The sequence below is a fragment of the Pezoporus wallicus genome, unplaced genomic scaffold (genome assembly GCF_028554395.1).
Source record: "Pezoporus wallicus isolate ANWC-B61680 ecotype Strahan unplaced genomic scaffold, APGP_CSIRO_Pwel_v1 contig_6814, whole genome shotgun sequence".
NCBI lineage: Eukaryota > Metazoa > Chordata > Aves > Psittaciformes > Psittacidae > Pezoporus > Pezoporus wallicus.
This window is the reverse complement of record NW_026639755.1, coordinates 507,580-569,592: the sequence shown is the minus strand read 5'-3', so window position 1 is coordinate 569,592 and position 62,013 is coordinate 507,580. Positions and strand designations below refer to the sequence as shown.

Genomic DNA, 62,013 nt, shown 5'->3' with positions numbered 1-62,013 from the left:
TCTTCGTGGTGCCAATGGCTCGCATGGGTCCAGGCGGCCCCACACCGAAATCCTGTCCACAGACGGGTTTGTCTCTGCCCGCGCAGACAGCAGTGCGCATCCTCCGCATCCAAGCACGGCAGAAGCAGGGTCAGGGCCGGGCATCCCTCCAGATCCGACACCCGGGAGGGACAGGCCCTGGAAACATCCCCAGGGTGGCACGACGGGATCCCCTTCACGCTGGGATATAGGCAGAGCGGGCTGACCCGACGGTCTATTTTAGGGATGGAAAAGCCATGCAGCAGCAGCGATTGCTTAGTAAGAAAATGACCCGCGTTCAAAGCCGGGTTCAACACAACCCACGCTGGACAAACTGCGCTGTTTGTTTATTTTTCATGGGAGATTGATGGGGTCCTTTTCTCTCGAATCCGCCCCTCTCTTCCTTTGCTTTTGACTCCGACCTCCGCATGGGCGAATGTCTCCCAGAGTCAAGCCCTTCGGCAGGTGGCTGTGACTCGGTCAGGGAAGGGGCAGCCCGAGAAACCCCCCGGGCCCTCCGAGCGGAGGGTAGCTGGCAGCCTGCTGCTCCCGTCCCCGCACTCTGCGGTCCCAGAAGGCCCGGCGGCGGCCGTGGCCGTGACCGTAGGGGCCGGGATGCCGGTTCAGTTGCCTCCGGGCAGGAGGGATCAGACAGGAGAGAGCTTCTCCCACCCCAGCGGCTCAGGCTCCGGGTCGGGTTGGCTTTGGTAACGCCGCCCCACGCATCCCTGCGCAGGCAGCTTTGCAAGAGGGGTTTTGTCTGGGGCTCTCGTTTTTCAGGAGGGCTCAGAGAGGGTTGATCGCTCACCAGCGAAAGCAGAGTACTCTCCCACATCTCCCGGCTGCTCTGACGAAGGTCGGGACCCTCTGCTACTCCAGGTCCCGGCCCTTTCTATGTCCCCAGCCGCGTTTGTAACAGCCCCTCGCCCCCCCGCAACCCGTCCATGTGTGTGCACGCCTCTCCGTGGCATTGCTCCCCTCCGCCAGGAAAGGTCCCCAGCGCGCTCTGTGCACTGGCAGAGGCTTTTCGCTTGTAAAGGAGCAGGGACGTAAAATTAGCCCCTTGCAGATGTTCCGGCAAGCCGGCCCGTTTGGCGAGAAAGCCCCGTCCTTCCCCGTCGCCTCATGCCTGCGCTGCCGGCGCTGGTTTCTCCGGGCTGCCCGGTGACCCAGTTCCCGGCGTGTTTGCCATTACGTTCCGAGTTACTCAACCAGTACTTAAAAAAAGGAAAAAAAAAAAAAATTTGCTGCTTTATGAGATCAAAGTAACGATTTCTGGTGCATCTGGAAACTGGAGAAAAAAATTGGAGCAGCAACAGTTGCGCAACTTCAAAGTGGTTTTTAACAATGATTTTTCTCCTTCCTCTCCTCCCCAATCTTTCAAGCATCAGATAAGGACAATGGGCTCCGTGGCTGTTTTCCAAAGAAATAACCTGCTTAAAGACCCGCACAAACTCTCGAGTAGACAGGAAACACCTTACACGGCTTTCTTCTTTCGATCAAATAGAAATAATACGAGACTTATCTTTCTACTGGCCCTAATGCTGTCGCTACTAAACGGCGTCTGCGGACTGTGTTATAACGTGTAGGGAAACGAGTTTCAGGCTCGGGCTGCCATTAAGTCTTTATTCTTTTATAGAGGCTTCTAACAACCCAGCACATGCCCCTTATAACACAGCAGCCGAGTGTAACCCAATAACTTGTATTGAAGGAGCTTAGGGCGGCGGCGAGCAAAGATTTCACCAGCAAACGCCTTCGGGCTGACAGGGGATGCAGGGAACAGAGAGAGGCAGGTCCCGGGAGCGGCAGAGAAATGTTTGTTCCGTTTATTGGGGGGGGATATGCCTTCCTCGCGATCCTTAGGATCCATCCCAAGAAGGGAGAAGAGAGTGGGTGGGGAAACCGCTCTCTCCTCGAGACCCGGTCCCTGACAGGGTCACCGCTTCGGGAGCTCGGTGGTCCTCAGTGCCACCTCTTCATCAGATAAATACCGTGCCATTTCCCTCCCGTCATGCCCCTCAAGTTCCTGAATCCTAAGGACGGGGCAATGCCCGCAGGGACACGAAGAGGCCGAAAAGGGCGATCCCGCAGAGGCGGAGGCTCTGATGGCTTCGCCTTGCACTCCTGACCCCGTGCCCCCCCGCACTTGTCCCTTTTGCCCCCTTAACGACTTCAGGACCGTGCCTTTGAACTTGGAGCAGAAGAGAAGAAACCCCCAAGAGCTGGGCGGTTTCCTGCGGGAGGCAAAAAGCTGATCACGACTCCTCAGTGTGAGGAGAACAGAAAACCTTCGCGAAGTTTTTAAAGTCAATGGTCAAGGGTATGAAAGCAGAGAGCGAGAATCACCAGAGAGCAGCGGAGGAGAAATAGCAGCGCTTAGCGAACAAGAGCAGCCCCTAGCCTTCGCTCCAGTACAGAAAAAGGCCCAGCTGGGTCACTAGGAGCGAACAAGCAGCTCACAGCCCTGCAGAGGCTCTGGGCCTTTAGCTGCAGGTCTGCCCCCAAGGCGACCCTTTCCCTTCCCAGCTCTTCTCGCACGGGCGATGGAGCTGCGTGACCCTCAGCCCCGCTTCGTGGCCGTGGCCTCGCCCGTCACCTCCCCTGCCGGCCCGGGGGCCCCAGCGAGGGCCCCACGCCTGGGTCACACCTTCCTCCCTCCGCCCCGACACCGGCGGGCCTGCCTGCGCTGTGCGGGTTTGCCGTGACCCGCGGTTACTGTAGCCCAGTCTTCTCCGTTTTTGGCATTGGGGTTTCCCCCCCCAGTTTTGATTCCTAAACCCACGGCTCGGGCTGCCGCCGTCTAGGCGTTGTTATGCGATTAATCCTCTTTGCTGCCTCAAACATTTCCAGACTCCTCATCCCCTCTAGGTTTCACGACCGATCCCCGGCGACTTGGTTTCCAGGTTTGCGCGGCACGTCTCAGATATTTCAAAGGCCGCCTTTTCGTTCTAACCTCTGCTTTGGGAGCCAACTCGGCAAATACCCAGCCCGTCCCACGAGCCCAACACGGCGCACAAGCCCCGGAGCCTGGCTGGGGAGAAGACACTTCTGTTGCACGCCACGAAGCGTGGAGACGCTGCTCCCCACGGGGTCCCGGCGCTGCTCATGGCTTTACAGCGCAGTCCCCAACGGGTCCCGGCCGTGAACACGAGCAAAGCTTCAATAACAGCTTGTCCCTCGCTCGGTACAAATAGTCATCGTAAAGAGCTACGGAGCAAATGTTTCGGGGTCTGGATCTCCGCAGCTGCAGAGCTTCCCTCTTCCACGGCTTCACGGCTAAACGCCGTGCGGGCTCGTCCTTTCAGAGAGCACCTTTCCGTCAGCCTGTTGGGATTTCCCAAACTCTGTCTAGAAACAGAGCTGGGGTGGCGGCATTAACTTCCCGTCCTCTAGCCGTGACCCGAGATCTCGAAATCGATCATCTCCCCTTTGCTGCATCACAGAGAAGGAGAAATGCCGGGGTGGGGGGGTGAGGGGTGTTGAGGGGCACACACGGCTACTTCAGAAATCAGCTCATGTTTATTTCTGGAGAAAAAAATATCCAAAGCAACAAACCAACGATAAACCGGTAACCTATTTCAAATGCGCCTACCAGAAGACGAATGTTATTTCTTTCTCACACAATAGAGAGGTTGACACCTCGTTTACACGCTGGCGCGGCTCGGCAGCTTTTTACGGGTCTGTGTTCGTGTGTATAAATATAAATACATTTCTTTCAAAGACGCCTTCTGAATGTTTCCTGCTGTGACTGGGTTTTGGGTTGAGGGCTTTAGCTGTTCAGGAAGGAGACGGGTCTTTCTTTGTCTCACTACTCAAATAAGAACGAATTCGGGACGGCTTGGGGGGGAAACAAACTCGTACAGGATTGGACATATACTTGATTACTCACTGGTTTGACCTAGGTTGCCTTTCCTAGAAAGCCCACCCCAAGGGTAGATAGACGAATGGACAGACCGGCGAGCAGGACAGGGACAGATTTTGCACGTTAGAAAAGGAGCCTGAGTTCAGCCTGAAAGGGGGTGGCCCATTTCAGAGAGTGGAGTTCACTCGGGTTTATTGATTTGAATGGAAGCACATACCACTTTTGCAGACACGAAATAAAGCTGCACTGACACTTGCTTATCAAACTCAGAGGCAGAAGGAGAACGCGGAATAAACTTTTCCTTGAGCAGCTGAACATAAATATCACACTCCAGACAAGATGGCCTTGCAGCTCAGGCACAGGACTAAGAAGGATCACAACCAGGGACTACATCACTCATACTCACCCCTCTGCCTTGCCAGCGTGTCTTGTGGAGACGAGAGACATCACTTGTAGATGCCTTCAAACAGAAAACAGGCACGGACACGGCAGCATATACACACACACACACATACACACACATGGGACGTTCCTCCACACACACTCACACAGCGACACATGCGGCTGAGAGGCAGGCGAGCCCCTGGGTGCAAGCTCCGAGCTAGGATGAGTTTCGGGAGCCCTCCTGCTCTCCCGGCGTGATTTTGTGGCTGTTGCGGGGTTGCCCCGGCGAGAAGCCCCCGGTTCTATCAGGAAAGGCAGTGGGGACCGGACTGACGGCTCCGGTGTGGCCGTACCTGAGCGCGGCCAGGGGCTGGCGGCCCGACACCTTTCCCCCGCTTGCTCCTGCCTTCACCCCGCCGCGTTATCGGCCCTGCCTGCACCCATTCCCCGCAGCGCCCCCGGCTTCGCACAAACCCTCTTCTGTACGGGGCTTCACACGGACCTTCCGTCGGTCTCTCTTACTTTTTTCCCATTCTCGATCTATTTGCTATGATAATTTGCTCAGCATATTTTCAGCAACAGCAATAACCATTTTTCCAGAGCATTTTTAGCTCTGTCTTAAGGTTAGAGCCGGTTCCTCAGAATTCACTTTTAAGTGCATCCGGCACAGCCTTAGTTTAGTCTCTCTGCCCAAACCATCCTATACCACTGCAGCGCCTTAGAATGTGAAAGGAGACAAATATGTATAAATATGCCTTTCCTGGCTCAAAGCTGCCCAGCTCACAAGAATTAAAGGGGGAAAAAAACTAAACCATATGTGTATAACGCCACATCCAGTATTGCACTATAAGATAAAGAGCTTTGCAGCATTGATTCAATGGAAGTCATTAAAAAGAAAGTCCGGGAAGGTTATAGTTGTATTTGAGAATCAAATGCTGTTTAAAACATTTCGGACACAGCCAGGCTCTGTGAAGGTTAGCGAGGCACAACGCAAATAGCTGGTGCAGGCACCTCAGTCTCCTGAAATAAAAGAGGTAGAAAAGACAGTCGGCGGGGCTGACCCCCGCAGTCCCGGGAGAAGCCGGGAGCTGGAACCTCCCGCTCGGAGTGAGCACCGGCTGTGGGGGGGACAAGACGGAAGATAACGGCTGCTCCGAGTGATGTGATGCTCTGCGGCTTCACCACCCGTATCCTCCGCTGAAAGCACGGGAAGATCGCCGGTACCAGCCTGGCTTTGCCGAGAGAAGAGTGGAAACGATCAGCGGGGTTTAGCTAAGGCTGCACCCCGCACTGAACGATGCCGGCCGCCCAAGGCTTCATTTCTCGAAATGTACCATCTCACTAATTGTTTTCTGTTTTCTTTCCTAAATTGGTTTTCGTCGTAGGGAAGTTGCTGCAATTTTCCCCGAGATGTTTGAGAAGAAAGAGCACTGCAATCCTTTCCTGACCCCCGCACGGCGTCTCCGGGCTATTTTCATGTGAACCTGGAGTTTAACCTCTCGCTCATCCGAAAGAGCGCAAAACTGCGGGGAATGTGACATGACGGAGTGCTCGACAGCTCCGAGATTTATTCCCTGACTCAGCACAACACGCTCGCTTTAGCCGAAATCGGGCGGGGGCAACCATTGCCTTACTCTAAGCCTCCCCCGAAAGCGCCTGGATGGGGAAGCGGAAGCGCTTAGTTCTGCGCACCCGAGTGCGGGGCCCGAGAAGGCGGCCGAGGCTAAGGGCTCCGCACCAAGCCCCTCTTACCCGTCGCTTCTGCTGGGCTCGGAGACTTGCAACTCTCCGACCCTGTGGAGGCGAGGAAGTAGGTGCAGGGCCACATGTGCCTCTTGCACGTCTGAAAGAGGCTCAGGGTTGGGACACATGGCCAGGGTCGGACTTGCCTTTCCAAACCCTGAGTCTCTGCTTTTGTTTCGAAGGGCTATTTAGCTAAACCTCAGCAAGAAGCAGCGGGAAAAGAATAAAGCCGAGAGGAGAAAAATAAAAAGGTCGTGTCTTGGAGCTCGTTCTGCAACTACAGAAAACGGGCGTCTTTATCTGATGATGAATTCATCCTGTCCTCGCTGCATTAGCAGGATCAGGTGTATTTAGTCCTGCCCGGTCTCGAAAACAAAGTAGCACGCTTCTCCCTCTTTTCCCACGTTACAGAGGAGACGGCTTGGGGCCAGTCTTTGGCTCGCCTCGTATTTTTCATGTTTAGGGAAGCGGGGAGGGCTTAGCAACTCGCTATAAACAGATCTGATCGCTGCCCTCCCGTATGCTTTCAAGCCACTGAAATCATCCCCAGCCTCAGGCTCACTTTAAGGAAAGCGCTGGGGGATAATCGTCGGGAGAGGGAAAGGCCGAGAATCACCCTCGTTTCCCCCGCAGAGCTTCAGTACCCCGAAGGTGGGGCAGGGTCTGCTCCGTTTTCTGCTATGAAGTTTACGGGAAGGCGAGGAAAGAGCCCTTCAGGATGCCGAGCTCTGGGGATGGCTTTGAGTGCTGGGGCTCTGCTCCATGCAGTGAGCAAGCATCGTCACAGGGAAAGAAAGGAGGGACGGAGAGGCGAATTGTCAAGGCGCCTCCCGTTTGGTTTTGGCGTCTGGGAGGGCTCGGTGCGTGCCTAGTGGTCACGGGAACACAGCCCACCGCAGAGCTGACGGGAGACCTCCTGTATGGACCCCGCAAAGAGGGGCCGAGCCGGGCTCCCTCCCCGTGGGGGTTCTCCGTGTGCCCGGGGCTCTCGGAGCCCCCCCAAACAGCGGTACACACGGAGCAGACCCCCCCCCCCACCCAGAGCCCGCGGCTGCCCCCTGGCGCCCACGGCCGCACACTGCGCTCCCCGCCCTCCGGGCCGCGGCTCCCCTCATCGGCGGACAAGCGCTTTCCCCTTCGGGGAGCATGAGCCGCGTTCGCCACTGCTGCTGAGCTCCCTTGAGCTTCGCGTCAAACCTGGGTGCTCCGCTGGGTGCTGGGTGCGACGTGGTGAGGGGGGAGAGGGGCATCCACCCTAGGGACCTCCGCCGGCAGAGAGAGGGCCAGGAAGAGAAGAGGGACCAGCTCCTTATAAAGCCCCACCTAACCTAACCTAACCTAACCTAACCTAACCTAACCTAACCTAACCTAACCTAACCTAACCTAACCTAACCTAACCTAACCTAACCTAACCTAACCTAACCTAACCTAACCTAACCTAACCTAACCGCTTGCTATCCAGGAAACTGAGTATTTCCCCCCTCACTGTAGTGGCATTGCCCTTCTTTTGACATCAGACCCTTGCCTTTAAGTTGCAGGGAGGAGGCAAAGATTCAGGAGCTGCAGTAGGACCGCAGCAGAAGTTTGTTTTGGGACACTTTCAGGCATTTCTTTTTTTTCAGCAGAACAAAAAGTATTGAGTTAATAAGCAATAGCCCACAGGTTTCTGCGGAGCAGGCAGCTTTGATGCTTTCACTGGATCCATTATTTATTACTCTGGATTGAACCATCTGCCCTCAAGCACATTTCACTCTGTTTATTTATGCCACAAGCACCACTAATAGAGCATCTCAGGAAGAAATACTGTAACTCAGCACCGAGTGAGGGTCTCTTCAATTTGAAGGCTCAAAATGCATAGCAAATATTAGTTTAGCCTCCCAACACGTGTGTAATGTAGTCTCCTATGTCTTGTTTCATAGCAAAGGAAACTGAGGCAAAGCAGAGTTCTGCAACTTGCTGAAAGGCATCAAAGAAATAGAAAGTAAAAAATGTTTTCAGATTTCCTTTGATTAACCAGTGAGCAAAACTCTTCCTGCAGAAACAATACCAAAGGAACAGACAGTAATGACTCAAACCAGATGAAAAATGGACCAAAATGGCCTTGCTGATGCATATTTTGTTGTTTTCTATGAAGCTGTAGCAAAACAGTCCAGGAAATAGCAAATCCTCTCTATTTGTTTTAATTCTCAGTTGCAGACACATTACACTTGATTTTTATTTTTTTTTTAACTAAAGAGAACTAAACCACCTACCCCCTAAACTTCCAGCATCCATTAAACCTTCCCAAGCCACCCAGAGATCTCCCTTGACAACCCACTCATCATCTACTGCAACGTCCTCATAAACCACAAAGATGACATTCACACTTCAGCTAATCCATCTCCCCCAAAGGCAAGCAGAGAGTAGAGTGAAGCCCTCCGAGTCAGGATTTTGCCGGTTTAAAGAAGTCAAAAAGCAGTTTCTCTTCCTGCCAGCATGTGATGCTGGTAAGCAAAATCATTAAACCAATGGTGATGCTCACCACGTCAATTGTGTTGTTACTCTATAAACATATATTTTAACTCTGAAGTCTAGTTTAACAACGCTGTTTCTTTGTAGGAATTAAGTCCCATAGAAATAAGCCCCTGCAAAAGCATATATCACCTTTAGTGGAGCCAGAACAACTGGCTCCCACGCAGAAGTCAGCAACACACCTGCATCCAAGATCTTCAGAATCCCAGCACATCCCTGAGCCACTTCTGCAAGAGTTATTAAACACCAAAATGATGCTTTCCCAACACCAATACTATGCAACCTGCAGCCTTCATGCAGCCCATACAGTAAATTCATCCACTTCACAGTTTCCTTCTAGCAGGGTTCATGTTGCTGAACACAAGCCAGGAGTGCCACAGCTTGGGTCGGTTGTCTCAACAGCAGCAGTAATCCTTTCCCAACCAACGTTTTCCCAGAGCCCTTCTGCCTTGCATGCCAACATGCTGGAATGCACTAAGTCTGAGAGAGATGGGTTTAGTTGTTCACATCCAGTGCATACATAGACAGTAACTCCTGAGCTTCTTGAGAAGTGTTCTTGGTATGATGGGGAGGAGCTTTCTGTGCATCAAAACTAGAGTTAAACCATGGCCCTTTGAGATGCCTTGTCCACGTGGATTCCACATATGCCCCAGGAATGTATGACTGGATTCTTTGAAGAGACAAAGCCATTGAAGCTCAGCATTAACTTTTGCATACCTTCCTTCCTGTTTCAAGAAAAAAGTATAACCTATATTTAAGAGCAAGAATCTCAGGAGTAACTTCCTGATCAGAACAGATGGAAGGCAGGACACACAGCACATATGGATAACAAGTCTTGAAGAACCACAGCTACTATAAGGTAAATACCCACCTTCCCCCCCCGCCCTCCGGCCTCAGATATCCGCACAAATTCAATTTGGGGGTTTGCAAGCACTTATGTCAGTAACAGAAAGTTGATGAAGGTTGCCTAAAAAGAATGGATTACATACTGCCACTCATCATTTACATTTGGCCCAAAAGCCAAAATTGCTCCTTCCCCCCCCCCCCTTCTTGCTGTAGGAACATCTGCCAGGCAGGCAGTGAGGGAATACGTGTGGGCAGAGCAAGACCCAGGCCACTCAGAAACGTCTTTCTTGGCTTGAGCACTCAAGAGGCACTTAGTGAGATATTTGTTATTCATTCAGCAAACACCATGGACCTGTTGGAGCAAGTCCAGAGGAGGCCATGAAGATGCTTCATAGGAGAGGTCTGGAGTAGCTCTGCTCTGGACTCAGGCTGAGAGTTCAGCCTGTAGAAGAGAAGGCTCTGGGGAGACCTTATTGAGGCCTTTCAAAACCTTAAGGTTGTCTACAGGAGAGCTACTGAGGGACTTTTTACAAGAGCCTGTAGGGACAGGACAAGGGGGAATGGCTTTAACCTGCCAGAGGGGAGGTGTAGATTGGATATAAGGAAGAAGTTCTTCCCTGCAAGGGTGGTGAGGTGCTGGCACAGGTTGCCCAGAGAAGCTGTGGCTGCCCCATCCCTGGCAGTGTTCAAGGCCAGGCTGGATGGGGCTTGGAGCAACCTGCTCTAGTGGAAGGCGTCCCTGCCCATGGCAGGGGGTTGAAACTGGATGAGCTTTAAGGTCCCTTCCAACCCAAACCATTCTATGAGTCTAAGATTTTACTTTACTCAGAGAGGGATGTGGTTTAGGGAAGGAAACATGAAGGTGATTGAAGCCAGAAAGCACCTACACCAGAAACGCTGGGTAATGCCAGAGAGTAGCCTTATTTTGGTAAGTATTTTTGGTGGTTTGGGAAATGCCCATTTTGGAAAAACACACAAAGGCTTTGGATCTGAGGATTCGGTTTGGCTTTGGCTAATGGTTTTTAGATAGATTCCTGCTGACACAAACACCTAGCAAACTGTGGAGACCAGAAAAGTTAGACTCCTGTTTTAGTACAGTCATAGAATCATAGAATGTTTTGGATTGGAAAAGACCTTAAGATCATCCAGTTCCAACCCCCTGCCATGGGCAGGGATATCTCACACTAGACCATGTCGCCCAAGGCTTTGTCCAAGCTGGCTTGAACACTGCCAGGGATGGAGCATTCACCACTTCTCTGGGCAACCAGTGCCAGCACCTCACCGCCCTCACAGTCAAGAACTTCTTTCTTACATCTAATCTGAACTTCCCCTGCTTAAGTTTGAACCCTCACCCCTTTTACAATCACAACAGTCCCTTTCTCAGGCCCAGTTAGAATTAAACTTAGCTAGAGGTATTAAAGGTAACAGGAAGGGATTCTACAAGTACATAGCAAATAAAAACCTTGAGGGACCTCAACACACTTGTGAGGTGGGCTGATGCCAACCTCATGAGGTTTAACCATGCCAAGTGCAAGGTCCTACACCTGGGTCGGAGCAGTCCCAGGCACAGCTACAGGTTGGGCAGAAAAGAGATTCAGAGCAGCCCTGCGGAGAAGGACTTGGGCGTGTTGATTGATGAGAAAATGAACATGAGCCGGCAGTGGGCGCTTGCAGCCCAGAAAGGCAACCGTATCCTGGGCTGCATCAAAAGGAGCATGACCAGCAGGTCGAAGGAGGTGATCCTGCCCCTATACTCTGCTCTTGTGAGACCTCCCCTGGAGTATTGTGCGCAGTTCTGGCGTCCTCAACATCAAAAGGACATGGAACTGTTGGAACAAGTCCAGAGGAAGCCACGAGGATGATCAGGGGACTGGAGCACCTCCTGTATGAAGGCAGGCTGAGAAAGTTGGGGCTGTTCAGCCTGGAGAAGAGAAGGCTGCGTGGAGACCTCATAGCAGCCTTCCAGTATCTGAAGGGGGCCTATAGGGATGCTGGGGAGGGACTCTTCATTAGGGACTGTAGTGATAGGACAAGAGGTAATGGGTTAAAACTTAAACAGGGGAAGTTTAGATTGGATATAAGGAGGAAATTCTTTCGTGTTAGGGTGGTGAGGCACTGGAATGGGTTGCCCAGGGAGGCTGTGAATGCTCCATCCCTGGCAATGTTCAAGGCCAGGTTGGATGAGGCCTTGGGTGATGTGGTTTAGTGTGAGGTGTCCCTGCCCACGGCAGGGGGGTTGGAACTAGATGATCTTAAGGTCCTTTCCAACCCTAACTATTGTATGATTCTATGATTCTATGATGAAGAGTCCCTCTCCAGCATCCTTGTAGACCCCCTTCAGACACTGGAAGCTGCTCTGAGGTCTCCACGCAGCTTCTCTTCTCCAGGCTGAACAGCCCCAACTTTCTCATCCTGTCTCCATACAGGAGGTGCTCCAGCCCCTGATCAGCCTCGTTGCCTCTATGGACTTGCTCCAACAGCTCCATGTTCTTCTTACGTTGAGGACACCAGAACTGCACACAGGGCTGCAAGTGTGGGGGTCCCATGAGAGCAGCGCAGATGGGTAGGATAACCTCCTTTGACCTGCTGGTCATGCTTCTTTTGATGCAATCTAGGATATGGTTGTCATCAACAAATCAGATACAGAGTTCCTACAGAAGCGGACATAAAGGCTTTTGCAAGCAGTATTTACTGCTGTACTGTTGTCAGGATCATGAGGACCCCCACCCAGAATAAGAAAATATTTGCTCTCATAACCTGTAGTCCCATTTCAGACAGTCCCCAAGGGTTCCATTTCACTGTCCTTCCTTCAATTTTCAGCTCACCCATATGAACTCCCTTAACCTTGGAGATAACCATAATCCTGCTCAGGAGTTTTGCTTAAACTCTGTGTAGATAAATACACACTGAATCAGGAGTATGCACAAAGCCTTCTGGGGGCTCTAAGAGCCCAGATCATGGTGTTTGAAAACTAAGGATACTTAAACCACACCTTTCAAAGTTACAAATTCCATTATAATGTACAACATACACTCCAGTTACTTGAGGTAGGGGTGTATGCTGGAGCAGTGCCAGAGTTAATTTATAATGTCAGTTATCATCTCTGCTGAAGAAAATATTGTTCCTGCGTCTAAAATTCACAGTAAATTCTGTACTCTAAAGAGGAAGCACAGAACTGAGACTCACTATCACCATCTTCTGATAAGTGACGACTTCCTACAAACCATGAGCCACTAAGATAAATGTCTCAAGTGTATACATGTTCTAGTGAGATCTTAGAAAGTGATTCATTGCAGAGTTGATGTTTAGAGGTAAGCGGATCTCTTCAGTTACCTGGAGATGCTAGATCTGATACTGCAGATCCCAGTGACTGTATATGTACTTCAGACACATGAAACATACAGGAATGGGAAAAGGAGGAGATTTCAAGACTAAGACAAATTACTGCACATATTCAAGGAAAAGTATCACTGAAGAAAAGGAACCTGAGACAGAGAGCAACACATCAAGGGGTAAGGTTACCTTCCCAGCTTCCAATGCTTCTTTCTTCAACTCAGAAAGATGTGATTGGATCTGTTTCCCACCCAGTCCTTCAAGAACACTTTACAATGACTTCCACAGTGCCACAGGGCATGTCTGCACTAGCACTGCCACTGGGATCAGGAGTGTGCTTTCGCAGAAACTTCCCACTGTCTCCACTAACTGCATTTCAGCAGGCCTCACATGTTGCATCATTCAGCAATGGAACATGAACATGCATTTCAGAAGTGCACCTACTTCACTCCAAATGTAAATAAACTGTAAATCATTGGCACACTTGACTAGAATTAGTGTGAAACAAATCCTTCCGAGATACACAGCACCAAGCCTTCTCAACAACTGTTCTCTAATGATCATGGTTGTTAGCAGAATAGGAGTATTTCACTGGGCAGATGCAGCTTTCATTTTGAGAATTCCTCTGCAAGAGCTACTAAAATAAAAAGCTATGTCAACAGTCAGTAAGTGAATATATTCATTTTTCACAAGTTTAACTGTCTTGAGGAAGGAAAACAAGGAATGTTTCCTTACTTGAAGGAAAAAGGTCAGGCAAGTAAGAGCTGTTTGACTGATAGGGGAAAGGGAAACCCCTAATGTATTATTGAATTTAAAAGAGAGAAAATAGTAAATTTGACTGAAACACTCCTCAATATGTAATGTATTAAACCCCTACCTTAAAGAAAGGGCTTTTTGGAAGTCTTTCTTCCTGTTTCACCTACATGATTCCCTGGAAAAATCTAACAGTTTTGAAAAGTCTGCTCAGAACAGTTTGGGTAACGAGCCAGAAATGCCTGTTGATGTCATCCTCCCCTCCTCCCCTTTATAAAACAAATGTATTGTATTGAAGACACACAAATACTCCTATTCCATTTTTACTGCAAAGGTGTTGGACACCAACCCTGTGCATTAGGTGGGAGTATCATTAAGTGTAAAGACACCTTGAAACTATGATTTTGTCTTTTGAATATATGCTCCTATCTTTTTCACTAACAAAGAAGAACAGGTAGAAATTGGATACACTAATGTTAAAGATTTGCAGTATCTCCATGAGCACCGTGTTAACTTCTCTTTAGGAACCTGTTGTGGGACCTATGCAGAAATGAACCCATGTTAAAGAAAGAGTGTCACAGCAAATCCTTTATGCCAAGTCAGTAAGCAGCAGTAACCATGTGCCTGAAGTTTTTGTTCTAGTTTCCATGCAGACTATTACAGCTGTTAAAACACTGACAAAAGTGTTGTAAAACTACCTAAATACGCAGTTACAACTGTTTCCTTTCTTAATCTGCTGCAGTTAACATGAAACCAGGGCCTGTTCTTGAATATACTTATTCTTTCTAAAGGATATTACTTTGGGCTTGCCTATACTCAGTTTGGTTTCCCATCATTCTGTTTCCACCCATTCTGCTCCTCTAGTCTTTAACTTTAGAAACTGTGTCATCAGCAAGTTCTTGCATGGCAGTTCTCTCCTTCAGAGAGAACTAACAAACAAATACAGGGTCTCAGTACAGATCTGCAGACACTCAGGCCACAACTTCTTGTTTTGCAACATTAAGTAATTCTGTCTGAATCACCTCACCATGATAAGTGACTAAATTTTAAAACTACATAGCTTATGTGTTTTTTAAGCAAACAACTGCATTACACAGACACATCCTCCCACTCCCAGTTTTACTGAGTCGTAGAAGACTGAAATCCTTCATGACAAATGTCATAGACATGTAATGGTTATGAGATGCCAGAGTACAGGATTAACTCAATTTACACTACAGTACAGCAATTTCAAACACAGAACCATTAAGAACAATGATACACTTAAATACGCTGGCACAGGACCAGTAGGACTTTAGTTACCTTTTAAGATGTACTACTACCCTCTCTTTGGAAGAGGCTGTCTCCTTTTGACAATTTCCCTTTGCCACATATTCCCCAAAAAATGCCACGGTCTGTGGGTCCTGGTCTTACCTCTTGTGAGGCTTAAGATCAGCGCAGTCTAACACCATTCTCCTATCACTGAACTTTCTTGAGGCTCAGTAGTGAGAGTTCCTAAAAACATATTTAGTCCCATTCTGGCTCTGACGCCACAATTTTCTAAACAAGTAGTTTTATACATTTTACAGAAAGTTCTCTGACTTCTCAAATAAAGATTTCTTTCACACAGAATTACATACTTTCCCCCTGTACCTTTTCTAAAGGATGCTGAACTGCAAATCCTGGAGCTCCCTGCTAAACTGAACACCAGGTGAAATAGCAGCAGCTGAAGAACGTGTACTTTCTCACTGAAGTACCTTAGACCTGATCAGCAGGATGGCACAGGTGGCAGAAGTGAAATTCAAGTCCACTCTCTGCATTCTTTGGAGTAACTATCAAAGGGACCATCTAGCACAGTAGTTACAGTGAGGTTTAGAGCATGGAAATCTGTATAACACACTTCACACCATCTAGATGCAGATACAAAATCACACTGAGTTTGAAGACAAAAACAGGGAGAAGCACTAAGTTCTCTCTTCATCACCTGGGCTTTTATTCTGGTTATCCGAGAACATATTCAACCACCATATCAAAGCTGAATAACTACCAATGGGAAGAGTTCTGTGTTTGTAATGAGCTCACATGCACAGGTAAGGATGTTTTTTCAGAAGATGACAGATCTTTCTGCTAGATTCTGAGCTCCTCACCTGTACTTCAGCTTCTTGCAGTGGTCAACAGAAAAACCAAAACCCTATTTGGGCAACCTTATATTCTGGTTTTGCATGATTTCTCCATGAACTCTGATTCCTTCTGCCCTCCCTCTTTGACTATCCAGACAAGCTTAATGATGGTCCCATTGGAAATATGGTTTTGCGCACATTTTTTAATGCAAACACCTTCAATGTTCTACTTGGATTTCCCAGGGAAAAAAAGCTTTAGTTTCAAACCAAAATGATTAAGAAGATACAAATATCAAAATGTGTGTCCCAGGAAACAAAAGTCCTCGTGATTACTCATCAGAGTCTACTGAAATCCCACCAGTCTTCTTATTTCTTGATAGATGGGGGCAGCCAGTTCTTTGGCTTTCACTGCTCCATCCTCTAAAATCTTCATCAGATGGGATTTGTCTTCTTGGAGTTTCTTGATTTCATTCCTGATAGGTGCAAATTTTTGAATCACTGACTCTGCTACCACCATTTTGTAGTGAGCAGTGTCCAGACCAACAGATTGGTGCAGTACCTCTTCAATGCTAAGCCCTGTCACTGCAGCATGGATGGACACCAGGTTGGAGACACCAGGGCGAGTGGCTGGATCGTAGGTCACCTCTGAGGTGAAGTCAGTCACGGCTTTGCGGAATTTCAGCACTATGTCATCAGGGCTGTCTGCTATGTTCACAGTGGCCAACTTCTGCGGGTCTGACTTGGACATCTTCACTGCTGGGTCTCTGAGGGATTTTATTTTCTTTGTTGTACCTTAAGAAAAAAGAAAAGGGAATAATTATGAACAATTCTGAACACACTGAGACAGTGTTTTCCTATGACAATTGGTAGAAGAACACTTTGCAGCAGCATGACCACAGAATCAACTGCGTTGGCAAAGACCTTAAGATCATCAAGTCCACCTGTTCCTCAGCACTGCCAAGGCCACTACTAACCCATGTCACCGAGGGCCTCATCTACACAGTTTGTGAACACTTCCAGGGATGGTGACCCCAGCACTGCCCTGGGCAGCATGTTCCAATGCCTGACCAGCACCCCATGGGCTTAAAAATGAGTTGTGAGCACAATCACATATATTCCTATTTAGTCCATATGCCCTCTCTGTCCTCCTAAGCTACCTTTCTCCTCTCCCATAAACTAAATGTAAACCTAGATGCATTTCTCCCCTCCTGGTAAGCAGAAACATCTGCTGGGACAGCTCCTAGTATTTTCTGCGGCTACATAGTGATTTTCCTCAAAAACTCTCCCCTCCCTTGTATTTCTGGCACTGGGCACAAGCTACCTAGACAGCATGGACTGCACATTATTGAAGGGCTCTCTAACAGTGGAGAAACAGGTTAAATCCAGTGATAAAAAAGAATCCCAGAACAGTTAATCTCCTTACTTGAGGAAGCTCTTTCACCCAAAATCTCTTGGTAATTCTTCTAAATATTAATAAAGACAGTTATTAAAAGTTCCCTAACTAAACACTAATCAGCTCTGTTAGAAGGAAAACTCTGTTCAGCTTAGAAAGGTGTGGATATTGTACAATCTATTGAGATGTATGTGTGTACATGAAATAGCAGTATTAAGGGAATATTGCAAAGTACTTTATGAGGATCAAACCAAACTGTTTCAGTCTTTTACCAAGAAACAACTCATGGAGTACATGAAGTATCACTCATCTAGAAAGTACTCACACCAGCTGTTTTTTAGACACCTAATATAGCCAACTAAATTACTCACTCCTCATAGACAGCCTTATGTACTCAGCGAAAGAGTAAGTGCTCTTCCAGGGTCCAACTCAGACTGCCCTAGGAAGTGCTCTGTTCTGAATCACCTTTTGGAAGAGGCTGTCTCTTTTCTGCAAATTTGAAGGAGTCCATGTAATCTAACTGCCTGCAACTAGTGAGTCTGAATAGGTCCCTAACTTCACTCATCAAGGAGATTTTTGTTGCTTTGCATACACTTGTGAACCTATGCAGGTATGCTTTTCACAGGGAAAGTGAACAGTTCTTTTTTAAAAATCTTTTTCTTCAAATTGAGCTTTTTATTTCCTGGGAAACAGCCTCACCTGCACCATAAGCTACACTCAGCTCCTCACTACAGTGCTTAGTATTGAATTGCTTATTAGAAACTGCAGAGCTTGCAATACCGAGTATTCTCTGAGCTCCATTCTGAGTCTAACACCATTTTTGTCATTGAGGCTTGAAAAGTGAGAAAGGTTTATTACTGCCTGTCTTTTCTAAGGTGAGAGCTCCTTGCCCTTTTGGGGCGAAGGTCTCTGCTGTGCATTCCTCTACATTACTTACAACAAAGATGCAATGCTTCTTCCTTGCCCAGCTCTTCACATTTCTTAACAAACATGCCATTTGTGCCATCTGACTCCTCCTCACCCCCAGGCCTATGACCTAATGGCTGAGAAGATTTTCCTTGTAAGTCTCCCTGAGTCTAAGATCAAAACCCAAAAGTCTAAGCTCTGTAAGAGACCCTTACTGAAATATGAAAGTATACATTAAATACTTCAGAGAATTTTAGTACCTCTGAGCTGTTTAGCATGCTTACTGTAAACATCTACCACTCAGACCTTGAAGAATTCTGCTTGCTAGAGGTTTCGCCTTGTTGCTTACATGTCTGCTGAACTAGCAACATGGAGCAGAGACCCTACTCTTAAAAGGTTCAATACTTGAAGAGTAAGGCTGATAGGCAGCAGCAGAGTGCATCTGCCCCCCCCCGGACTAGAATACCAAACGTCACACACATTCCTCTACTGGGGATTTGCAATGCCTTATGTCTATCCTGGGAGTTTAGTTTCACAGCCTCTGGTGTCTTGTTGTCAGTTTTTAATTTTCCACTCTCTTAGCATCAGTTTGCTCCCTCTTCTTGGTCCCTGAAACTACTTCTACATATTTAAATCCATCTTCAACCCTGAAGTTCTGTTAAGGGGGAAGGAAAAAAAAAAAATAACCAAGACCAGCTCACTTAAAATGGCTTTGGGCACAGGAAAGAATTCTCCATATTTCTTGTTGAAATGTTGTGCTATATCTTGGGCTAGTTCCAGGTGCAGGACTTGATCTTCTCCAACGGGAACATGTGTCGACCTTTTAATAAAAGACAGATACAGGAAACTCAGCAAAGCTTTCTGGTTCTGCTGAAACGTCACTCAAGACTGTCACAGCTTCTGCCATGACTGAGGGCCAGACTGAGCCATGCAGTCCAAGTCAGGTATAGGTGATGTGGCAACAAGATCCCAAACTGACTGTATCCCAGGATGAGCCTGCTTTTTGCGTTGAACAGAATCACATCTCCAAGGGCAAAAATAGCCTTTTGTGAAAACATATATAGTGAAGACAGCAATAAGAGCAAATAATTAAATTCAGCTCAAAGAAAGATTTTTGTATTATCTCCTGCTGTCTCTTTAGAGATCAAAGAGCATGTGTTACAGCCTGCAAACAAAGAAAGATCTGCAAAGCATAAAGCACAAGCACCTTGCCTTGTTCTCTCAGGTTGAGAAGTTAGTACTGTAGATTTATCAAGGGAAGGAAAAAGAATAGAACAGTTCTTCTTCATGGGTCACCACTGCATAAATATCATGTGGACCAGTGCCTCTATTGCCACAAATGTTATCATTCATAGATGAGAACTGTTAGGATCAAAGGATCAATTGATCTTCTGCATTGAACTCAGTAGCTTGAATGCAGGTCTGGAGGAAAACACAATCTGCATCAGAGGACATCAGGAGGTGAAGAATCCATTACTTCCCCTGGTGATTCTTTCCCACAGTTAATCATGCTCACTAAAAATGTCTGTTTCTTTGAGATGAAGCAGACTTGAAGTCATGCCAGCTTCTGATTACTCTCCCTTCCCCAGCTGATTTTTTCCTAAGGCTTGTGGGGTATTAAGCTCTGAATCCTGGATCTGTTCCAGTGTAAGAAAGTTCACTATACATCTTTTAAATTCCCAGAAAATTTCAGTTGAACACAGTACTCCTTCCTTCCGATCCTGAATTACTGGGCTGACATCCAGGAATCAATTTGTCCACCTTTATCCCCCACCAAACAATCAGCAAGGCAACCTAAAAACAGTTACAGTAGCCAATAGGAAATCCCAGTGGCCTACAACTAACAGAAAGAAAATCAGTGACCATTATCAATATACTTTAAGCAGGTCAAAAGAAATGTTTCCATATGCCAAAATGGTTCCATATTCACAAAGTTGGCCACTAAACAGAAAACATATTATCTTTATAAATGCTTCTGCATGACTCTTTGCCTTTTTCCTTGCTGCTTTTATATATATATATACACATATATATATTCCTGTCTTAGGGGTATTTTTATTCCTTTCTGTCATATATTTACCTTCTGTCCATTTTCCTGTCTCTTTAATTCTTGGTTCATCTGAATCAGTACTGTTTTGCCCACCCTCCAGTTCTTAACTCTTCTTCATGACTGCCATGCTCCTCCTGTGTTTCCATTTCTTCCTGATTCTTGTTCCCTATATTATGTTTTCACATTAAAACATTTACTATTAGAGATATTATGCAAATTTCTTCAAAGAGATACTGTTTCTCTTTCACTTCCTTGTTTTTTGCTATGGCTGGGCAGCCTGCTGTTAATACAGGTGGCAGCAAACAAATCACAGGCTTCACTAAGGAATCACACGATCTTATTAGAGATAACATAGGTGGTTGACCTCAATGAAAGCAAGGTGATTTCTGATAAAGTTGTCTAAATTTCATTCTTAAATACTGCTTGACAATCAAATAGGAGTCACTGCTTCGAAAAGAATTTTAGTGTTCAAATTCATTCTGACTTTTGCTTGCTTCCCACTAGTTTTAATTAAAAATCAAGTGAATTAGAAATACCATCTACTGGTCTTCTGACATTACTGTTTTTCCCTGCTAATGATCACTTCAGATTAAATTTCTCTAGCTACATTTTTCTGGGTTAACAACTGGCTAATCTTGGTTACTCTGTCCTCCTAAAGTCCCTAAAGTCTTTGTAGTTCTGTATGACTTCTCTGTCTCCACAAATATTCACAACTTCAGAACAATTTCAGAAAGTATATATGCTTGGAACATAAAAATCATTAATACATAGTGCATTGTTTCTAACATTTACTTACTGAGGCAATTTAAAATAATGCACTAAAAGTTCTATCAGCTAGGCTACAAACTTTGGCATGCCGAGTCACCCGTCCCTAACCAGGGTGTACTTCCATCCACATGGGACACCACAAAAGAAATTGAACTAGCTCAGGTACCACAGGATGCAGTAAATTATTCAACAGTATCAACAGGCCTACATAGAATGACACACTAATATGGGTATGCTATATACAGCCAGTTTAAGTATCTCTGCAGTATACTGCATAAGGCATAACTACTTAAAAAAAGTATATGTATGTGTGTGAGCATGTAATACATATAATTAAGCATCAATGGGTTATAATTCCCTAACAATTATTCTGAAGCAATCAGCTTTTTCTCCTTACAGTGCTGTCATTTGCTTTCAAACCAGGCTAGATTTGAACCAGCCACTTGAGAGGTAAAAAGCTGTCATCCATTTCCAATCTTCTGATCTAATCACACCCAGCTCCCCCACTTCAGAAGTTAGCACGTTGACCTGACAGACATTCATTCCAATGCAGCTCAACAGACATTGCCCATGGGCTCACATTCTGCCTCTTACTTGTACAGCAAAATATCTGCTGCTTGAAGCACAGGGTAGGTCAACAACCCAACAGTTCCTTCATTATTCTGGCTGGCACACTTCATCTGTTTGCAAAAGAAAAACAGAGCAAAATCATGCTTTTGGCTAGGGTATCACAGGCTGTGATTTTAATTAATTCATATTCATTTATTTAATTAATTCATATCCATATCATTTTAGGATATAGAAATTAATTCAAATCTACATTGCTTTAGGATATGTATCATTTAATTCAAGGTAGTCAGGCTACTGTTTCTAATTCTGTTCTAGTAATGGCGTATCTACTTTTTGCTTTTAAGAAATAACAGTTAAATATACTAAGCCCCTTAAAATCTTCATTATTTCATCATTACTATTCAAATATCTTTAGGTTTTTCTCACCCTCTGTCTTCTGCCCACATAGTTAAGTGCCTAAGGTTCAGGGGACCTAATTTGCAAAGCCTAGCACCTGTAACACCTATCTGTGGGCTTGGAAAGTCAATCCAGTCAAAGCTGGATTTAAAAGCTTAACTTTAGAACCTCAGGTTTGAAAAGGTTGGCTTTAATCTATGCCCTGCATTAACACTGGTTGCTGTATTTAAGTTTTACTGTTTTTATTTAATTAAGAAGAAAAACAGTAAGAAAGCAAACATCTGGAGGTATTTAAGACTTCTCTGAAGTCTGCAAGCCAAACTGCTCTTAATATAGTTTTTCTTTTTTTTCCTTTTTTGATACTTCTCTCTCCTGCCTTTTGGTTCTTCTACTTAAAAAATGCCAAAATAAAATACAAGGAAATTAAATGCAAGTACTCCACTGATGTACTCCTGCTGATGATCTCCTAAGATTAAAAAGATGAACATTTTAAATTTGGAAATGCAAACATTTAAGGTGCATTAACTTTATCACTCAGCACGTTTTTAATGTTTATGATTTCTATACTCCTCTTCCAACATATGTTTCTTTTGCCCCCTCTCCCATAAGAAGTACAGAGCCACCACTCTTCATGGTAGGAAAAGAAAAGCTGTTTACGGAACTCCTTCATCAGCAAGGCTCACGATTTCCACTGTAATATCTTGTGGTTGTTTTGCATTATTAAAAAAGCACTGAAATAACTCCAAGGATCTAGCAAAATCACTTTAACTAGACTGAACAAACCTCCTATTTATTACAGTTTCTGCAAGTCTCTGCAAAAAATGTTATGTTGTAACTTCCAGCAGGAAAACGTTTACTGATAGCAACAGACCTGGAAAGACAGATTTTCCTTTTTCTGCCATATGACTTAAACCTAAAGCAAGGGTAACCAAGATACAGTTGATATTTCACAGATAAGAAGTATTTTAAGGACAGCAGTTCTACTGAATTCCCATGTAATTCCACTGAACTAAGGAAAATGCCCATACCTTCCACTGGGGCAAGCGTAGCAGACGTGGCACATTAGTTAAGCACCCAAGAATCCAGGCAAGTTCTGCATGCTCAGGAACCTGGAAGTACAAAGTCAGGATCAATTTTAGTCTTCTGCATTTATATGTCTATTTTCTCAAAATCAATAGAGAGAAATAGTATTAGAGATCAGAAAACAATTTATTTTTGTCTTATTTTTTCAGTAAGGTGAAGTGATAGGCTAATGGAAAGTTCGGGACACTGCATGGATTGAATGCACTACAGTCAAACAGCATACAAAGGCTCTTGATCCTATCCACTCTTTTTCTAAAAAAGAAAAGAAAATGCTTTAGTAACAACAGACTTGAACACACATGTAAACTAGCCAACTGCTGGCCACTATGCAACTTTGAGATATCCCCACACTTTGAGATAACACATGAATAGTTACAAAACCTCTTTGCCTTTCTCATTTCCAGTGCCAATAAGTTACCCAAGCTTCTATTTCTTCTGCATCGGGGCCCTGAATGCACTCATTTCCCTTAATTGTCCCTACCAGCTTCACCTGAGCCCTCCACTCATATTCTCTGCCCAAGACCCCAGGAGCCCCAAGACCCATTTAAGGTCAGGCCAGACTTCTCCTAATCCTTGCCTGAGCTCCATTGCACCACAAGATGTCTGGTGGTATAATAATTGCAGGTCCTTCACAGAAGCCTAAGCTAATGGGTCAGGGGACAAGAAGAGCTGGGCTGCTCCACAAGGCTCTGGCTGCAGACAGCCCCAAGCCAGGCAAAACCAGTGACCTCCCTGAGCAGGACAATGTCCTGCAGTATTTAATCAGGACAGGGTTGGTGACAGTGAGAGTCTGGTGATCATTGGACATAGCAAAGTCAACCCAGGAAGCCCAGTGAGCAAATTGGAGCAGCAAGAACAGGGCTGTGCACAGGCACATGCTGAGGTAGCTCAGATGAATACAGGGGATAAGAGTCTAAGTGGAGCACTGGGGGCACTGGGTAGAAGGTGCCTGAGTGGAGGGTCTGGGTGAAGCTTGTCAGGGCTTTGGGTGCACCAATAGGTCTGAATGACCCTGACCTGTCTGCAAAAGAGGAATAGCTGAAGCCAAACTATACTACAGCCTGAACTGTGGCTTAATTTGTCCATTTGCCCCTCAGTTCTGCAATCCTATCAAAACTAATACTGATCTGCAGGTGAAAGAGAAGGACTGGATGTCCATATACCCATTAGCTTCTTGATAGACACTCTTCAGCTTTGGCATTTCAAATACTCATTTTAGGACTAGTAAAAGAGGCAAGCATTGCTGACGCATATGCAGTTCTTTCATTTCATCTGTGTCATTTTTTCTATTGTTAGTTAGCTATACATATGATGACTCATGCTCTGCTCTTTGCTTACATGTTTGATTCATTCTTCTCAGTATTGGCAGGTTTGGGTATTTAAGAGCATCTTAAAAAAACATCTCCAAGATGTTCAAAACTTCATGCTTGCAACAATATATAGCAACCCAGATGGAAAGCAGTAGAAAGTGTTTAAAAACAAGTAAGAATTAGTAGCACTGTTAATGGCAATTCCTTTGTTGTCAGATTTTAAGTGTAGTAATTTCCTAGCTAACAGACATCAGACTATTTCTGTTGTCAATGTCGTATAGGGGTATCTGACTTCAAGGCAGCAGCTCAGTGGTTAAAGATAAGAAATATTCCAGGTTGATTCTCTTTCCCTTCTTTCTGCCTTTCCTGCAGTCTTTTTTGCTTTTAATTTTCTCATGCTGATTTTCTCTGTCACAAGACAAAGTGCAACAAGATGCACCAAATGTACCTTCTGCAAGACTCAAACAGTAAACTGAACTCTATAGAAAATACTAAGCTCAAGACCCCATTTCATTTAGAAGACATCACCATCTGGTTCAAAGTGGCTCCTCATTCCTTTCTATCAGTCACGGACAGAGGAGATGGTGCTCTGTTGCACTTGTGTTGACAAGGACTCCCTTAAAAAGCTACGCACTCACTCATCCAGCTACGTCAGACATTGCTTCCACAGCCCGGACTGCATGTGTGTTTCATTGCATCAGGGGCTTTCACATTACATCAGTTACCAAACCACCAAATTATCTGAACAGCATTTGTAGACTTGAATCTGCAGTTCTAGCAAGTTACATTCACTTTTAAGTCTCAAACACACACAGTCCTTTGCTAGACTGCTGAATATCAGGAAGAAAAAAGGGGGAGAAAATACACAGAAGAGCAGATGTTTCAGTTGAGGAAAAAAATCAGAACTGGAGCCTAACGAGTTAACATTCATCTCCCAAATTGCAGTAACTGACTATGTTAGCATGTGAATCAGGAGGTACTAGGCTGAAACTACAAATCATTTATCAGACTTAATCACGGTTTAAGCTACTGTGTTTTACTTGGCAAGAGGGACAGGTAATTGCTGCATCTGGTTGGTCACCATGCATCAGCTCAAATGTGGTTACTCATTAAGCTACAGTACTCCATCACTTTGATTGCATATCTTCAGATACAAATAAACTGGAAGAAGTGAAGATGTATACGATACCAGGAAAAGAAAGGCCTATTCTACACTTCCTTTGTGGCATGTATGTGTGCTACATGTTACTATGAACTGGTGTAATGAACCATTGCGTTCTGTCCTCAGAACAGACTTTTCAGCATCTGAAGGGGGCCTACAAGGATGCCAGACAGGGAATCTTCATCAGGAACCACAGTGGTAGGACAAGTGGCAATGGATTCAAAGTGAAACAGGGAAGATTTAGGTTAGATATAAGGAACCTCACCCTCTTTACTGTGAGGGTGGTGAGGCAATGGAACAGGCTGCCCAGAGGAGTGGTAAATGCTCCTCTTCTGGCAGTGCTCAAGGCCAGGTTGGAAGAGCCTTGGGCGACATGGTCTAGTGCGAGGTGTCCCTGCTGATGGCGGGGGTTTGGAACTAGCTGATCCTTAGGTCCTTTCCAACCCAAACTATTCTATGATTCTACGACTTTCCTATTCAAAACCTGATTTTGAAGACTTTCAAAAGAAGATTCCATTCAAGAATACTAGAGAATTCTTTCAGGACTGAAATTATTTGAAATCAGTGTGACCACTTTTATTTAGACTTTTTTTTCCTCCATTTGTAAGAATATCCTCAAAAAGGACACAAACTACTGTGCTTAATTCATCTACGTCTTAGCCTGCCCTTCCTCATGCATTTTATTGAACTAAATATTAATCTTTGAATCTTTTGGATTCCAATAGGAAATATATTTAATTGGAAAAGGCCTCTTTCCCAAAAGATGCCTTTTTTAACCAGAAGAATCAAATGCTTGATGTAGTTTTATTTAGCGTAAGGCACCATCTCACTTAACATCACTTGATTACTATTATTGTCTTGATGTGTGGGTCAATAACAATCCCACTAGCACATTTTCTCTTTGATTCAATCCCACAAGGACTTTTATTTTCCCACAGTACTACAGAGAGAGGCAATCCCTCTAGGAAATAGAAATGAAACAGAAAAGACAACTCATCTTTGTATCAATCCGTCAACTGATTTGCAGTTGCTTCCTATTCCGTTAGGTTGCATTTATTGTGCCACCACAAGGAAGACCTTTGTCAAAGTCTCTACGCAGTTTTCATTTAAAAAAGTAGGAGGTCTTCTGCCTTTTCATTTTTAAAGGATTTCACTCAGAATCTAACCATGTTATCTAGGAAATAAAATATACAGAGTTCCAATCCATTCAGTTTATTCAGTGTATACTTGAACCAGTAAAGAATTTAGTTTGCATCTGACAAGAGTAGTACCCTCTGGAGCTATGATGTACTTCAGGAATGCCCCAGCTTTCTGAAAGAGGACAGCTAATAAGCAGCTTAGCTCTTTTCCAATGGAAGCAGCAGTTTCTCAGCAGTGTCCTCTCCCCCAAATCCCCCAGGATAAAAATCCTACAAAACTTAGAAAACCTTAATTCTATGTCCAACAAAGAGAACTCACAGCTAGTGACAGTTCCTGAACTGTATGTCCAACCAACCTCCAAGATTGCCACAATCACTTCTAATTCTGAAAACCAGCTATCTAATCCATTAAATGCTTTGTGTCAATTCCAGCTACTTCTGTGTTCTGAAAGAATATAATAGCTTATTTTCAATAAAAACATTATTTTCTCAAGAAATATTTCTTGTAGTTTGGCTGAAAATCTCTGGAGGACTAACAGTCTTGTAAGTCCTGTGTTTATTGTTTCCCATACAAAGCCAACTACTTCCCATTAACAGTTTTCACAAACAAGTTTAACCAGATCCATATAGTAACCCCAAATCATACCCTTTGCTGAGTGAATACATCAAATCATTAACTTTTTCTTCTCCTGTGCTCTTGCCCACTCTAACAGTTTTCTTTCCTAATTTGTTCCAAGTCTGTAAAACCCATCAATATTCCTCAAAGGGTAGAGATGGTCATCTCTCTGCTATTCCCAGTACCACATTTCCTCCTTGATTTCCATTGCATTAAGCGTCCCCCACAACCTGGCTTACTAAACACTAATCAAAGAGTTACTTCCAGAACAAACTACTTACATCCATTTCTTGTGGCCCAACAAAACCAAGGCTGCCCAGTCAGATTCCTTTTGTTTTTAAAGCACACTTATTTAGCAGAGGTGGCCACTTCCAAGTGACAATGAGCAGTTGTCTAGAAGGCACAACCATTTCTGCTTCTTCAGCTGGATGAATGCCCTGCCCTCCCTTTTTACAGACAAAGAGCTTCTCAGTTGTTCACTCCTGTGGCCATTTGACATTATTAAACTCAGATCACAAGTTACACTTCGATCACCTCTGAGATGTTATATGCTGAAGTACAACCTCAGGGCTTCTCCTTGCAGATCCATTATTTTGTCCTTGATCTTAGCTATTCCATACCAAGTTACTGCTGCTACTCCCTGGCCACAGCCAAAGCTGATGATATACATGGATAAGCAACAGCTACTTTTAGCGCAACTAGTTCTAGCTGACTTTCCATGCTGAGACATACAGCTCAGGAGGACAGCAAGCAATGCGGTTCAAGAACATGGATACTTTGAGCAGATCTGAAAGCTGGCAAACCAGCAACATTGGAACTTAGCTTTCTGAGGTTTATATACATAGTTGCGTGTCAGCAGCTGAAGTGGCAATCAACCTGCAAGAAGAGATGCAGTGTTCCATTTTCAAGATGGACTTCCCTAAGTTGCAACCTACAGCCCTTCTCTGTAAAAGACTGCAAATTTGCTGCGTATCTGTTACGTGGAGCCAGCTTCCCCTCAGCAGTGTAACCTCATGAAGGGCTACATTTTAAATGGGCAATAAATGTCAAAGACTTGATTTTGACAGTGTAGAGGACAAACAGGTCTGAAGAAGTAATTTGGATAGTTGTGTATGAAAAGAAATCTGACCAGAGGAAGGAAAGTGTCCTAAAGAAAGAAAGAAAATGAAACGTTATTCGTTAGGATTTTTGTCTCTTCCAGAAGTACCAGTTAGTGCTCCCAAAAGGCCTTGTAGAAGAAGGTGCTGCTCACATTTATTTTTCTTGAATAAGAAGTAGGATTTTATTAATGGCTAAGGCTGCAAGCAGTATGTCCAGGACACTTGGTAATGCATCTCTGTATCATACAGCTAGAGAGAATAAGAAGGCCATAAACAAAACAAAATAGACTGCTCTTGAATCAAATGCACACAGCAACTGAACACCCAGTAAGACACTTTCATGACAGAAAATTTGACGTGGTATCCCAAATTCCTGTTCAAAGAAATAACTCAGGTGTAGGTGGAATAAGTTCATGGTTACAAAGGCAACATCTGATTTTACAGAACACATTAAGCAATGTGCTGAATTGGGGGGGTGGCTGTCTATCAGTATTTACACCTTTCACTGTTACCTTTGAACATGTTCACAACTTATCTTCATGTATATTTAGTTAAAACTTATAGAATAAGACCCTGACCAAGAATATCCCTACTGGAATCAGGTGACTTGGTTATAAACCCAGATGGAACACAGTATTTTGGCCAAGGAACCCTTTTCCCTCCCTTTATTCATTCTGAAATTAAATTATTTGCAGAAACAAGCTCCTAGTCTGACAATACTGTTTGAGGAAGTAGTTTGGTGTGGCCAGAAGACTGTTGGGGAGAGGAACACCCAACAGCTACATAACAGCATGAGATAAACTAGGTAAATTAATGAAGAAGGAAGGGAAAAAAAGAACCATGACTTTTCTTCCCACTAAGCTCCAATTACCTCTAGCCCAGTCCTGTGGGGGAGAAAACAGAGGGATGAGAGAAGCAGAATCATTTTCTAAATTAAACAGTTACATACTTCCTCTTCTGACAGGAAGTTTTCAATGGACTATGCTAAATTACGGACTTTAATGAATTTATAAGCTATGATGCAATGGAAGCTTTTCAGCCCCTCTGAAAATTGGACAAGAAGTAGCATGAATGTATTCCAACTCTGCCCACAAAACAAAGCAGCTGGATACTTCTGGAAAATAATAGCAGGGAAAGAGTGTGAACATAGAAATTATCGTAGTTTGGCTTTTCAAGGCTAAGACAAATTGGCAAATTCCCACCTCCCAGAGTTACTTCTTCAATTTGCTTGCACGCTGCAAGGATACTGCAGCTGATTATATTCGGGAAATAAATCACCCCCTCCAGAAGGCTGAAAACTGCAATTTTCTACCCAGAAACAGAATGTTATGTTGTCCAGAAACTCACAGTGCTCCTCACAGAAGTGTGAGTAGAGCAGAACAGGCACTGCTGCTAAATCAACTTCGAGGGAATTTTAGTTTCTCTTCGGACATTCTGCATATGTCTACTACAACAGGTAGGTGGACAGGAAGAACCGCCTGAGATCACATAAAAGCAACTGCAGTTTCTGCCATTGTTTTGACTGTGAAGCAGATGAGATACGAGATGGTTATGGGTAAGAACTGAAATGTGTATTGTACCCACCAGGAATCAGAGAAAATGGGTTATACCGTATAAGCTTCCCACGTGCGCAGATTGCTTACTGTCTTCCTTATTTCTGCCCTGTAGTCCTTTTTGGTTTTCATAAAATAGTCTAAGTTTTATGAAAGACAACTGGTACAGCTTTTATCAGTTATGGTACAACTTAAAGAATATATTTGCTCTTTCTTCTAGGATTTTCAGGATATATTGGATATGTCATTATTCTGTTGCTTCTCTTTTATGCCTGATAAGCAAAGGCAGGCAGTTAAAGTGTATCTTGATGTTATTTTCTCTAAGATCAAATTGGGGTTTGCACATCTCGCAGCTGTGCTCCAAAGAAAAAGGCATCATCTTGAAATCTGCATTTATTTGTATTGTTTTAGAAATTGTCCCTCTTCTATGACTTGTCTCACAAGTTGACCTGTCTTCCTACTTCAGAAGATAGGATTGAACAAGCTGTAACAGAAGAGCTGCTCTCACTGGAGGCCACTCCAGTGTCCAACGTGTTCCACAACTGGGTTTTCCTAGATACTCTAATAAAATGTGCTTGTTTGTAACCCTTCGCAGACAATGCAGGTCCAAACACTCCCCTAAATATTCAGCATCATCCTTCTTGCTTCTAAATATTTTGAAGGTATCATCACTTGTTCTTTGTAGCAAATACTCCCCTAAGCTGGAGTTCAAGTCTGTACATGTTAACGTAAGTGTGGGAGGCATTTGGTGGACTGCTATGTATGGACATGAAATATGCAGCCAGCTATTAACTTCCTGTTTATATATATTATAAAACCCTGTAGTTTATAAATGGTAGATTCTGAAGCATACAGAACTAATTTTCATAAAACTAGCACTTTAAGGGTAATTTAGCTGTACACCTGATACATCAGAAACAGCCTTTCATCTCTTGATTGTATTGGAAATGATGGTAAAATGTGGGAAAAGTCTGGAGCTCTGGATTACAGATCCAATCTGCACAAACCCTGTTGTAAATAACAGCCTACTGGCAGTGAAACCCTTACCAAATGCACAAGCCTTTTGGGAAAAAAAGAGATCAATATTCTTTTTCACATATTACAAACATTCCAGAGAAGCAACAGAAGTGCCAACAGAAAGAAAGTACAGAAAGAGTAAGCCAAACAAACCAACACATCCCCCTCTTCAGTAACTGTAGACCATTCTTGCCCAGGTTAATCCAGAGAAAGTTAAGAGGCCACAGAAGCATCTACAATGACTGACTGAGCAATTTCCTTCATGGGACTTACCATTACCAGCATCCTTTTGCAGCGCAGGTAATGAATTCTGCTGTTACTGTTCCAGAATCAGGGTACTACCAGCCATTAGTTGGAAGAAACTAATCAGAAGAAACTGCAGTAGCACTTCTGTGAGCTACAGTTCTCCTAATTCTCAAGATAGAACTCAAAATACACTAATAATTGTAGAGTTAATCTACTGAGAAATCTCTCATTTATGAGTTTGATCTGGTATTGAAGAGAGACATTTACTTTGCCTGTAAGCAAGTACCTAAAGCAGTTCTTTATTTGCAGCTGGATTTTCACTGTTTTCCAGTGGACCTCTGGAAATACAGCCTATTTCAGGATACAAATGGGTTTTGTCACTTTGCTTTACACCTCAGCCAGATGTTTGTAAACAAAATAGTGGGGTTTCAGACCACCCTTGGAGAGTGCTGCAGTGGCTGGAAAGGGGAGGTCAGCTCCTTCTTTGGAAAACGGAGCAGTTACCAAGCCAAAAATCAAGCCATAAACTTTCCTGATTAGCAATAGCTGCAATCCATTTCACACCCTTGTTTTTAGGAACAATCATCTTGATATTATGACATTCCATACTATACTATTTCATTATCATACTAAAACAATAATCACATTAGCAGGGTTCCTGTCTCCTTTCCTCACATCAAGCACTACACACAGATATTCCTTTTAATTGCTTCCAGAGAAACATCTGGTCCTGCCAATGCCGTTGTAACAGACCATAGTGCATCTCTGGGTATACTTGACCAGTACACTTGACTGGGGTAGGCAACACACCACTTCAGCCTGAACCACTTCAGAAACAGTCTGAATTCACAAACAATTGTAAAAGACCTTCTTTGATACTAGAAAAAGGACTTTCAGGTCCAGAGAAGGGCAATGGAGCTGGTGAAGCATCTGGAGCCACAAATCTGATGAGGAACGACTGAGGGACCTGGTGGGGTTTAGTCTGGAGAAGAGAAGGCTCAAGGGGGATCTTATGATGCTCTACAACTACCTGACAGGAGGTTGTAGTGAGGTGGGATCAGTCTTTTCTCCCAAGTAACAAGAAACAGAACAAGAAGAAACAGCCTCAAGCTGTGCCAGGGGAAGTTTAGGTTGGCTATTAGGAACAATAATAGCCAACTTTACTTTTTTTTCTCTGTTAGTCTCTTTAACAGAGGCCAGCCTAACCACTATAACAGAAATCAGATTAATTTTTGGTGTTGGAAACTCTTGTTTGCTAAAGCTGAACATTTTTCAAGCCTAGCTAGCTAAAGTTTCACTGGCTGTTGACTGCACTGGCTCTGTAGAAGCATCAGTTACAGTTCTGTCCTCCCATCATTTCCGAGTCTGATACTTTCTCTTTAGGGACTCAAAGACTCAGTCTCTGCATTACTATATTCTGAAAGATACAGCATACTTTCTGTGGTTGCTCAGCCTGCAAAAAGGAAGGCTCTGGGGAGACCTTATTGAGGCCTTTCAATACCTTAAAGGTGTCTACAAAAGAGCTGCTGAGGGAGGCTTTACAAGGTCCTGTAGGGACAGGACAGGGGGGAATGGCTTTAACCTGCCAGAGGGAAGACTGAGACTGGACAGAAGGAAGAAGTTCTTCCCTGCAAGGGTGGTGAGGCACTGGCTCACGTTGCCCAAAGAAGCTGTGGCTGCCCCATCCTTGGCAGTGCTCAAGGCCAGGTTGGATGGGGCTTGGAGCAACCTGGTCTGTGGCAGGTGGTTGGAGCTGGATGAGCTTTAAGGTCCCTTTCAACCTAAACTAGTCTCAGATTCTAATAACTGTAATGTAAGAGCCTCAGTGATAATCTGCTGGCTTCAAGGGAAGTCTCTGTGCTGGCTTTAGCAAGACCTGGAACAGCTGTAGTTTAGCTTTTGGACATGTAAGAATGTAAGAAAAGCAACACTGGAACAGCCCAAATATTCATCTCCAAGAGCAATCATCAGAAAAGAGCCTAAGTACAAAACAGCATCCCAATTGTTGTTGCAGCACTACCTGCAGAAGTGGTACCTCATGTATAGAACAGTCCCCAGCAGATATTTCAGATGAATACAGCAAGTCCTTTCCTGAATTCATACACGTTTCAGCATGCACTGTATCTTCTGCCAAGGAGTCTTGTAGCCTAATTGTGGATTTCATTAAATTCAGTTCATGTTGAATCTACCAGGTACTAATTTATTTTGACACTTGATTTTGATTCATGTTCTTCAATGGATAAACCACACATTCTCTATCTATTTTCTCCATTTTACTTTCTGTTTTATAAACCTTTACTTTATTCTTCTCTAACCACAACCTTCTTCATCTCCTAGGCTGAAGAGTCCTGCCTGTGTATCTAGTCCGTGTTGTAACTAGCTGAATCATTCAACTGCTTGAAAGGAATTAAAAACAAAACTCCAGGTTGTTTTTTACTGCATCATTGGCTTTCCAGTATATGTAGCCTCAATATGAATGAATTTAAGTCAGAGCAGAGACAAAATAAAACCCAAGCTGGTAACTTCCTAAAAAGAATAAACAGACTTGAACAAAGCATAAATGAATTTAAACATTTCTCCATTAGAATTCTGAGCTAATCTATTTATTTTTTTTAATACAGAGGAAAAATGAAGCGGGAAGTGTATCTGTCTTCATCATTTCAATATCCACCAGGGATATGGAGCTATGATTGTCATTTGCAGTTTGACAACCACAGGAAACTCTGCCTGTAAAGAACCATGTTCAAAGGAGGAATTTAATATCACAATTTCATCTTGCACTGATACAATTCAGGCTCCATGCATATCAACTTCGCAGTTGTTGCAAGTCAGACATCCGTTAAAGATGTCTTCAGAAGAGCAGAAGCTATGACACATCTGCGTCTGTCAGAAATCATGTAAGTTTGCCAGTTTAGAGTCAATAACAGAAAGTTAATGAAGCAAGAAACTAAATTGTGTTCCAGGAAAATGCAGCATGTGATAGACTAAGCTGACATATGCCAAGTAGGAAAGTAAGCCCAGTACCCCTTGGGGTGGTCAAGAGCAGAAGCAAATGTCTCACATATGAATTACCAGATCAGGTGGAAAAAGGTACATATGTAAAGCAGGTTACAACAAAGGGAAAAAAAAAATCCCAGAGAAGACATTAACTCCCTGGTGATGGAACCTACACAAAACTTACCATGCCAGCTACCTGCTGGAGATAACTGTGCAGCTGGCAGACTAATTGCTAAGTGCTGGTATGAAATCACAGAAATGTGTTTTACTTGCCTTTACTGGCTTTATGGTTGCACAGACTACATTTATGCATTTATGATTTAACTTTTTGTGACTAAAGTGGGTCTTACAGAGCTAAATTAACAGTCTCCTAACAGGCTTTTTCAGTGTTTTACTCATAACCTGCATTAACTCCTAGCTCTGCCTGGGAAATTTCAAGCATACTTATCCCTAAATTGACTTCTCAAACATGGTTTCAGCCACTTCGAAACAGCAGCAAGGCCTAAGTTCGCAATGCAACATTGCTATCATTTTCTACACTGACACAAAGGTGATCAATGCTATACTCAGTCATTAACATGTGTGGAAAGCCTCTTATTGAGAAACAAACCTAATATAACAGGAGCACTAACCAGTGACTGTCGGAACAGGAAACACTTCTTCGGGTCAATACCACAGGCAAGGATGGCAGCAGTGGTGTCCAGTATGTTCTGGCGCAGGACAGCTGGTTCCTTGGGCATGGTGAGAGAGTGCATGTCCATAATGCTATACAGCACTGAGCTGCACTCTTCCTGCAGATTCACCCAGTTCTGAATGGCTCCAAGGTAGTTACCCAGATGAGGTGTCCCAGTTGGCTGGATACCAGAGAAAATCCGATCCACGATCATATTCTGTTAGCAAACAATTCATAAAATTAACAAGTGAATTTTAGGGACAGACTCTTTTACATTTGATAGTCATTAATAAAGCCTCACTTACACCTGTCTCTACTCCTATCAGTGTATTCATTTATAAATTACCTCAGGATTAACTAAAAGTAACTGCAGTGTCAATCCTAATACTCCTAATACTCAGAGAGACTGACAACCAGTGTTGATTTTAAGCAGTCAGACTGCATATACAAACTGACATAGCTGTAAATAAGGTCAGTGAAAACTAGATCTCAGAAGACAAGTCATAGATTCTTTCATCCTTTTTTGATCTTTTTGATCCTCATCTTTCATCCTTCTATGATTCTATGATTTGGAACCGAAGCTGTATGTTTCTCTTTAGAACATTATCCACTCTGATACAGAAACTCGGGATCACAGCCTAGAGAAATGGAAACATTTTTGTGGTAAACATATGCAGTATCCCAGTAGGCTGCCAGCTTAACTCCCACCAACACTCAAGTCTTATTTGTCTAACTGCAAAGACCATTTTGAGCAGTTCCTGAAAGAAACCGAGTCCTTGTCCCAGAGGTCAAAGAATAATGAAGAGATTATCAAAATTCTGAAACTACCCATCTTGGCAGCAGTACAGTTTCTGAAAGGGCTTTACAAAGAAATACTGCTATAGCTCAAGGTCACACCTGGAATACTGTAGATGCACCAGTACCAGTAATATGTCAACATCTGATGAGATTTCACAGAGAAGCAGCAAAAAACGTCACGAAGAAGCTAAGGTTGGGAATAAAGATTTAAAAACTTGAAAAATGTACAGCTTGGCTAAGTAACAGTTACCATCTTGGAAAGTTTGTTTTCCTGCATCCCAGCCTTCCATTTGACCATTTTCTCAGAGCCCCAAGCTGTCAGCACATGATCGATTACCTCCCCGACCTTCCCAAAGAATTCCACTATATCCAGAAGTAACTCAGCAATGTTCCATGTGAAAATGCTTGCTACATGCCAAGCTGTAAGAACATGTAAGACTTACAAATGAGGGTCCCACCAACCTCAGCACGGAGCTCTAGTCACAAAGCTGCTCAATACAAACCCTCAGTCTCTTGTACAGCAGGAACATCAACTTCATTATGCCTCTGGTTACATGATCATTTTCCTGCTATATTTTATAAGCCACACTGATATCAAAGTAGAGCGATTAATGTAGTCTGTTTTCATTGCTGTGAACCTCCTACATACTACTAAAAACCCACAAAAAATGGCAGCAGGAGTCAAGGCCAAGTAGCATTATCTTTAACTATTAAAAAAAAAAATAAAACCCCCAAACTTCAAATTGACTTAATTTTGACTCAGACTCCAGAAAAAAACAAATAAGAATTTCCAAGTAGATAAGACTTTGTATTTTTAAACATGATCTACAGTTCAGCCATTTCCTTCAAAATGTGCTGGATAATTCTCATTGCTTTCAAAGTAAGCCTGGTTTTCAGCTAAGCCAATTTTCTTATCCAATGTTGAAGTGTTTGTGCTGACAGGTAAGAGCAGGTCTGGGCTAGCAGCGATGCTGACTTTTCCTGCTCACATAAATACCTACACTTTTCAGTGCAGGCGGTAACCCCCCTCACCTCATCCTAAGTATCTTCTTGACTTCTAGTATATTCTTGAGTCATTTTCTAAGATCTCTTCTAGAACCTCCAGCACGGGAGCTGCAAACTAGTCACTGCAATGAAAAGCACACGATTTCCTCCAACAGCAATTCTAACTTCAAGTGGTTGTGCTCCAGTCCTTAAACATCCGTGCCTTTTTTCTGCATTACACAAACATGGAATTATGCTACTCCTTTTTTTTTGCCATTTGATCACCTGTTTTCGTAGGAAACTACAGCAGAGCATTTGTAACCACTTGCGGAACCCACTCACCTCCCGCTAGGCTACTACCTGGCCCAAGGGCTGCAACCAGCTTCTTGTTGGCACTGAGAAGGGTCTCAACGTCCATAAATCTTCTAGAAACTCAGAGAACTTTGGATGCATGGAGCTTCAGAGCTGTACGTATGTTACTAAGGGCATGATCACTTGTTAGGCAATGCAATCACTTGCTAGGCAACGCAACTTTACAGGCATAACATTTGTCTTTTGCTTCCTATGTTCCTGCTCTTCACCAAGAGAATAAGAACCCAAGAAGAAACCAAGGCTATAAACAGATGATGACTACGATGGTGTTCTGCCCTACAGGGATCCCAGAACAGCTGGTTAGTTGTCAGAGCACATTTCCTCATCTCATCCGTCTTCTAGCACTCAGTTCAAATCGTGATATTCCTTCACACAATTCTAATTCTCCCCAGTGCTGCCTACTATGTAGCACCCATTTAGATGTCTAATCACACTCTGCCACACAGGCTGTAAATTCTTACATCATTAATCTCCATTTTCTTATCAGTTTCATCCCTCCTGTGTTCATGTATTCTTTCCTTCCTGCACTTGCGCTTTTCACCCCCTGCTTCCCAGAAGAACTCTTGCATGGAATATCAAGACAGTAAGGAGGCACAGAGAATGCCATATGGTAAGGAAGCTATTGCTACCATTACTCCAGTGACTTTATGCAAAATGTTTCCTACCTGCACTGTTAGAACAGCTTAGAAACTTCCTAATCTTCTAGTAATCCACTATGGATGTGCATTAAATAAAGTGTGTTGAGATGACTATGTTAAAAGTATAGTGAAGAAACTTGTACATCTTTCAACTACCTAGACAAACCTAGACAAGGACAGCATCACCTGAAATATCTTCTGATGTTATTGCTTCTTTTCCCTGGGACACTGAAGCTAATGGTACTTCAGTGCAGAAGCAGCTCTACCCCCTGGGATAAATGCGCGTTATAACCCTCTGTGCAGTCAGCACAGATCAGCTCATGTGCCAACACCCTGACCCAAAAAGAGCTGGCACCCTGAGCCTGTGGACTCCACAAACCTTGTCAGTCCTCAAGTCACAAAGACTCCATTCCCTTGCAGCCACACTCCCTGCTTCATATACTTCCTATGCCATGTTCCTTCTCTGCCTTTTCCCCTGCTCAGATCACTGCCCAGTTTGGAGATTATGTCACTATGAACAAACTGGATGTACTGGCAAAATTATGTTCCCTAATTTGAGTATAATATACTCAAATATTGGTACAGATACAATAAGGACATTTAAATAGGCAGTTTGAGAATGTTTTTCACCAAGAAAACACAAGACATCAGAATTTCAACATAAACTGTACATTCAAATTCTGTACTAACTCCAAAGATATGAAGGGTAACAATAAGCAGATTAAACAGATTAAAGATAGGTTCATTGTAGTACTACGTAAGCATCTGGTGCCACACTACATGTTGGAAAGAAAACACCCAAGCACAACGTAAAATGGACAGTTTCATATAAAGAGAGAACAAAGTTCCCTGTCTATCCAGTAAGGAGAATACCTCTGAAAGCAACCATGGCATCTTTAACGTGCTTGTATGTTCAACTGGTAAATAATTACTTCGAAAAGATTTGTTCAGTATATGGGTAATAAGTAACAAGTCAAACATGAGCAGCAAACAGTAGCAGTATTATACTGAGTCTAAACTCAGCAATTACTTAACCTGAAGTCTGGAATTTGCAGAAACAAGCAAATCCAATAACGAAAACTGAGCTAGGCTGGACCTGGATAAAGCATAGCAAATAAGTTACAAAGAACAAACCCTCACTGGCTCCCATCTGGGGGACCGACCAGTTGACTACAAGTCTTTCATCTTTAACTCCTTTGATTCCATTTAACAACATAAAGCACGAGATGTGACAGCAAATGGGGTGGTATGAAATATTCCATTGTGTTAGCAGAAGTCTATATTAAAAAGAGCCCCCACAAAAAAAAAACAACAACCCTTAAATGAATTTTGGACTTCTAGCACTAAAAATATACAGAGAACATTGCTCCTTTGGAGAGAGTTTATGTTCCCTGTTTGTTCACTCCGTGAGAAGCAGCGGGTGGCATAGCAGCATGGCAGGGGAGTTTTGCTGGTACCATGAAATCATGGGGCTGGAATGCACTTCAGTGGAGCTCTTCGGTCAGGGGATGGGAGCTGTGTGCTCTCAAATACTAGAGTTGGAAAAGGATAAAAACAAAAGGAGTGAAGGCTTCCCAGTGGAGCAGAGTGAAAGCCACAAGACATGCAGCTCCAGCCCACAGGCACTCACTCATTCAGACATCTGTAGTAAGCACAGTGTGAGCCTGTTGTTCGTGTGTTTAACTCTGTGTGGTGTGCGCACCTACACCAGTAGTGCTGCATGTTAATCTTCACTCCTGGTAAGAGCATAGTATCTGACAGATGTTTTGACATCTATTATTTTCCTCTCAATGAGACTTCTGCAAGGCAATTCCAGACACCACAGTGCATTTCACCTCAGCATTTTTAAATGAAGCTTGGCCCAAACCCCATTAAGATTCAGGTGTTCTCTTCCCTAAACTCCTTTTTCATGATGAGATAAACTTCTGCTCTTTATAATGAAAAACTGTCAATACCCAAATGCTCTCAAATGATGAGGAATAAGCATTACATTCTTGTCCCAGAGTAGGATGACTAAAGATAAGCTGAAGTATGGGCACATTCATTTTCAATGCAAAACAGTATACTAGAAAAAACCCAGAGCTTCCAAAATCCAATGCTGCTCTCTTGGACCAAAGCAGAACTCTTCTCAGTATGTCATGCTTGTAGTAAGGAGACCTGTAACTGTTAAGTCTTCAATTCAGCAGTCAAAGCCACATGCATTCCCTGCTCATGAGACAAATGTGTCGGAACTGGAGAGCACATCAAACGTGCTAGAGTTAAGGAAAAGATCCATGCATATCATTTCATGTCACTTGTCAATTCTTAGTATCCTGACTATACCTTTCATGTTTAGCTTTATGAATTCTGTGAGGACTGACTACAAGGATTTACCTGTTGAATACACATATTTGCCTTGAATTTCAACAGAAAACTGCTTCTCAAATTTGTAGTAAGATCAGTCATAATAGTTTTTCCACTTCACAAAGGAGTTAAAAAAAATCAAGTGAAAGCATTCACAGGATCTGTTTTCAAAGCCTCTCTTCTTTGTAACTCTGCAGAAATATTGCCATCCTACACTTAATGACAGCAGGCAACCCACAGCTATAAAGAAACCTTCTGCCTACACTTTTATCACTTTGTGGGTTTTAAACCCAGAAAAAGCTAGCGCCCGTTCAAGGAGGTACGACAAAGCTGAATGTGACAATTCTCAGGATTGCTTTCTCCTTTTAGTTTGGTATAGGAAAACATTTACACAATTACATAAAAGTATACATCAAAATTTGGCTGGTCAGAGTCCAGGTTAGACCTACTATTTAACACAACAGACCACAGGGTGATGACATTAATCCTGCCCTAGAAGTACAGAGGCACTACCTCTCAGCTTCCCAAACTATTCAAGTGATGGACGAGATGGAGTCTTCTGTTTTCAAGACAACAACTAGCGAGACATACAGATAGAAAAATCAAATCCCAAAGAGTCTTTTGCCAATTGTACCCTGTGAATAACTGAAGGGAAGGACAGAACTTCAGACTAATTAATTTCTTTGGACTTTGTTCATAAATCTATCCCAGCAAGCAAACTGTTGGGAGACAGGGTTATGCCTCTAGCTATAACATATCTAATAAACTTCTTCATCTTTGAATTAAAACAAAGAGACTTGCTCAGAAGCTCACCTTTGGGCTGAAACACAAGCAGGAGATATCAAACTGCACACTGTTAGTGAACATTATGACAGTGTTACAAGAGCAGCTGCACCAGGACACCCCTGCCTGCACCCCCCCCCCCCCCCCCCAGTGGTGGTTACTCTTCACATGTTATAACATTTAGCCTCTCTGCTTTACATTAACATCTATTTAGTTGGGGCAGAACAGGTGAAAAGCCAAGTGAGATCCAGCAGCATCAGAGCTAATTCTAAACACAGGTGGTGGGCACGATGGAGAGAGCAGGAAGTCGACGGGAGAATCACTGCTGACATCCAGGACAAGGAAGATTGATGGCTTCCCTCTCTAGTTTTCCCCACTGTGTAGGCACGCAGGGGGTGGGGGAAAGGGACGGAGAAGCTGCTGTGCTGGCGACATACCACACCACCCAGCCTCCACAGCACCAGTGCTGATTAATGACACTGGAACGACTCAGGAAACAGCAAAGGATCATTCACAGACTCTGTTGCTCTTGTCAGACTTTTATCCGTGGCGGTTCATTTCGTCCCAGTTGTTCCAAACTGAAGCGAGGTCAGATTTGCCAGAGGAAAAGCGAATGGCAAAGTGAAAGGGAAGAAAGAGCAGCACTAAGCAAACACAGAGATGAGTAAAGCACAAATGAGAAAAGCTGACATTTGAAATGTGAAGATCCTCCCAACAGGAATCAAAAAGGGAAAACCCAACTAAACCCTACACCTGTGCCTCAACCTCAGAGACAAAAGAACGTCTTTGGCTGACAAAAGTCCCCAACTACTGCATCTTTGCCATCTGTCTACAAGGCTTTTTATTTCCCTCATTAATACTTTGCAACTTCAAAGCTCTTGTTGCCAAAATGATACGCTCGTCTGCTAACACTGGCTTAGCAAAACCTGTCTTAAGACAGTTATTAAACAGCAAAGTGAAGAGAGAACAGAGGAGTCTGATTTTACTAGCTAAAGCATAAATTTTTAAGCCTAATTTGGGCAATTTAAGTGTTAATGTTATTAGAGATAGAAAAAAACAAATAAAAGGGAAACTCAGAAGCAGTCTACGTACTACAGACTTTGCTTCAGTTACTGCTTTTTAAGTAATTTCTTGTTGACAAACTTGCTGTAGAAACCTTTAAAACATGTTTACCTTTATCTGGTAATTCAATACATCAAATTCAGCTTGTACAAGTGCTATTTCATCAGGCTTAATTCTTAAAATTAGGGATTAAAGATCTTAAATTAAATTAGAAAGAAACATATTTAGACCACAGCAGGTTTTTCACACAACTTCTGAGAAAGGATTAACTCATTGCCCAGAAACTGAACTAAATTAAGATTCAAACAGCGGTGCCTGGTGCCCCTTTCTTGAATGTCAAATGCGTTTATATTTAAACCAATGTAGGATTTTAATATTTATATTTAAAATGAGAAACACATTTAAAGGAGGAACATTTACAGTGCATACTAACCCCACCTTATAAATTTAACTCTGCCCTCTAGGGCTAGCAAAAGAACACTCTATAACTGTATTCGGGTTAGGCTGCCCTCTCATGCTGCCTTGTTAAAGATGACTAAGCAAATCGAACCTTTAATGTGGTATGCTGCGTCCCACAAATGGATTCTCTCATTTGCCTTTATGAGCTCCACGCACCATTCAGTGTGGCAGTGACAGCTGTACTGACAGACACAACGATCAGCAGCAGCAGTTCACACCGCCACGCAAGACAAGGTACCTCTGGACCCAAGGCAAGTGCAGACCCTTCCCTCCCCGCCGTGTGAAATGGGTTATACAAACCCCGGCTAAAGGACTCTGAAGCAGTCAGCAGTCTACAGAACATAAGAGCTGGCTCAATCACTCTGCAGAGGTCCCAGGACAAGAAGTGATGATAACATTTGACAAGCGGGCCAGGTCTGTGTAGGGATGGTGAAGGAATCAAGCACCGGGTCTGTGTGCAGCCCAGCAGCTGTCACCAATCTTATTCTACACCACAATATCTTTCTTATCAAGGACACAACCTGTCAGGCTCTCTCTCTTTGTGCTGGGCTCCCTACACTTCTTCGTATCAACTGGAAGGCCAGCATGTGATGGCTCTTGTTCAGAGCTCAGTCATTCCACAGAGGCTCAGTTATAGAGCAGGTCCAGTGCATGCTGACACATGCATTACTTCCGCACCTCCTGAGTTTCAAAGACATACATAGAGCTGCAATTAATGGTCTCAGGTGGTCCAAGACAGGCAGCAGCCTATTAGCCTTAACCTTGCATTAATTATTCTCAAACCATTCACTGGTATTTCTTAAGCTAAGGCAATAAAGCTTCTCCAATCAAACTACCTAAGCACTGCCACTGAGTGCAGGCCTTAGCAGCCCATTTCACCCAGTGAAAGGGCAAAGGATTTAATAACACTATGTTCTCGCAGCTACCACACAAGTAAGGTGTGAAGAGATAAACTAAATCAGTGCCTCACTGACAGGAGGTTGCAGCAGGAGCTAAGCGTACTGAACTATCAGCAGGAACATCCTGCACAGCCAGGCAAGGCATGAAGGTCAGGCCAGTTCAGTACGTGCTGCCTCCAAGTCCATTAGATGATGCACACAGTGCTTGAAAGAGAGTATTTGATAGTTACAGTACTGTAGGCATTGCGTGGAGAAGGCGGCACAAGCGAAGAGGAAGCAGCAAGCAAACATTTCAAACCTGAGGGCACAAGTGCCTTCTGGAAACAGCTCTCTCCAGGTCCAACGACCGCTGATCCAGCCGCAGTCCTGGCACAGCAGCAGCAGGGCAAGGGATGGAGCACAGACACTCCTGAGGGAACTCACCTATGTGGAGTTATTCTGTACCAGTTAGCTCAACTCTAACTCCTGGGAAAATACACTGAGCTTTGAAGGAATTAGAGCTCTTAACAGCAGCCAGATGTATTTCTCAAGAACTAGTGATACCAGATCACTGTGATGCCCTTCTATAGCACAAGGAGAAGTAGTACTAAAGGTTCTATCCTGATTTTCATTAAGTTCCAATATTATCTATTTCCACCAAGATAGAGAAATAGCACTTAGAACATGGTATTATATGCTGGAGGTGCAACCGGAGAGAAAAACCCCAAACCAAATCAGAACTTACTGATGGCTTACAGTGACTGTGGCAAAATATACAATTTGCAGGGTTCTGTCCTGGGTCCAGTATTATTTGATATTTTAATATCTGCATTAGTAAACTGGATAATGAAATAAAGAGCATTCATTAAATCTGCAGCTGATTCCACAAAGATGGAAGTATGATAAGGCCTCAAAATGATCTTGACAAAGCAAAGAAATGGTCTGAGAAAACAGGATGCTATTTGCCAGGCAAAAATTACATGGATCTATACAGAAAGGACAACTCAAGTGCACAAACACAGTAAAGAATAGAGCTGTCCAGGCAACAACTGCACAAGAGGATCTGGGCTTTGTAACATTTTAGAAGGTGGGCACAAATCAAGACGATGTTGCTGCAAACCCACCACATTTATAAATTACAGCAAAAAAGAAAAGGAATATAAGAATAGCATTAAAATCCAGAAGACACAAACCAGTTTGCTCATCTTAGTATGAGGATGGCCTCAAGGATGAGGATGGCCTCAACTAGGACAGATTTTAGGGGCTGCAATTCAAAACAGTGCTAGAAAGAGGCCATAGAAGTACAGTCAAGTTCAATGAGAGGCCTCAGAGATACAACTCCAGGGGAAAGCTTGAAAGAACTGAGGTTTAGTCCAGTGGACAGCACACTGGGGAGAAACAAGGTTTTTAACACGCCTTAAATACATAGTCTTCCACATAGGGCTTTGGGGATCATGGTTAACAGAGTAAGAAACAACGAGTTTAAGCTGCAGTAAGAAAGATTCAGATCAGAGGTAAAGAAAAGTTTCCAACAGTAAGAGAAACATTTCAGAAGAGTGCTTAGAGAGGCTTTTGTTAAATACATATATATGCATATATATATATATATATATATATATATACACACACACACGAGATGTGATAAAGATGTAGGGGCATTTCATTTTTACTTAGGGCCAGGGAAAGCACCAGGTCACCTCCACCTGGGTCTCTTCTAGTCCATGAGCCTGTGATCATATGCTCAAAGTGAGATGACCAAAGAGGATGGAAGAGAAGTCAGAATTTTATTTAGATAGGCTACATCTAATGCCAAGATTCAAGCTTTTCTACCTGCATTTAACTGAATTTCATAGTTGAGGCCTTTTAACAGCTGAACACTGACATTCCATGTTGTTGAGAGATGTAAAATACAGGTTAACATTTAATACTGGTAAACTGGGACATACCCACATTTAGAAATATACACTGCTTCAGTAGAACAAAAACATGTGAAGAATTAGCATTTTGCCACAAGGTACAGGTGTCACTGTCAAAATGTACAGAAAAGAATACTGTGTTTCTAAATGATAAGTAATTTCAGATATGAAATGTTGATGTGATTTTAGATTAGTAGAAGAAACCATTTTAAGTAGCAAAACCATCACAATCCTAAAGCAAAACAAAAGCTAAAGAATGCCCCCATAACTAAACACTTCCAGAGAAATCAGAGAAGTTTTATGGTTTTGATCCCAGTAGTACCCAGATCTCTTAAGAACATCTCCTTGCTCTTGCTCCTTCTCTGACCTCTGACCTCTAGCTGAAAGGGAGTTTACTGTATTTTTTCATGGCTTTATTCAAATGAGGAGTCTGCCTGCTATCAGGATTGCCCTATGGGATACAAAGACTATCAACTTACAGTGAGAAGGATGTGCTTTAAAGCTTTTTTTTTGTTTGTTTGGAATTACTACATTTCTTCAGAATATTGTCCTAGAAACTCAAAGAATAGTTGACTTCCTCTCCATTATTTTATTTGGCAATTTCCTGTAGCAAGGAGAAAGTTGGCTTCATTTCACATGGGGCCAAAATGAACATAGTTGTTCAAAAACCTTCACCCTGTGGTCACTGCCTGGAATTCATCTCAGGTGAAAAGTCAAGTCATAAACCACCTGATGGCTGTTGACAGGTCTGAGGATGTGGCAATAAGTTCCCTACTGGTGCACACATTCACAAGGACAATGCTACAGCTGGTCCTCTTTGTCTATGTTGAAGAGAATTCTATCATAGAATCATATAATAGTTTGGGATAAAAGAGACCTTTGAAGGTCATCTAGTCCAACCCCCCTACAATGAGCAGGGACATCTTCAACTAGATCAGCTTACCCAGAACCACATCCAGCCTGGCCTTGAATGTCTGCAGGGATGGTGCATCCACCACCTCTTTGGGCAACCTGTGCCAGTGTTTTAACAACCTCATTGTAAATATTTTTTTTCCTCACATCCAGCCTGAATCTCCCCTCATTTAGTTTAAAACCATCACCCCATATCCTGTCACAACAGGCCCTACTAAAAAGTCTCTCCCCATCTTTCTTACTTCTCACCCTTTTAAGATCTGACAAGTTCTCACAGGACTCTCACAGGAGAGTTACTCCAGCCTCTGGTCACTTTTGTGGCTTCCTCTGGACCCTCTCCAACAGGTCCATGTCTTTCCTGGACAAAGGACCCCTGAGCTGGACACAGTGCTACAAGTGGGCTGTCACCAGAGTAGAGGGGCAGAATCACCTCCCTTGACCTGCTGGCCATGTTCCTCTGGATGCAGCCCAGGATATACTGGGCTGGAAGTGTACAGTGCAAGCTCATGTCCAGCTCTTCATTCACCAGTACGCCCAAGCCCTTCTCCTCAGGGCTGCTCTCAATCCCTTCATCCCCTAGCCTGCATTGATACCAGGGGTTGCCCTGACCCATGTGCAGGACCCTGCACTTGGCCCAGTTGAACCTCATAAGGTTCTCATGAGCCCCCCTCTCAAGCCTATACAAGTCCCTCTGGATGGAATCCTGTCCCTCAGCAGTGTGAACTGCACCACTCAGCTTGGTGTCATCTGCAAACTTGCTGACAGCACACTCAAGCAATTTAAATATTTTTAGACCTAAGAATCATACTTGTATCAGGGACTTCTAGAGAATATTACAAATGTTTTCTCAAGGCAGACAGTCCTCACAGACTACATTTAAACTGGTTTTATCAGTGTAGGTTGGTTCTGAAATCACCAGATTGTGCTATTTCCACACAAAGGACAAACAACAGCTGAAGAATAGATGAAGGGCACAGACGTATTCATTTCTGCTCACGTCCTGCCCTCAAAGAGAATGAGGCCAAGGCATGTTCCTGTGTCCAGGAGCACAGAAGCTCATCTGGATGCCCTAGTTTAGATAAAAGCACTGACCCCCAAAAGTCAATACTAGCTATATTCTCTCCCTAAGGAATTTAATCTGAGGTTTAGTTAAAACCAGGATCAGTATAGTGTCTGTATTGCCATTGAACAAGCAGACTGAATTTGTAACTGATGAAGTTTTCTATATACAGAGCAGATTCTTTGCTTATATAAGAGGAAGTTCTTGTAGGACTGATATCTAATGTGCATCTTCAGGCACTAGTACAATAAACCTCTGCTTAAACAAGCCTGTCCCTCGGTCACTAATGTCTAAGGAATGTAAAGCAAAAAGCAGTACAGGGGAGGATTTATAGCAGTACAGTTAATGCTTATCATGTTTGAGACCTAAATCATGTAGAAGTTTATAGCATATTACCTGCAATATTAGAATGGGCACAGCACATGCCAGCCAAGTCACAGCAACTGCTTCTTATACACCTTGAGTCCAGAAACGGCAAATGAAACCTCCCTAGTTGGTGTGTGAGGCTTGCTGCTCTCTTATAAAGATGAGATCTCTCTTGCTAACTTACCTGTATTACTCAGACTGGCCCACAGCAAACCAGGCAAATGACTAACTCCCAGTTTGGATGCACCCTTTGGAGTATGTCAGTGTAAAAGAAGCTGCAGGTATCCCAGAGATGTGTAATCCTCTGAGTACTGGTGAGTATTCTACTTGAGACTTACAATCAGTGTTGCATGGCCAGCTGTAACAATGTCCCTCTGAAGGGAGTGACTGAACCTTTGGCTGTTCTGACCTGGCTTAATGCTTGATGAACATGCAAAGTTCTAACATTACTTCCATTCTGCAATGATCTTAAATGTGGACATCTTACAGAAAAGAAAAACCCCAAAACAACAAACCAGAACAAAATGAAACAAAAAAAAACAAACCAAAACAAACAACCCAAAACACAACCCCCAAAACCTTAGTGGAAATGTATGAAGAGCAGAATGTGCACTCATTCCTGCTGACAGAAACTGCACATGCTAATCTGTTGCCAGCAGAGATGCAAAATGAGATTCAATCAGGAATTCAGGGTGCTGGACCCTTCCTTCCCCTTATATAAGCAACAAAGAGACTTTGAAATGCTTGACATGGTTTTGTTCTTCCATGCAAACGGAAAGCACCCTATGGATTCCTATTAGGTAAAGTCTTCCCACATCTTGGCAAGTATGCGATTTCAAGAAAAATATTTGCAAATGGATAACTCAATTCAAGTAGAAGTCAAAGACCACCTTTGAAAGAAACTTTGATGTGGCTGTAAGAATGCGGCTGTATCTCTCTAGGAATGATAGCAGAAAGTGGTTCTGTCATCAAAAATTTGTACCTCCCCATATTTCTTTGTGGCTGTTAATGTAAAAAAGCAATGCTGGTGAGCAGGGAAGTGAATGCCTATGAGACCTAGGATTAAGGCAGAATTCCTAAGACCTGCTCTTGCTGTTGGATAAGCTTAAAACATGCCATTTAGCAATCTCACTGCTAAAGGACAGGATTCTTAGAGCATCTTCAAGTGTGAAAGAAAGTGACAGTAGTTGCCACGTGAATCTTTGGCATCAGGAAGCTTGGAGTCTTTTATTGACATAGAAATGTTGCTCTGTCTTTTCCAAAGCACAGCTAATGTGGTGGATTCCAGTCAGAGCCATGCACCTGGTGAAGGAAAGAAGATAGTGAGCCTAGGGCGCTGTGAAGAAATTGGCAACAATGCTTTTGAATGCTGGCCAATGACCTTCCAACTGAGATTAACATTTCAGCATCCAGATTGTGATGAGGACACTATGAAGACCAAGGTACAGTATTTGATTGTCACCGAGTCTATGTGACCAGAAACGACAGTGGTGGGATTCAAAGCCACCTATACATGAACAACTGGCTGATGCACTTGTAAAGAAGATCACTCACTACTGGTGCTGCCAGGAAAAAGTGGGGGGTCATAGTAGTAGGGGACTGTAAGGCACAGAGGCACCCATCTGTTGGCCTGACCCAGTCTCAAGGGAGGTGGGTTGCCTACCAGGGGCTCGGATCAGGGATGTTGCAGAGAGGCTGCCTGGTCTAGTAAGTCCCACTGACTACTACCCACTTCTAGTGGTCCATGGGGGTGCTAGTGATATAGATAGCAGTAGTCTGGAAAACATTAAGAAGGACTACAGAGCCCTGGGAGACGTGGTTAGGGGCTCTGGAGCTCAGAGAGTCTTTTTGTCAATTCTCCAGGATAAAGGGGAAGACCTTAAAAAAGGCTAGGCAGATCTGCCAGGTTAATAAATGGTTAGAACAGTGGCGTCATAGTCAGAGGGTTGGGTATTTAGAACATGGGACTAGATCTGGAAGGCCAGGTCTACTAGAGGCTGGTGGAGCTGGTCTGTGGGGTTTTGGCAGGAGGCTTGCCAGGCTGGTCAAGAAAGCTTTAAACTAGATGTGTTGAGGGAGGGGGGCATCATTCCATCCCAACACTCCCAGTCAGTTGCCAGCACCTATAATAAATGCTCTGAGCAATGTAGAGATATTTCAGTCTCTCCAGCCAATGAGCTGGCTTCATTTCGAGCTCGGCTCAGATGCCTCTATACAAACACCTGTAGTATGGGGAACAAACAAGAGGAATTAGAGATGTGTGCACATCTACAGGGATATGATACAACGTGTAACACAGAAACATGGTGGGATGGCTCCTATGACTGGAGTGGAAGGTTACAGGCTCTTTTAGAAAAGACAGGCCCAGCAGGCGGGGAGGGGGAGTTGCTATTTATGTTAGGGATAGGCTGGAGAGTATGGAACTCTGTCTGGGGACAGGTGATCAGTTAACAGAGAGTTTGCGGGTCAGGATTAAAGGGAAAACAGCTATGGGGGACATTATTGGGGGGATCTTGTTACAGACCACCTGATCAAGAGGACTCTGTGGATGAAGTGTTCTATAGACAGATAGGAACAGCCTCACGCTCACAGGCCCTTGTCCTCATGGGGGACTTCAACCACCCTGGTATCTGTCAAAAGGACAGTATGGCCCGGCACAAGCAATCCAGGAGGTTCCTCGACTGTGTAGAAGACAACTTCCTTCTGCAAGTAATAGAGGAGCCGACAAGGAGAGGTGCCATGCTTGACCTCGTGCGCACCAACAGGGAAGAGCTCGTTGGAAATGCGATGCACCAGGGCAGCCTCGGTTGTAGCAATCATGAGATTGTCAAATTAGAGACCCTCAGGACAGTGAGAAAAGCGTGCAGCAAGCTCACTGCCCTGGACCTCAAGAGAGCAGACTTTGGCTTCTCCAGGAACCTGCTTAGTAAGGTTCCATGGGATATAGCCCTAGAGGGCAGGGGGGCCCAAGACTGTTGGTTGGTATTGAAGGATCACCTGCTACAAGCTCAGGACTGTTGCATCCCAACTAGAAGGAAGTGCAGCAGGAGGGTCAGGAGACCTCCATGGATGGATAAGGAGCTGCTGAGGAAAACTTCAAAGGAAAAAAGAGGCTTATAAAAGGTGGAAGTGAGGACAGGCAGCCTGGGAAGAATACAGGGATGTTGTCCAGGAAGCTAGGGACCAGGTTAGGAAAGGTAAGGCCCAGTTAGAATTCACCTTGGCTAGGAATGTGAAAGATAACAGGAAAGGATTCTATAGTTACACTGCAAATGAAAGACACATTAGGGACAATGTGGGCCCTCTTCAGAAGCTATCAGGGAAGCTACTTCCCTGGATTTGGAGAAGGTTGAGGTTCTGAATGACTTCTTTGCCTCGGTCTTCACTGGCAAAGACTCTGACCAAACCACCCAAGTCTTGGAAGGTAGCTGCAGGGACTGTGAGAATGAATACCCTAGGCCCACTGTAGGAAAGGATCTGGTTCGAGACCACCTAGAGAACCTGAATATGCACAAGTCCATGGGACCTGATGAAATCCATCCGTGAGTCCTGAAGGAGCTGGTGAATGAAGTTGCTAAGCCACTGGCCATCTATTTGAAAAATCAGGGCAGTCAGGTGAAGTTCCCGACGACTGGAAAAAGGGAAATATAACCCTCATTTTCAAGAAGGGGAAAACGGATGACCCAGGGAATTACAGACCAGTCAGTCTCACCTCTGTGCCTGGCAAAATCTTGGAGCAGATTCTCCTGGAAGGCATGCTAAGGCACGTGAAAAACAACAAGGTGCTTGGTGACAGCCAGCATGGCTTCACTAAGGGGTAGTCCTGCCTGACCGATTTGGTGGCCTTCTATGGTGGGGCTACGGAACTGATGGACAGGGGTAGGGCAGCTGACATCATTGACCTGGACTTGTGCAAAGCGTTTGACACTGTCCCACAAGACATTCTTGTCTCTAAATTGGAGAGACATCAATGTGATGGATGGACCACTCGGTGGATAAAGAACTGGCTGGATGGCCACACACAAAGGGTTGGGGTCAATGGCTCAATGTCCGGCTGGAGACCAGTAACGAGTGGTGTCTCTCAGGGATCGGTGTTGGGACCGGTCTTGTTCAGCATCTTTGCTGGTGACATGGACAGTGGGATTGAGTGCGCCCTCAGCAAGTTTGCTGATGACGCCAAGCTGTGTGGTTCAGCTGATATGCTGGAGGGAAGGAATGCCATCCAGAGGGACCCTGACATGCTTGTGAGGTGGGCTGATGCCAACCTCATGAAGTTCAACCATGACAAGTGCAAGGTCGTACACCTGGGTTGGAGCAATCCCAGGCACAGCTACAGATTGGGCAAAGAAGAGATTCAGAGCAGCCCTGTGGAGAAGGACTTGGGGGTGTTCGTTGATGAGAAAGTTAACATGAGCCAGAAGTGTGCACTTGCAGCCCAGAAAGGCAACCGTATCCTGGGCTGCATCAAAAGGAGTGTGACCAGCAGGTCAAAGGAGGTGATCCTGCCCCTCTACTCTGCTCTTGTGAGACCTCCCCTGGAGTACTGTGTGCAGTTCTGGTGTCCTCAACATAAAAAAGACATGGAACTGTTGGAACAAGTCCAGAGAAGGGCCACAAGGATGACTAGGGGACTGGAGCACCTCCCATATGAAAACAGGCTGAGAAAGTTGGGGCTGCTCAGCCTGGAGAACAGAAGGCTGCGTGGAGACCTCATAGCAGCCTTCCAGTATCTGAAGGAGGGCAATAGGGATGCTGGGGAGGGACTATTTGTTAGGGACTGTAGTGATAGGACAAGGGATAATGGGTTAAAACTTAAACAGGGGAAGTTTAGATTAGCTATTAGGAGGAAGCTCTTTACTGTAAGGGTGGTGAGGCACTGGAATGAGCTGCCCAAGGATATGTGAATGCTCCATCCCTGGCAGTGTTCAAGGCCAGCTTGGACAAAGCCTTGGGTGAGATGGTTTAGTGTGAGGTGTCCCTGCCCATGGCAGGGGGGCTGGAACTAGATGATCTTAAGGTCCTTTCCAACCCTAACTATTCTATGATTCTGTGATACTCTACCTGTCAGAGTGGAAGTACATATACAATTTCCTATCACTTCCACTTCTGAATACTTCTGGGAATTAGAAGTTATACAGGAGCTCTGAGCCTCAAAAATGGAAACTCAGCATTACCCAACCCTGAGATCATAAATAGTGACACCCACCTAAGCAGGTGAACTAGACAGGCTTACCCCACTTCGAATATCAACAAGCAGCACGTAATCCATGTTGTAATGTGCACATTAAGGCTGCAAACCCCTTATTTATAAAAAAGTTAACTTAAAAGTTCCTAGTCTATACAGTTCTGAAAGTGCCATCTAAATACAAATGAAGTATAGTAGGGGTTTATTTGCCTGTTTATGAACATCAGCATCCTGTTAATAGTTCATAACATAGATTCATAGAGTGCTTTGGGTTGGAAAGGACCTTAAGATCATCCAGTTCCAACATCACTGCCATGGGCAGAAATGCCTCACACTAGACCATGTCGCCCAAGGCTCTGTCCAGCCTGGCCTTGAGCACCACCAGGGATGGAGCATTCACCACTTCTTTGGGCAACCTGCACCAGCACCTCACCACCCTCACAGTAAAGAACTTCTTCCTTGTATCTAATCTGAACTTCCACTGTTTAAGGTTAAACCCATCATCCCTTCTCCTGTCACTACAGTCCCTGATGAAGAATCCATCTCCAGCATCCTTGTAGCCCCCTTCAGATACTGGAAGGCTGCTCTGAGGTCTCCACACAGCTTCTCTTCTGCAGGCTGAACGGCCCCAGCTTTCTCAGCCTGTCTCCGTATGGAAAGTGCTCCAGTCCGCTGATCATCCTTGTGGCCTCCTCTGGACTTGCTCCAACAGCTCCACGTCCTTCTTACATAGAGGACACCAGAAGCGTACGCAGTGCTTGACCTATGTGCAACACCATGAAAACTGAGAAAACCCCTAGTAGTGCTCCCTCCATGCAACACTCATCCTTCAGTCAGATACCATGCAGATATTACCAAAGCAATGGGGTAATCTTCACCTTACCATGACTTCTGCCAGCTCCAAGAAGTGTAATTCAAAGAACTCCAAGTTAACAGTAAAAGCAGACATTTCATTTCTGGTAGCAGTCATCCCATTTCAGCAGAAGAATGAAGGAAATGGAAAGAATATATACTTCATTGTTCATTTGTATGTCTACATAGGTACAAACATGTATCTATTCCCTTTCCCTGGTGGTGAGAACTTCAGCCTGCTTTCAAGGTGGCTATCTCCATGAGCAAAAATGTGTTTAACCTGCCCAGTGGATACACAGATTTCCCTGATACAACAGAAAGCATCAAATCTTCTCTGTGAGTTGTTTGAGCTGGGGACTCCAAGAATGCCGTTGTTATAGACACGGCTCAAATAACCAAAAGGAAAACAATTTCAATTCACTGCTTACAATCTCAGTAGAGCTCAAAAAAGATCTGTTCTCTAATCTATGACTTAACAGGGGGGTTAACTGGGGTAAGGGGGTTTCTTCACTTCAGCTTCTGATCCTCCTGTAATTTGAGTCAACTCCACAAAGTGTTCATCTAACCTAGAGTCCCATGAAAACCACAACTTGTGTCATGGAAAAAGGAACTGTTAATGTCTAGAATAGCACTTGCTGTATTGGTAAATGGAAATTCTAGCTGCCAATGAAACAGCGTGAAACAAGACCCTCAGTCTGCAGTGCAGAGACAGAGGTGATCCACTACAGACTGTGTAATTCACAATACGTTTGCCCAACATATATACTGGAGAGATTTACACAGACCTTCAACATTCAGAACTGCCAGAGTTGCATCTTTCACTAAACTCACTGTACAAAAACAACTTAATAAAAACAGAAGTCTCTCAAGAGAAAAAACAGGCTCAGCCAAGAGACTGAAAGCAAGGGCCAGAGGCGGAAAGAATGGTGGGACTCTACCCAAGCCCTGCCAAGATGCCAGAAGAAAGGGCTGTTTCCTGCTAAAACAATCTACGTTTGGCAGACTTTATTGTTAGAAGTCCATTAAGGAAATGAATAGGACCCCTTCACACCTCGAAGATCCTTCATTTCTGTCTACAGTGGGTGCTCTCTCCTGTGCAGCTACAGCAGTGTCCAGAATCCACCAGAGACAAGGCATTAAGCAAGGCAGATGAGCAGTTTCTCTACCAGTTGAAGGTCTAATAAATCTGCGTGGAAAGCTGATTTCTATCAAACCCAGTGAAGACCCAAGAAACGTATTCAAAGTGCATACTAACTTCCCTTTAGCTCTGAAAATTATACACAACTAACAGGTTCATTCTGGCCTAGAGAACTTTTGAATGCTTTACTGAAAGATCAGATCTAGTTTCCCTAGAGGATTAAACATAAAACAATTAGTGATTAAAATAATAACAAATGACTGGTTAGGAAAGAATCAGAGAATCATAGACTTGCATTCCAACCTGGATATGAGACACAAGAGCTTTAATCCAAAGGCTGGAACTTTTTCTAACTGCAGCTGGTTCTGAGAGAAGTTGGATAACTAAATAACTTTTAATATTTGTGCCCAACCACAACAGTAGCAAAAAAAGTTATAATTCAGGAAAACAGGAAATAAAAATCTAAAAAAGCCACCAATTTTTACACATGAATCCACAACAGAGGCCACTTGTATTTGGAAAGCACTTCTCAAGTCACTCAGATCTTCCTAAAGGTCCCGTGGTTTACAGCATGGTGACCCACCCCATACTGTGCACCAGGAAACAGCCATCTAACAGATTATTTGCATTTCCAGCTTTTTTTCCCTCAGTCAAAAGCACTTTACTACTTCCAAACTTTATGTTGACTAGAAAAAAAAAATATAAAAAAGATATGCTACAATGGGGACAGTCACAAACCCAAACCCAAGGTAGGCACTGCAAAACCTGTCTGCTCATTCGTCAATCTCAGTAGACAATAGCCTGGACCTGCTGCAGTAACCAGTGTATGTGTGCCAGCTTGTTACAGGCTTCTGGAGACGCATTTCATTACTGGGTAACGAAAGTGACACCAACAAGTACAAGATGGGAACACTTTTAAATTGTTTGCATTTCATTCATAACACATCTGAATGATGATAAAAACTGAGCTCTCCCTCCCACTGGAGTTTTACCTACAATCTTTGAAATTGTAGATAAGGATTAGGGCCTGGTAATTTCAGGTTTTTTCCTTTCTCCAGAACTCATACAGTAACTATAGCTCAAAATTATCAAGACTAAATTTGCATTCTGGGCAAAAAAAAACACTTTAATAGTCTACTCTAAAACAACCCTTTTGCCTTTCTCACAGTCAGCTTCATTAAAATGTATGAAACATGCCCAGTCATTAATATGAGCAGCACAATAACAATGGGAGTGACTAGGTGCTTGAATACAGAAAGAACAAGACTTATACAAAAAATGAACCAAATTTCATCTGAAGATCTCTTCTTCAAGTGCTGACAATACTGACCAGGATCAGGGAGGTTCACAGAGGCCCAGAAAAGGATCAGAAAACCAAAAAAGGGCAAATGCCATTCCTGTCTCCAAAAACACAGGAAAAGAGAAGCAGAAGGGTGGTAGTCTGCTTAGCATCAATTCTCTGAACAAAAATCATCTTCTGCAATTCCCTAGAAGATAACTAGAGAAAAAAAACAGCAAACATGGAGTTGTTAAGAGCAAAAGATGCCAGATTAGTCTAAATTTGGCCTTGAGATCCATTAGGCTGTCACAGGAGAGGAAGAAGTAGTAAACACATCTTGATGCTAGCACTATCTTTGGTCACAAACCATAAAGCAAGCTAGAGAAACTACATACAGGGATCTGTTCTGAGGCAGTTTTCCAGGTAATAACTCAGGTAATGAAACAGGAACATTCCTAAACAAACTGATAAGATTACCATCAGATTACTGTCAGATTACAATGTTGGCTAAGATTCCTTGGATTTGAAAATCTTGTGCTCAAAGTGGTCGTGACTAAACATTTACCAGAGCTGTTTTCTGTGCCACACTGACCAACAGGTAGAAGCAGCATCCTTGGGACTGTGGGACTCAAACCAGTCTTCTCTTTGTATGACCTGAATGATGCCTTCTAGAGTTACTGTCCTGAGTTTCATTAAACCAAATCCAACTTTGAATGCCAGAAAAAAACCCACCAAATTCTAGCACCAAAGAGGAAAGTATTTTGTGTTTAAAAAACACCAAGTCTCATGGCTGGAAGATGCAGTTCTGCATTACATGAAGCTGCAAGAGAGTCCACATCCAGATGCATCACTCCTGTGAAAGGTGATAAAGGATGAAGCTTGCAGGGCAGCAAAACATATAGGTTAGCAACAACAATAGAGCCATGTGTGAAGGTCAGGGAGGGCCTTACCTATCAAAGAGCAGAGATCAGGGTAGGAGAAAAGCCAGCAAAATGGTTTTATTTTAAAAGATGTTTGCAGGAAGAAAAGCAATATAGGTATTAGAATATTCTTACGATAACTGTAATACTGATAACTACTTTGCTACTAGGAAAAAAAAATGGTGCCAAAACCTCCTGACTTTTCCTTGAAGGAAGCCTGGAAAGCCATCTAGTGATGCATGAGACTCTATAATCAAAACCAAGAATTCATCATTCTTCTACTTCACAAGGGTAACAGTGAAGGTAGTAAACTACCTTCTGCTATGTCTCAAGCATGCTGTGTAGCAGGAACTACACAGATCAGAGAGTCTGAAGGGGTATGTGCAATGCTGACTAGGTTTCTCTCTGAACAAATCATAAGTCCGTTATGGGGTAGAGAGGAGAAAAAGGGATACCCTGTCCAAAGCTTGAGTTCACAACAGTACAGAAATACTCCACAGTTTAGTCACTGGCATTGGTACTACTGCTGACAGGTAAGTTTTTCTTCTGTAACCACCTAAGCACAAACAGTCCCTATCTTTACTTCATTAACTTACGATTTTGCTGTTAACATCAGCAGATGTGATAGCTAGTAATCAAAGTCTGAACTGGAGAAAAGAAAGCCTACATAGGCTAGGATTTGACTACTGGCCACTTCTGATCTTAAATTATTTGGCTTTGCAACAGTAAGACTCCAGAGAGATCATCAGTTGAAGATACTGATGTAATTCACTGGCTGACACAACGTGAGGCCTGATTTAGTAAGATTTAACTGAGCAGCACATTCTAGAGCTTTGTTGACAGGACTAAACCTAATTCCTATTTTATCAGGTTACCCACCAACTGAATCACCTTGGATTAAATTTTCCTACTGACAATGCCATAGTTGGCATTTCGAAGCATGTTATCAGTAATTTCCTGGAGTACCTGTTAGTTGGGATTTTAAGAGTGTCTTATCAAAGAAAAAGACTTGACAAAATGACTTCATATAACCCTAGTTTAGAGACCACTTAAGAAGAGTAAATCAAAGAGTTTAAAATAAGCTCTTAAAAGTCAAGATGCCCATAATATAATTAATCTCTCCAACAAAATGTCACTTCTTTCTTAACCACATATATTACGCCTACATATTCTAGTTGTGTACTAGAAATACATACAACAAAAAGTATAGAGGAACTTTTCCACAGCATGATAAAGCCAGCATAAGGATGAACTGTGCACTACAATGAAACAAAGCTGAAACCACAGAAATTACTCCTTAAAATAGCTATGTCTGCATTAGCAAAACCTTAAACATTAGAACTATAAGGGTGCCAGTAGCTATATACTGCTGAAGCTTGAAGACAAATGTATTTCCAGCTTGAAATCTAAATATTCCTCATTAGCACACAGCAAATACATGATCTGTTCCAAACTGTCTGCCATAATAGTAAAAATACTCTGAAGTCCAGTCTGGCAACAGAAACAGCATAAATCAGGAAGCCTTTTTTTTTTTTTTCAATTCTTTTGAAGAAGCACTGAAGTACCACTTCAATTCCAGTGCAGTTCTTTCCAGACATAAGGCGGCACTTAAAGTGAGAGAGAAAAGCGACAAAAGCCCACAGCATACTGGACTTGCAAATTTACAGAGAAGCAACTCAGATCACTGCCGTTATCTGGGGGCAGGCAGTATGAAGTCACATCACCAACACTAACTTCGTGCTTCTTGGGTTTTAAATGAAAACATTTGAAGAATAGCAGGAAGCAAGCCCATTCTCAGACCTATCACATCTAAAGGACATCAGGGAACAATAAACAGGTTGACTGACAAAGCACCTGAGAAGTGATCTTGATCTGATGGGCGACTCAGAGGTGACAAAGAAGTTCATACCAGAGCAAACATTAAGTTGTAACAGAATCAAGTTCACTCAGAGCAGATTTTTCTATTATGTAAGATAAACTGGAATCCTTTGCTAAAAGAATGAAGGCAGGGGAGGCCACCTGCTAGGATACTGAATGGATCTCAAAGAGCCACCATGAGTAACTGGAAAGATAAGCATACACAAGCCCTTTCAATATTTTTCAAGGCATTTTGTAGTTCTTGTCTAAAACTGAAGACTTGTTTGAGGCATCTTTGCAACAGCTACATTTTGTTTGATTTGGCAAACAAAATCTAGGACAATGTAACTGTTCAAATGCTAAGTGTTAAGAACCTAGTAAGATTTAGGTGAAATGAAATCAAAACACCTAAAAGAATGGGAACACCCAAAACCTGACTCAGTTTGCCATAGTAAGACTGTTTAGGCCTTCTATATAGTTAAAATTCAAAGCGGTCTTACAACTGAACTCTGAAGCAAAAAAATATAAGTGGAAACCTTACCTCTGCCTCATAGTAACATCTAGCAGGAAGCATACAGTTACTAAGTAAAAGACTGGTTAGGAAAGTTTCATATGGGATAACAAGTTCTTCCTCTTTTCCTCTCACTCCACCTCCTCAATAGAAAGAGCAGGATCAAGGTCATTTGCATGCTGTTAGCTGTCTTGAGAAGTAACTGAAATATGCCTTAATTTTTTATGTTTAACCTTAAAAATCCTAGCTCTAAAATAACTCAAGCATTTCTGGAACTTGTAGTTTACTCACCACTATACACACCAACCTTTTGTGTATGAGTGCTGTGCTTTAGCTTGAAATTCTCAGAGTAACAGCCCCCTGGTTAACAGAATTCAGTTGCTGCAAGGTTACACTTAGCAGGGATTACAGCAAGAAACCAAAAGCCACTTTTGTTCTCCTTATTCTGTTTTCCCTTACAGGCAACACCACACACATCTATCCTGACCCTCATTCTAGACAGCATTCCATTACAGAAACATAGTATACCATTCAGGATCTGGATGATACATGAATGTAAGCACAACGTTAATAACAAAGAATTGTCCAGCTAAGAGAAACAAACATTCACTAAAATGACTCAACATATTGTATTATTGTCATCAGCTTAATAATTCTTTGACTAGTTTTAAAAGCAAGACTACAAGCTACATAAAAACTCAGACTGGTAAGGCAAATCATTCACAGGTAGAAAAGTTTCTATGAAGAAGGCTGCCTATAAACACACACTCACTGAACATATTCCTACCCAAACTGGCAAACTCAGGGTATCTCCCCATACATAAATATCATGCCAAATATGACCAATGCAAACATTTGCTCCTCTACTTCAAATTTGTCGTGGAACAGGGGAAGACAGGCAAGCTCCTGCTCCTTACAATGCAAATCCCATACGCATTAATCAAGTTTAACTACTACTACACCCCATCAAAGCTGTGCAAGTAGCAAGGTGTAGGGTTGACACACACGCTCTAATGTTCAGACACCCATGCTGCTGGAGAAGACGGGTGGTTGTGGCCTGTAGGTACATTTAAAGCCGGAAAATGATGCTCTAAGAAAAAAAGTACGGACCAGCTCTGAACCTCAAATAACGTCCCGCGGTACCTCAGCGCCTAACTACCGCGAGGGCACGGGCACAGCGAGCCCCCACACCTCACTCACTGGCTCAGGCCTCTCTCCCTCCCTCCCTCCTTCATTCCCACGACCCAAGCTCCGTGTGCCCTGCAGAGCAGCAGCCCATACGGCTGAGCAGCGCCAGAGACAACCGTCTGGAATGCAGAAAGGACGGGGCCAAATGAAGGCCAGTGTGAAAGCGGAGAGAAGAGCAGCCCCCTCCGCCTTGTCCGACCCCGCGCCGCCACTGCCCCGACCTCCTCACCGCGCATGCGCGGAGCCAGCCCGCTGCACGGGGGGCGGGTTGCTGGTAGGGCCGGGCGGGGCTGGAGCGCAGGGCTCAGCCGAAGCCGGGGAGTCCGGGAAGGGATCCCACGGGACGTGCCCGGTGCCCTAGGCCGGTTACCTGGCCGAGGGTCCCGCGGTGCAGGGCCCGGATCAGGCCACTCGGTGTCGCCATGGCAAAGGCGGGAAGGGTGTTGGGGGTGGGCGGGGGGGAAGAAAACAGGGCAGGAGCCCGGAAGGCTCCGCGCATGCGCTACTCAGCGGGCGCACCGCGTGCTGGGATGCGAGTACGCATGCGCAATGCCGGCAGCGGAAAGCTGAGCGGTCGGGTGGCGGCCAAGCGCCGCGGAGGGTGGTTAGCGCAGGCTTGGTCGTTGCAGGGGCGAGCGGGAGTGGGGCTGTGTGTTGGTCGTGGTATGTCTCGCATGTCTCCTTACGGGACCTGCCTCATTGCCCTTGACACTGCCCTTGGCAGCAGTTTGTCCCTTCCGACCCTGTATAACCTCCGAGATCTCACCGACCCGTGCTCCCCTCGGGCATCCAAAGTGTGCCCAAGGCAGCGTTTTCACCAAGAGATCTGCAGGCTGGCCCTTGTGTGGAGATGCCCACCTCTGCGGGCCTCACTCGTCTTTAATCAGCAAACTAGCTAAAGTCAGTACCCACAGAAAACCCTGAAATCTCCTCTTTGAATCTACCCTGCTTTGCCCCGAATACCAAGAGCAGCTGTCTTCATCTTCCACCCCTGACATGGCATGTCCCCAGATCCAGTCTTTGTGCTCACGCAGCTTCAGGTGCATCATAGAATCACAGAATGGTTCGGGTTGGAAAGGACCTTAAGATCATCCAGTTCCAACCCTCCTGCCATAGGCAGGGACACCTCACACTAGACCATGTGGCCCAAGGCTCTGTCCAGCCTGGCCTTGAACACTGCCAGGGATGGAGCACCACTTCTCTGGGCACCCTGTGCCAGCGCCTCACCACTCTCACTGTAAAGAGCCCCTTCTGTATATCTAACCTAAATCTCCTCTGTTTAGCTTGAATGCATCATCCCTTGTCCTATTGCTGCAGTCTGTGATGAAGAGTCCCTCTCCAGCATCGTTGTAACCCCATTTGGACACTGGAAGCTGCTCTGAGGTCTCCACACAGCTTCTGTTCTCCAAACTGAACAGCCCCAACTTTCTCAGCCTGTCTTCACATGGGAGGTGCTCCAGTTCCTGATCATTTTTGTGGTGTCCTCTGGACTTCTCCAACAGCTCCATGTCCTTTTGGTTCCTACAGAACCAAAACAAATGAGTAACACTGAAGCTATAAATGAGGTCTAACATGCTTCTGAAGACTGTTGCACATCAACTCTTGGTGCTGGCTCTTTTGGGAAGGGTGCCAGGTTTCTTCCTGGTTAATTTCTACCCACTTCAATTCCCACACAAAATGCTTATTACCCATGTTCAGGTGATGGGGAAACAAACTAGCAATCTGGAAAGAAGGTGCACTTGTAGATCTGTTAGCAGTGGCACTATGCATCGTATGGGTGATTATTTCCAGTAGCCAACTCGGTACTGAGCAAGAGTAGTCCAAACCCTGACACTGAGGATATTAGCACAGAATGTTCCTAACTGTAAATTCCTGAAGTAATTTTAATAGCTGAAAATGCTGTAAGTTTCCATAACTATTTACTTTCACTTTGATGCATTAGTTATAACATTTTTAAAATGTTAAAAGTCTGTCTGTACCATGC

At 44.0% G+C, this 62,013-nt stretch overlaps 1 protein-coding gene across 2 annotated transcripts; it reads right to left on the bottom strand.

Annotated features, from left to right (window-relative positions):
- Positions 1 to 15,398: 15,398 nt before the first annotated feature.
- On the bottom strand, positions 15,399 to 60,472 carry WARS2 (tryptophanyl tRNA synthetase 2, mitochondrial). 2 transcript variants are annotated; one of them, XM_057415940.1, is made up of 6 exons: positions 60,400 to 60,472; positions 34,488 to 34,745; positions 22,661 to 22,741; positions 21,261 to 21,346; positions 18,550 to 18,668; positions 15,399 to 16,341 (listed from the first exon to the last, which is right to left on the bottom strand). In XM_057415940.1, exons 1-6 carry the CDS (start codon positions 60,451 to 60,453, stop codon positions 15,893 to 15,895), a joined length of 1,047 nt encoding a protein of 348 aa, XP_057271923.1. In that variant the 5' UTR covers positions 60,454 to 60,472; the 3' UTR covers positions 15,399 to 15,892. The 2 variants fall into 2 exon arrangements, with proteins under 2 accessions (XP_057271923.1, XP_057271924.1); XM_057415941.1 differs by lacking the exon at positions 60,400 to 60,472 and adding an exon at positions 59,149 to 59,280.
- Positions 60,473 to 62,013: the final 1,541 nt, after the last annotated feature.

Bases quoted from the DNA above. Each gene is read 5' to 3' on its own strand.
- WARS2 (XM_057415940.1), bottom strand. From the start codon at position 60,453: ATGGCGACACCGAGTGGCCTGATCCGGGCCCTGCACCGCGGGACCCTC. The intron at 34,746-60,399 runs GTAACCGGCCTA...GTTTGCTAACAG, and splicing joins ACCGCGGGACCCTCGGCCAG to AATATGATCGTGGATCGGAT. The intron at 22,742-34,487 runs GTTAGTGCTCCT...TTGTACTTCCAG, and splicing joins TCCTGTTCCGACAGTCACTG to GTTCCTGAGCATGCAGAACT.